General features: G+C 53.1%; 5 protein-coding genes across 17 annotated transcripts in view; 1 reads left to right on the top strand and 4 right to left on the bottom strand.

Moving 5' to 3' along the window:
• The window catches only part of STX1B (syntaxin 1B), a 15531-nt gene extending 63 nt beyond the window's left edge, over positions 1-15468 (top strand). The window contains exons 1-10 of one of the 2 annotated variants that reach the window (XM_058710628.1): positions 1-234; positions 8223-8297; positions 8499-8598; positions 8713-8787; positions 11302-11375; positions 11741-11849; positions 12031-12104; positions 14265-14402; positions 14503-14613; positions 14870-15468. The exon at positions 1-234 is cut by the window's left edge and continues 63 nt beyond it. In XM_058710628.1, coding sequence (XP_058566611.1) covers positions 205-234; positions 8223-8297; positions 8499-8598; positions 8713-8787; positions 11302-11375; positions 11741-11849; positions 12031-12104; positions 14265-14402; positions 14503-14613; positions 14870-14950 — 867 coding nt within the window. In that variant the 5' untranslated portion in view covers positions 1-204 and the 3' untranslated portion in view covers positions 14951-15468. Of the gene's footprint in view, positions 235-7743; positions 7801-8222; positions 8298-8498; positions 8599-8712; positions 8788-11301; positions 11376-11740; positions 11850-12030; positions 12105-14264; positions 14403-14502; positions 14614-14869 lie in introns of those variants that run through there. The other variant, XM_058710627.1, reaches the window with a different exon arrangement.
• Positions 15469-18456: 2988 nt separating this feature from the next.
• On the bottom strand, positions 18457-22090 carry HSD3B7 (hydroxy-delta-5-steroid dehydrogenase, 3 beta- and steroid delta-isomerase 7). Of its 7 annotated transcripts, none has more exons than XM_058710621.1 (8): positions 21969-22088; positions 21447-21614; positions 21081-21236; positions 20726-20834; positions 20317-20416; positions 19994-20156; positions 19202-19503; positions 18457-18727 (listed from the first exon to the last, which is right to left on the bottom strand). In XM_058710621.1, the coding sequence occupies exons 2-8, from the start codon at positions 21610-21612 to the stop codon at positions 18722-18724; spliced, it is 1002 nt and encodes a 333-aa protein (XP_058566604.1). In that variant the 5' UTR covers positions 21613-21614; positions 21969-22088; the 3' UTR covers positions 18457-18721. The 7 variants fall into 7 exon arrangements, with proteins under 7 accessions (XP_058566604.1, XP_058566603.1, XP_058566602.1 ...); XM_058710620.1 differs by having other exon boundaries at positions 19118-19503; XM_058710619.1 differs by having other exon boundaries at positions 19043-19503; positions 21969-22087.
• Positions 22091-22578: 488 nt separating this feature from the next.
• On the bottom strand, positions 22579-45623 carry SETD1A (SET domain containing 1A, histone lysine methyltransferase). Of its 5 annotated transcripts, none has more exons than XM_058710613.1 (19): positions 45510-45623; positions 44557-44721; positions 44247-44342; positions 42220-42490; positions 40962-41083; positions 40508-40737; positions 39367-40225; positions 38424-39209; positions 37528-37704; positions 37311-37398; positions 36413-36570; positions 36174-36261; positions 33796-34137; positions 26263-27324; positions 25672-25844; positions 25472-25582; positions 25168-25287; positions 23494-23631; positions 22579-23412 (listed from the first exon to the last, which is right to left on the bottom strand). In XM_058710613.1, the coding sequence occupies exons 2-19, from the start codon at positions 44704-44706 to the stop codon at positions 23239-23241; spliced, it is 5145 nt and encodes a 1714-aa protein (XP_058566596.1). In that variant the 5' UTR covers positions 44707-44721; positions 45510-45623; the 3' UTR covers positions 22579-23238. The 5 variants fall into 5 exon arrangements, with proteins under 5 accessions (XP_058566596.1, XP_058566594.1, XP_058566598.1 ...); XM_058710611.1 differs by having other exon boundaries at positions 45471-45584; XM_058710615.1 differs by lacking the exon at positions 45510-45623 and adding an exon at positions 45302-45430 and having other exon boundaries at positions 33796-34083.
• Positions 45624-47851: 2228 nt separating this feature from the next.
• ORAI3 (ORAI calcium release-activated calcium modulator 3) lies at positions 47852-53182 on the bottom strand. The gene is made up of 2 exons (XM_058710626.1): positions 52721-53182; positions 47852-49347 (listed from the first exon to the last, which is right to left on the bottom strand). Exons 1-2 carry the CDS (start codon positions 52946-52948, stop codon positions 48688-48690), a joined length of 888 nt encoding a protein of 295 aa, XP_058566609.1. The 5' UTR covers positions 52949-53182; the 3' UTR covers positions 47852-48687.
• Positions 53183-54807: 1625 nt separating this feature from the next.
• The window catches only part of FBXL19 (F-box and leucine rich repeat protein 19), a 19457-nt gene continuing 6511 nt past the window's right edge, over positions 54808-67753 (bottom strand). For both annotated transcript variants that reach the window (XM_058710616.1, XM_058710617.1), the window contains exons 8-11: positions 61275-61438; positions 61022-61183; positions 55448-55666; positions 54808-55348 (exon numbers count right to left, since the gene is read on the bottom strand). In XM_058710616.1, the coding sequence (XP_058566599.1) occupies positions 55170-55348; positions 55448-55666; positions 61022-61183; positions 61275-61438 (724 nt within the window). In that variant the 3' untranslated portion in view covers positions 54808-55169. The remainder of the gene's footprint in view (positions 55349-55447; positions 55667-61021; positions 61184-61274; positions 61439-67753) is intronic.

Below are 67753 nucleotides of genomic sequence, written 5' to 3' on the forward strand. Positions count from 1 at the left end.
AGAGCCGAGCCCGGCCCAGGCCCCTGCCCCTGCCCGGCCCTCGGCTCGCCACCCCCGGCCCCGCCCCCGTCCGCGGCCCCCCCCCCAGCGGCTCCGGTGCCCCCCGGCGCCCCCAGACTCCGGCCTCCAGCACCGAGGCAGGAGGCAGGGAGCAGCAGCAGAGGCAGGAGGACGAGGAGGAGGAGGAGGAGGAGCCGTCGCAGGATGAAGGATCGGACTCAGGAGCTGCGGAGTGTGAGCTTGGGGGTGGGGAAATGGGGGGGCGGGACCCCAATATTGGGGGAGCGCGTGGGGGTGGAGTGGGGGAGGTGCTGGGACATGGGGGCAAATGATGGGACTGGAGGTTGGTAGTAGGGGCACCCCAGTATCTGGAGGCACCTGATGTCTCCAATGAACCTGCATTTTGGGGACAGCGGCTGGAAGAGGTTGGAGGCCATTAAGACTCAAGGGGGCAGGAGAGATTTCAGGGGCCTTGGATACCCACATTCCCAGGAGAGCCCTGGGGTCAAATCTGGGGATGGGAGAGAGTGAACATCAGGAGAGAATTGGAGGGTACTGTCTGTCATCCCCTGGGCAGATTTGCGGAATGAGAAAGATGGGGGCGGTTACTGGGCCAGGCTGAGTCTAGCGGGACCCAGATTTGGGGGGTGCTCTGGGGAAGGACACAGGTTGGGCCAGAGATGCCAACACCTGGCAGTGAATGAAGTGGATGTTTGTGTGTGCACGCGTGTGTTGCTCCCTGTGGGGAGGGGGCACCTCTCAGAGGCAGGGAGGGAAGTGGTGGCCTCAGGAGACAGCCAGAGGGCCAAGGCCTGAGATTGGGTGACCCCAGAGGTGGGAGTTCTGCAGAGGAGAGGGGGAGGAGGTTCCATGCACAGGGCCACGGAACTGGGTTTTGTGACATGGACTGCTTTGCTGGGGGGAATTGGGGCATTCTGAACAGTCAGGGGCAGGTTGATGTGGACCCCTGGTCTGCAGGCCTGAAGAGGCCTAGCTCCAGGAGTCTGGCCAGGCAGTATGTGTTTGGGTGACAGGGGGAGGAGGGCGGCACTGATGTCCTCAGTGAAGGCTGCTATTTGGAGGGGCTGGGGAGTGGGGGCTTGATGAGAATGGTTTCTAGGGTAGGGAGAATGCTGGGGGATTTGTAGAAATGACCTGGGGGCCCAGGAGGCAAAGCTGACAGCTTGCTCTGTGCTCCAGGCCTGTGGTGTGATGTTACTAAAGTACTAGCCCCGGCCATGATGTATCCTGATGCACTGGGTCTTTCTCAGGAGGAGCCTGTTGGTGGTTCCCTGCTCCCAGGGTTGTTACCCCATTTGACAGATGAGGAGACTAAGGTTTGGAGGTAGCAGGAACTTGTCCAAGGTCACCAAGCAAGTGGGTGGGAGGATCAGACTGGAATCTGGGTTTCCAGTCTGGCAAGTTGACATGTGTCTCTGCTTTTTTGGTCTTTGAAACAGAAGTCTGAACACTGGGGGTAAAAAGCTCTGTCTTTGGAGAGCCCCTGGATATGGGGGTGGGAAACCAGATTACAGAAAACAAGAGGAAGGGGCTTGAAGATAAGTGACTGTCATCTCTGGGGAAAGGCGGGTTGGCAAATGAGAAGGAAGAAGAAACTGGTGGTTGAATAGGGAATTTTGAAGTTTTCTTTATTAAACTTCCACTGAATGTAAGGGTCAGGCATCTAGAGAATGGCAATAATAAAAACAACTAACCCCCTAGTGCCAGATATTGTTTTGAGTGTTTTATTCATATTTACTCATTTTGATCCTCACCTCAACCCTGGTACTAGTCTGATTCCATTTTACAGATAAGGAAATTGAGGCCCAGAGACATGAAGTATCAGGGATCAGCGTTCTGGATCAGAGTCACATAGCTAGTAAGAGGCAGGCAAGCAGCTGGCTCCATCACTGGTGCTCTAAACTCCCTTTCTCTCGCCATGCACTTTTCAAAGCAGGTTGCTGTTTGTAATCTCATTGGACCCTCACTGACCTCCTGGTAAGGTATGTGGACTAAGAGACTACCTCATTTTAAAGCTGAGGAAACTGATGCCCAGAGTGGTGAAATAACTTGCCCAAGGTCACACAGCCATCAAGTGAGGAATGTGAATTTGAACCCAGATCCCCTGCTGCCAGCACAATTCTATCACTCTAAAACCCAGAGAAATGGAAAGCCATTGAGGTGAGGTAGTGGTGAAATCGTGGTATTATTGGGGGGGGGGGGGGGGCGGGGAAGCTCCAAGACAAGGATGGAAGGGGAGGCAGGGCATGGAGTCCTCTTCCACATGGGTGAGGGAGGCAAGGAGGCCTGTCTGCTGGGGCTGCAGGGGATAGGCAGTGTTGGGGGGGGGGGTGGCATGGAGGGGTAAAAGGAGTTGGGTAAGTGCTGGTGGCTCTGGTGTTAGTCACAGCTCAGAGAGACTGGAGATTTGGGAGGGGGTGGGTGGGGTGGGGAGAAGCTGCCAGATGTAAGGAGTGCAAGGGTCTCCCCATCAGAGTTGAGAGCGAGGAGACTGGGAAGCAGGAGAGACCGGGCAGGGTGTGGGAGGCCTGGTTAAGAGGTCTCTGAGATGCTGAGAGTAGTCGGGGGCAGTAGTGGGAGGGGATGTCAGCTCAGGGGACCTGATCATCTTCCCAACATTACTTTCGAGTTCCCCTGGGAACTCAGATCTGTTTATCAAATACCCTGTGAGGGCACAGATTTGGCAGTCAGACTGTCTGGGTTCAAATCCTAGCTTTGCTACTTCCTGTGTCACCTTGGGTTAAGTTTCTTAACCTCTCTGGTCCTCAGTTTCTTCATGTTTGAATTGGGAGTAATAATAGTACCCGTTTGCAGGATTGTCCCAAGGATTGAAATTAGGTAATATCAAAAAGTACCAAGAAGGGGCCTGGGCACAGCAGGGCCCTGTGAGTGTTTATTATTCCACATTTGACTTGCTTGTTTCCCTTGAACCTCATATCAGCCCCCTGGGATGGGCAGGATGTGACCCCTAATTTATTTTGGAGTAGATTGAGGGCCAGAGAGGCAACCGGACCAAGGTCAAACAGCTATTAATGGCAGAGCTAGTGTTGAACCAGGGTTTTCTGTTTTCCAGTTCACCAAGCACCTTTGGGCATGAGTTGGGAGGTGCTGGACTGGAGTGGAGGCTATGATGGGGAGTTAATCCGCTGGATTGTTGTCCCAGGGTTCAAGGAGCAGGGCCAGGGCCAGGGCCAGGGCTCAAGAGGAGAGAACGGGAGCAAGTGAGTTGGAGAGGAAGATTAGGGAGGGAGAGAAGCCTGTGGGGTTGCACGGTGGACTGTGGAGTGGGAAGGCAGGAGGCCTGGGGGGTGGGGAAGATGAGGCCTGTAGGGAAGGAGGCTCGAATTTGAGGCCGGGTGGGAATGGGGGCCGTTAAAGGACAAGTCACACACTCTAAGGACAGGAACTGAGTCATCTATGTAGTACTTAGGTATGGGATAGGCACAGTGAGGACTTTCAGTGGTAGACCTGAAATAGTGAAAGAGCAGCCCCGTGTGAGAGGGCAGGGATCAGGAGAACCCTGGTGATGGACCACTGTCCCCCAGCTGCACAGGGCGCATTTCTGCTGTGCAAGCACAGCAAGTTCACCCCTGCCTCAGGGCTTTTGCACTTGCTGTTCCTTCTGTTGGTCCCCCAGTTTTGAACAGTCTTCCCTCTGCCTGGACCACTATTCCCTCTGACTTGAATTCTGTGTCATCAAATGTCACCCACCCCCAGAAAGGCTCTCCCTGACCATCCTGGGCCACCCCTGATAGCCGTTTCTCCCTCTCACTGGGTTCATCTCCCTCCTTGCCAGTTAGCATAGTCTGAAATCGTCTTGTTCATTCTTCGTCTCCCTCCGATAGAACGTCAGCTCCTTGGAGGTAGGACCTTCTTCCTGTCTTGTCCACCTCTGTGTTCTCAGCAGCAGCTAGAGAACTTGGCTCAGCTCATACATAGCTGCCAGGTGAATGAATGATTCAGTGGGGCACAGGGAGGATGAGGAAGGGAGTAGGTGGGTAAGGAGGGAGGGCAGAGCAGCAAGGTTGGGGGAGGGAGGGCGATGCTGGGTGCTGGGAGGGCAGAGAGGCCCAGTCAGGGAGACAGATGGACAGGAGTGGGGGTGCGGTGGAGAGAGGCTGCTGCCTCTAGATCAAATGATGTTTGCACCCCTGAGGAGCACCTGTGAGCATGTGTGTGCGGTGCGCGTTGGCACACGTGTGTTTACATACACACACGCGCACTCTGACTTTTCTGTCACCCAACACCAGGCTCTCTCTGCCTCTGTGTTAGTCACCTTCTTACCATCTGTCTCTGATCTCTGATCTCTGACCTGCTAGCTCACTCTGTCCCCCTCCTTCCATCCACGCATCTGTCTATGTGGTCTCCCCACACCAACGTACACGAGGGCCCTTGTATCTCTGATGGGGAAAGACTGAAGCTAGAGACTTGGATCTGATGCCCCCTATTCCCAAGGCGGTTCCAGAAGGTGCCCAGGACCTCTGCACTCTGTCACTTCATCCTTTCAAGCACTTGAGGAATTGGTGAGTAGGAAGAGCAGCGACTGTGAGTTTAAACCCAGGTGCCGCCCTGTCAGCACCCCATACAGCACCCACTGGATAATCTTGAGCAAGTCACTTAATCTCTCCGTGCCTCAGTTTCCTCATCTGTCAAATGGGTATAAGAATCGTATCTACTTCATGGAGTGGTTATAAGAGACACTCAAGGCACTTTGGACAGGACCCAACTCACTGCAATCTGTAAACATGTGTTAGATTTCTTATCTTCTTCATTTTGCATATGAGGAAACTGAAGCTTGAATTGTCTGTAAAGCAGATCGAGCGCATACAATCATCTTTTTCTGGGTAATCTCATCTGCGCATAGCCTGCATTCTTTTAGGCTGGCCAACTTCTTCCAGAAATGGAGGCCATGCTCATTAGCGAACATGCACACCGCAGAGCAGGGAGGGCCCTTGGTGCACCAGGCTGCCCTTTTTGCAAATGAACTGGGGCTCAGAGAAGGACTGAGATTTGCCTAGGATCACAGAATAGGGCAAGGGAAGGTAGAACTCCTGGCTTCCTGTCTGGGCTCTTCCTGCAGCCTGGCCCCTTACTGGTTATCTCCCCTGGCCACAGGAGTTCAGCAGTACTGGAGACACAGCAGAGCAGGACCTCGGGGACAGATCCTGGGATTAGCACCAGGCAAGTCAAGTCTCACCTCTGGCCTTATTTGCTGTGAAGCCTTAGGCAGGTCAGGCAACCTCTCTGAGCCTGTTTCTTCATCTATAACATGGGAGGGGCGGCAGGTAATAGCCAACCCTCACTAAACACTGCTTCTCTCTGGCAGCATTAGGCATTTTTCCTGCCTGGTTTCATTGCCTCCACCTGCCCAGCATTTGGAGTAGACGTTATCGCCATTCAGTGAATGCAGAGGCTGAAGCTCAGAAGGCAGAAATCTTATGGCTTTGCAGCTGCTAACCTGGGCAAGTTCTTCAGCCTCTCTGTGCCTCAGTTTCCCCATCTATAAAAGGGGACTATAATAATATCTACCTCAGGAGGCTATTGTAAGAATTAAAGGGACAAATGTACACACAGGGCATAGAATGGTGCCCAGCTCGTTCTAACACGCTTTGTAAATGTTTGCCATAATTATAATTACGCTAGCCAGTGATCTTTATAGACTTTACATAAAGATTAAATGAGATAACAAGAATATAAGACCTATGTGGAAGGTGTTATTATAAAATATTTTCCTAGGATTTCGGGGCACAGAGCCTCACCCAGATTGGGCCTTAGCAGGAGCTGACCTGAGCGAGAAAACATGTGGTGGCAGAGTTGGTGAAAGGAGGTGGCCTGGTCTCAAGCCTTAGAAGGGGCCGTGGGGGAGGTCTGTCTTAGATGCCTATGATTTCCAGCCCATTCAGCCCAGGTGCCCTTGGACAAGTCACTTCCCTTCTCCCCCTCTGACCTCCTGTTCCCTCATCTGTGAAATGGGGACGCTGATATTTGCTCAGCCTTTCTCTCAGGGCTGTGTGGTGAGGATCCAAAGGGATTATAGATGGAAAAGTGTTTGTACCCTGTAGAGGATTATTAGCTCTCGGGCCTCTACCTTTCTTCTTCTCTCAAGGACAAGTCAACAGGCAGCCAGGGATGTCCCAGGGCAGAACCTAAGGGAACTGGCTCTGGGAACAACAGTAGAGAGGGAAATTAGACTTTAGAAAATCAAAAGTCAGTGTGGGAAAGGGACAGAACAGGAAAGTTCCCAGGCACCTGAGCCAGAGACACGCCATGACCAGTGGGCAGCTGGGCAGAGGGCCGAAGTCAGAGAAGTGGCGGAGGAATGGCTTTGGCTGTAGGGGAGGGAGACCTTGTGGGGCAACTGGCTTGAGGACACAGTATCAGGGGAAGCCAGTGGATCCTCAGAGATGAGATGAGCATCCCAGAGCCTCTCTGGGCCAAAGTTTATCGGGATAGCCCTGGGTCTGGTGGAGACTTGAGAAGCCTGACGTCCTATCAGAGTCCCCGAGCCCGGCCTGGTATTACCTCTCCTTCCAAGGGCAGCTGTGGGCAGACGGAGGAGCCTCCCTTTCCCAGGGGATGTTTGGGATGGTCTGGAAATTAAATGTAAGTGCTGAACACATTTTCTGACATGGGGTGGGGCCCAGCGTCTGTGGGGAGAATCCCTTGAGTTCCATTTGGGCAGGAAGCTGGGGTGGCATTGAGAGTGTGCAGCTGGAGGGCTCCTCCCGGTGCTGCTGGGGCTCTGCTGATTCCGAGTTCACTTGGCTGCCTAGATTGCATCTAGGTCCCATCTGGCTCTGTCTAGGTTCGATCTGAGCTTGTCTGGGATCTGTCTGCCCCGAGTCTAGTTCGGTCGAAGCCTATCTGGTTTCTGTCAGATCCTGTCTGTGATCTGCTCGGACCCTGTTGAGGTTCCGTGTGAGTGCTTGTCTTTAGATCCCAACAGGCTCTACCCCAAGTGGACACTTTTGGATCCTGTCTTGATTTCATTCAGGCTTTTGTAGTCAGATTATTTTGGCTAGGTTCTTTCTGGAGGTCCGGGTGAACTCTGTTTCAATTTCTACTGGGGCCGATTAGAGCTCCTCATGTAATTAAGCTTGACAGGCTCAGCTTTTGTCCTCAGACTTCTGTCCCAAGCAGAGAAGAGTCTCAAGCCCAGAGTGTGTAGCACTGGGGAGCCCACCCTGTCCCCTCTCTTCTTTCCCAGCTCTGAATGAGTGTGCCGACCTGAGGGTCAGAGAGGCACAGAGGGCCCTCCCGAATGTCCCTGGGGGTGCCACACGTGTCAGAGGGCAGCTTTGCCGTGTGTGGGTGAACGTCAGCATGTCAGCGTCTCTCCGTGTGGGTGTCAGTGGGCCTATTTCTGTGTGTCTTGTGTGTCAGCCCTTCTGTCCGTGTCACTGGTCTGTCTGACGGTGGCGGTGGCGGTGGCGGTGTGGGTGGGTAAATCCCTTTGTGTCTCTGAGCCCTGGGGGTGGAGGGCTGAGCAGCTGCAGGTTGCAACTGGGAAATCCAAGCAAGTGAGAGTAGGTGGGTGTGAAGTTGGGAGAGGCTGGATGAAAGAAGTGAATACGAGGGGCAGAGCAGCTGAGGGGGTGAGCGCAGGCAGCGGGAGGAAGACGCAGGGGGCCGGGGAGGTGGGGGTGCTGCCTGTGGCTCTCCTCCAGCCCTCCCTGGACTTGACTGCTTGCTCAACTTGGCGCCCGCAGCTGGCAGTGAAGTGACCTTGCACAGGGGATGTGGCTGTGGCTGGCAGGGTGGAAGCTGGAGGGGAGCAAAGTAAGGCCTGGGCAGGAGCGGCCGGAAGGGATGGTGGACAGGGTCAGGATCCTGGGCCTCCATTCCAGACCCCAGATGTTGCAAGGCTGACGTTTAGCCAGTTCATATGATACCGGTTCACAGCAGCTGTCCTGAGTGTCACCCACCTCCAGGGTGACTGGGCCAATTCCACCCTTGAGAGGGTGCCTTTTTCTGATTCCCTCCACCCTGTCCTTTGGGCTGTTGGCCACCTGGCTTCCGGGACCCCGTTCCACAAGAGAGCCAGTGTTCATTCTGACTGCTTGGTGCCCTTGCGTATGACCTGCATATGACCTGCCCCCCCGCATATGACCTCTCCCAAGACCTCTGCTCTGAGCCTAAAGCTGGGAGCATCAGACTCGGGGTAGGGACTGTTCATGGATTCTGCCTTTCTTGCCTCCCAGGCGAAAGACAGTGATGATGAAGAGGAGGTGGTCCATGTGGATCGGGATCACTTCATGGATGAGTTCTTTGAACAGGTAACTGAGCTTCCGATGCTCTCAGACCCAGAAGCTGGCCCCCAGCCAACAACTTCCTTTGCCCTGTTCCTGCCCCTGCTCTCCACTTCTACACCCCCTTGGCCCTTAGATCTTGCCCATTTACCTGAACCCTGACTGAGCCCCCGGGGTCCCCTGCCTGGCTCAGCGACTTGCCTGGGTATAGCTGATTTGCTGCTCCAGGTGGAAGAGATCCGGGGCTGCATTGAGAAGCTGTCAGAGGATGTGGAGCAAGTGAAAAAACAGCACAGTGCCATCCTGGCCGCCCCCAACCCAGATGAGAGTGAGTGCTGCTTCTGGGTGGCTGTAAGGGGGATGGGGTTAGACAAGTAAGGGAGTGGGGTAGGGGGTCTGGGCTCCCGTCCATACGTGTCATCCTCTCTGGCTCTGTCCCCAGAGACCAAACAGGAGCTGGAGGACCTCACCGCAGACATCAAGAAGACTGCCAACAAGGTTCGGTCCAAGTTGAAAGGTGAGGAATGCAATCCCCAGACTAAGGAGGAAAACAACTGTGCCCTCGTTGGACCAAACATGCCTTTCTATAAGGAACGTCTACAAATTTCCAGGACCCAGATTCCTAAACAGTGAGAAAGCACAAAACCCCCAGATTCCCCTCCTTGCTCCAGATTCTTTGGAGAAAGATACACAACAAGGAAGTGAGGGAGGGTGGGTTTTGTCCAAGTTGCGTCTGCACTCTGCTGGATCCATCAGCATGAAGGTCCACCAGAAAATACAGTCTACCAAGTGGCTTTAGTTTCATTAAATCCTTATTTCTCCAGAACAGGTGCCGGGCCTAGCGCTAAGCACCCAGTAGGTGGGCTCAGCAAATGCTTCTGAATTGGTATCGTCGGCTCAGGACAGATTGGACTGTGTGGCTGACATCAGGAGCTGGCAAGCTTTCAGGAGGGACCTGCCAAATGCTTATGTATTTGCTCTAATTTAAGGACTTGGGTGCTGGTAATAACCACCTTCCCTCAAAGCATTGTGGGTTGGGAACCTCCTTGTCTGCTGGTGCCAGGGGAATAGCAGTGTTACCGTGAGGTGGTAATTCAGTATCAGAAAACATTTGCCAGGCACCTACTTTGTCTGAGGCACATTGCTGGGCTTTGGGGAAGAGGTGTCATGTCAGATGCCTGGCCTTGAGCATACTAACCTTTGTCCAGAGAGAGGAGAACAGGGACTCCATGCCTTCCCCGAGTCAGTGGGAGGTCATGTGTGAGCCTCCAGTGCTGATCTGTAAAAATAAGCCCTTTACACTTGTGTGCTGGAAAGGAAAATGGCCCAAACTGGGAGCGCATTAAGTACAAATCCAGACAGACGGAGTTCAACTTCCATCATCAACTCAGTTCTGGACAGCTTCCATCATCAACACATTCCTCACCTCAACTTTCTCATTGGTACAGTAAGAAAAACAGAAGCAATTTCAAAGCAGGTTTTTGGTTTTGTGTGTGTGGTTTTTTTTGTAGCAATTTTTTTTTCCCCTAAATGAAATCTTACAGAGAACTCCAGTATATACAGCACGTAAAAGTCATGCTGTTCTGGCTGTACTGGGGTTGGGAGACCCAGGGCCCTCCCGCCTCGCCTCCCCTTTACTCCTGGCAACAGTCCTTGAAGTTCTTTCTCAGAAGCAGGGTTCCATGGAACACCATTTAAAAATTCCTGGGCTCAAAGATTTCTTTGGGCCCATTGAGCTCTGACCTTAACACTCGCTACAAGACCAAGAGGTGGCTCCATGGATCATGAGTCCAGGAACAGACCAAGAAAGAACCCAGAGACAGTAGGAGTGATGTAGAGAAGCTGACCTTCCAGGCCTCCAGAAAAAGAGAGGAAATTTTCTTCTTCTCCATCTTTCTCCAGCCATTTTGGTGGCATGAGCTTGGGCTTTGTGTGTGACCTTGGGTCAGTTGTTTTACCCATTTGAACCTCAGCTTCTAGTGTAAAACATGGACTGAATTCCTAGGATTGTTGTAAGAAGTCAGTGAGGTCCTGTAAAGGCCCCCTCACTCCATGGCTTGGCTCCAGTCCCAAGTCTGACAATAGGGTCCCAGTACGGGCCGGAGGCTCTGACTTCCCTGGGTGTGTGTTCCTGTGCTTTTCCAGCAGCAGGTGGGCCAGAGGTGTCACTCAGTTACTGTGCCCACCATTGCAGGTAGGGGAGCATCGGGGGTGCTATTCAGTCCCATATCTCCCCTGCTGCCAGAACAGAGAAGTGATGTTCTCAAGAATGGCCTGGAGGCCCTTCCAGGTCTGGAGGGCCTGGTTGATTCATCCCTGCTGCATTTTCAGAGCACTGTAGATCTTATCACACACAAGCTCTTTTTTAGAAAATCTGAATGATAGATGTTAGGAGTGCATGATCCAGAAGCAGGAATCCCAGTTCATCTGTGCAGCTTTTCCAGAACATCTTGTAGAAGTGAGAATTCCCAAATTAGGGGTCACCTTGCAGGGCTGGGGGAGAGCTATTTTCTATTGGAACATCCCTCCCTCACCCTAGGATTTTGGAAGAAAAGGGCGGCCACTAGAACCTGACCCACCTGGAAGTGCCTGCCTTCTGCCAGAAAAACCTCAGGATGGGTTCCTGCCCTCTTTCCAGAGGCTGTAGGAAATGGAGAGTTCTCCACATACTGGAGACCCTCCAGTGGACTGGGCCCACACCCCCTCAGTGGGGTTAAGCACGAGTTACAGCTGTGGGACTTTCCAAGACCCAGCACTTCCTCCTGAACAAGTAGCCCCTTTCTGTCTGGTGACCCGCGAACCCTCAACCTCCCCTCCTACCTGCCTTCCAGACGCCCTGAAACGTCTGTCCCTCTATTCACCCGCCTCCTGCCCCTGCCCCTTGGATCCTCTACTGTCTGCCCTCGCCATGGGTGTGACATCTCTTCACAGGCCTGGGGCCTGCCTCGGGGTGTCGACCTTTCCTACGTCCCGGACCCCTGCCCCACATGCCCCGGGTCTCCCGCCGGTCACTGCACCCTCTCTCCCGTAGCGATCGAGCAAAGCATTGAACAAGAGGAGGGGCTGAACCGTTCCTCCGCGGACCTGCGCATCCGCAAGACCCAGGTAGGAGGTGGCAGCCTGGCGGGGTTGGGGGGGAGCCGGATCCGATGGGGGAGGACTCCTGGCGGGAGCCAGGCGAAAAGACAGTGGGCGGGCCAGAGCGGAGCAAAGCGCTGGGCGTGGCCAGTGAGGAGCCTGGGCGGGGTTATGGCGGGAGGGCGGGGCTGGGCCCTGTCTCCCAGCTGTGGTTGGGACCCCGCTGGTTAGCGAGTTGAATGGGGGACCTGGCGCGGGGGCGTCCAGGGACTGAGTAATTGTCTAGGGTTGGGATCGCAGCGCGAGTTAAAGAAGGGCCATAGGCCATCTCGGCTCTTCCCCCCTCCACTGCCTCCTTGACCCCTCCTGATGTGTCTGTACCCCTACCCTAGCACTCCACACTCTCCCGGAAGTTCGTGGAAGTAATGACCGAATATAATGCGACCCAGTCCAAGTACCGGGACCGCTGCAAGGACCGGATCCAGCGGCAGCTGGAGATCAGTGCGTGTGCCCCCTTTCAAAATCCCCAGGCTTGCCCCAGCCCTCTTCCAGGCCCTTCCTCTCCCTGGAGACTTTAAGGCCAGGTGGGGGGAGGGTGGGCTCCTGGGCCTTTGCCCCATCCCACTACTTCAGGCCCCCAGACTGGCCCAGTCCCTGAGCAGGGAGGGCTTTCTCTCCACAGCTGGAAGGACCACGACGAACGAAGAACTGGAAGACATGCTGGAGAGCGGGAAGTTGGCCATCTTCACCGATGATGTGAGCCCCGGGTGGGGGTGGGTCTGGTTTTGGAAAACATTTACTCTCTTCCCTCCCCAAGCCGAGGCCGAGCTAAGGTCCTAAATCCACCGTGGAATAACAAAGAGTGGGAAGCCAGGACCTGGAACCGGGGAATTCCATGGGAGCAGAGCAGGAAGGCACCCCCATAAAAAAGGCCAACCTTTTGAGTAACCAGATAATGTTCTAAGCCCTTTACATATTGACAGTTACCTGCTACCTCATTCAGCCCTCACCACCACCCTCTGAGGCAGCCAGATTTCAGCGATGGGGTTAAATAACTCGTCCAAGGCCCCAGAGCCAGGATCCGGACCTGCGGTCTCCTGTCAGGGCTGGGGCTCTTCAGTGCTAAGATACACTACTCCCTCTTGAAGCGGGTCATTTCACCAAATGACTAATTTGCCTACATGGTGAAAAAAATTTTTTAAGTACCAGTTTTACTTTTGCTGACATTTTGCACCCTGCCCTTGTCATCTTCAGTGTGACTGGATGGGCTTCCCCACTGTAGTTCTTTCTCTTTGTAGATTTTGCCTTGGCCTGCCCAGTTCTGTCTCCCTGCTTCTGCTGGCAGAATGGCTCTGGTTTAGATTTCTAGACCAGAATTCAAGTATGTTCAGTGACTATCTAGCAGTTTTTAATAAATTGTTATTTAGAGAACTGATCTTTGTTAAATTAGCTTTGAGCAATTGATTAGGGCCCGTTAACCTGGAGCCCTCCCAAACAGCTCTGCCCAGTCTCTCTGTCTGAGAACGGAGAGGAGCTTGGTGGGTTCCAAGAGGACAGAACTGATCCCCGCCAGCAAAGCCACCATAACTGCAATGCAAACGCATCATTACAATGCAGGGTGGTTGGGATCTTGCCTGAGGGATGCCCTGCCTGCAGACAGGCCCTAAGGTAGTGGTTAACTACTGGAGTCAGGGAAAGATTCCTGGGGGGAGTAGCATTGAGCTGTGCTTTAAGAAACAAGGAACATTTGGACATGGTGAGATGGGCAAAGGGCCCACTAGACAAAGGGTACAGATTGAACAAAGACAGGGAGAGGGAACCACTTGCCAAACAGCCATTGAATGATTTGGGCTCATAGAGGATATGTAGGAGATGAGGGCAGAAAGGGAGACTGAGCCCTGGCTAGAGTAAAGGTGTGTAACCTGTGGTGGTGGGGAGTGGGGAGGAATAGAGGAGAGCCCTGGAGGGTTTTAGAGCAGAGGAGTGGCTCCTCATGGAGCCTGAACAGTGAGGAGTTTGGGAAGAGAATGGCCTGGCTCAGGCCAGGTTGTCTGCGGGGAGGAGGTATATCTGATTGTGGGTTGGGATCTCTCTCTTCCCCTGACTCTTGAGGGCTACAGTGCATTTCTTTTTTTTCTTTTTTAATGTTTATTTATTCTTGAGAGAGAGAGAGAGAGATACAGAGAATGAGCAGGGGAGGGGCAGAGAGGGAGACCCAGAATCCGAAGTAGGCTCCAGGCTCTAAGCCCTGGGCTGTCAGCACAGAGCCTGATGTGAGGCTCGAACTCATGGACCACGAGATCATGACCTGAGCCAAAGTCGGACGCTCAACCGACTGAGCCACCCAGGTGCTCCAGTGCATTTCTTTATTAGTTCTCCCCCATCTAATGTCACAGGGGCTCCAGAGTGGGCACTCTGCCTTCTCCTCTAGTCCTCCTCTCCTACTTGCTTTCACTCTTGTGTCCTCTTTCTTTACCCTGTCTGCCTTTGACCAGATGGGTGCCCCCGAAGCTAGTGGTGGCTCTGCACCCCTATCTCTCTCCTCCCTGGGCTTCCCAGATGTGTGTGTGTGTTAGAGGAAGCCCTGGGTGAGGTGGTGGGCTCAGGTTGGTTTTTATTTCTTGTATCTTAACAGGCCTCTTTTAGTGCCTTACTGTGTGCCAGGGACTGTTGTAATCAGCGTATACATATCAACTCACTTAATGTGCACAACTGTGGGAGGTGGGCACTGCTATTATCCACCTTTTCTAGGTGTGGAAACCGAGGCCTAGAAAGGTTAAACGGTTTGCCCACAGTTAGAGCTGGTAAATGACAGTTGGATTTGAACCCAGATGCTCTGGCTGCAGAATCCAAACTCATGGGAGTTAAGGGTGGTCTGCAGCTCCTCCCCCCTGTCCCCCACCCCCATTGCCCTAGATCAAAATGGACTCACAGATGACAAAGCAGGCACTGAATGAGATCGAGACGAGGCACAACGAGATCATCAAACTGGAAACCAGCATTCGAGAGCTGCATGACATGTTTGTGGACATGGCCATGCTCGTGGAAAGCCAGGTACTGCCTTTCCCGCACATTCTAGGAGTCTGCCCTACGTCCCTGGGGTTCTTTCCTTTAGCCCAACCCCTACCCTGTCCTGTGCACATCTCCTCTGCAGGGTGAGATGATTGACCGCATTGAGTACAACGTGGAACATTCCGTGGACTATGTGGAGCGAGCTGTGTCTGACACCAAGAAAGCTGTGAAATATCAGAGCAAGGCCCGGAGGGTGAGCTGGGGCGGGTGGGCCTGTGGGACAGGTGGGCTGGGCTGAGCGGTCGGGGCAGGGCTCAGGCCAGGGCTGAGGTGAGTGATGAAATCCAGAGGGAGGCCTTATCTCTGGCTCTGACCTCTTCCTTTTTCTGTTTTCTCTCCCCTCCTCTTTTTCCTTACACCTGCTTCCCCATCTTTCCCTGCACCTGTCTGTCTCCCTTTATCTCTCTGTCTCTCTCCTCCTTCTTCCCTGTCACCCTTTCTGCCTGCAGAAGAAAATCATGATCATCATTTGCTGTGTGGTGCTGGGGGTGGTCTTGGCGTCATCCATTGGGGGGACGCTGGGCTTGTAGGCCCCCCCATCTCTCCCAGACCCTTCCCCCACCACATTGGGAGCAATACCCCCACCATCCCCTTCCATCCCCTGCTCCAGGCTCACCCCCAAGACAGACCCAGGCAGCCCCCCCTTCCCACCCCCCGTCAGACCCTGGAGTCCCTGGACCTCACCCCGCCATGGACCACCCCTGCCCCCGCACGTAGATAGCAGCAGGCGTGATTACACATGCACACCAACATGCATGCCGCCAGCACATGCTCGAGACGTGTGGACACCCCAGCGTGTGTGTGTACGTGTGTAGATGTGTGTAGAAACACCAAATCACCCTTCTGCCCCCCCCCTCCCCCCCCCCCCCCGCCTCAGGTCTGTGTGTCTTCTGAGCTTCCCCCTTTCACTTGGGTTGTTGTGTGTAGACTGTGGCCGGGTATAACACAGCAGCCCACCAAGCCCCGCTCTGTCTTCTGTGAATAGATGCGTGTGTGTGTGTGTGTGTGTGGCCACAGATCCACAGACACACAATTCGCATACATGGAATTTTGCGTTTGAGTGTTTGAATCCAACACAACAGCACTTCTTCCACGGATCCCCACCTCCCCCATGTCTGCTATAGGTAGGGCCGGTCGTGAGTGTACAGACGCTCACACTCACATTCCCAGAGGATCCAGGTGGGCCCAGACACACATAGGCCATGGCAGACACCCCAGTGTGATGTGAAGCAAACCCTCCTGGCTTAGGCACCCCAGGGGCTGGCATGTGTCCCAGGGAGCCCCAGGGGCTGGCACGTGTCCCAGGGAGCGTGTGTGTGCATGTGTGTGCATTGTGAGCCTGTGGAGTTTAGCCAAGGTGAGTGGAAGTGTGTAAATAAGCTAGCTCGGCCTGTGTATACGTGTGCATTTCCCCCAGCAGGTAATGTGAGGAATACGTGTGTGTGTGTGCGTGCGCGTGTGCGTGCGCGTGTGTCTCAAGGACGTGCCTGAAATTTGATGGGTCTTCTCCTCGGACAGAGCTCTCCATATTGTGCGCTGGACACCCATTTTGGGTAGGCCCAAAAATACACATTTCTGTGCTATGTGGAATACATCTGTGTGAGAGTGTGTGCGCGTGTGCCCACGTGTGTGTCTAGAGGCTTTCTACATGGTGTGTTTCTGCCCGCCTGTGTGTTATATGCACACACGTTTGTCTTTAAAGACGCGTGCCCCGTCCAGGTTTGTTTATCTGGACGTATCTGCCCTCTCCCTCTCTCCCCAGAGCTGCTGACCAACATCTGGTGTGGTCACACACCGTCCCATCAACATTGTGCAACTGCAGCTTCCTGCCCTGCCAGGTTTCAGAGCCCCTGTGCACACGTGCCCACACGCCTGTGTTTCTCTGTGTCTCTGCCAGAGGGTAGACCTTTGTTGAGAGCGGGTGCACCTCGGTGTGCTCACGCATGTCCGGGCTGAGGGGGCCTCATGCGGGGGGCCCACTGAGGCACATACATACACACAGGAACATGCATGCTCCCACGGGCGTGGTGCCCTTTCAGGCTGCACCCACTTGCATGTAGATGCCACCCAAAAGGGCTATTTGTGGGAAATGTTACTGACGAGGCGAATGTCAAGGGCCACCCCAGACAGATCGAAAATTAGGGCATTCCTGCCTTCCACACATTTACCTCTGAACTGGCCAGGGCTTGTCCTCACCACCACATCTGACACTCTGGACTCTGACTCAGGGACTGGAACTGTTATTTCAGGAATACTGGAATAGCCGGTTGGCAGCAGCCACTCAGGGTGAGCCGAGTCCCAGGACCCATCCCCTGCCGAAATGTTGGCAATAGCTATCCCCCACCCCCCTGCCCGTCCCCTGGGTTGAGATTGAAGGTGAGGGCACAGGCCCGAGCTTCTGAGGGTGAAGAAAGGGCCCACTCCTCCCTCACTGTGTAGACAGCACATGCACTATGCGTGGAGGGTTGGGGGGTAAGGTTGGTGGCGGGGCCGCAGGAGATGCATGAGCAAAGGACCCACATATACAGGATTGAACACACAAGAAGTACGCCCTGCCCCAGGGTTCGGTGTGTGTGTGTAGATTGTCTCCCGGGGTCCCACTTCATGTGATGTGGTGTGTGTGTGTGCGCGCGTGTGAGAGAGAGAGAGGGAGACAAAGACACAGGGAGACAATGCGGATGTGACCTTCTGGAACACAACACCCCTCCCACCCTCACCCAGCTCAAGTAGCTTGACCCTACTTGAGCTGTGTGAGCCCTGCCTGTGTGACGCCAATATATGTAACCCCCAAGGTGGGCTCTGTTGAGGAGGGGAGCCTGTCTGTCCCTTCCAAGAATGTCCTTCTTCAGGACAGGCAGTTTGCCCCAGTGTCTGATTACAGCCCTCCTGCTCCCCTCTCAGGCTTCTTTGGGGACATCAGAGCAGGCCCCAGCATCCCCACCCTTTTTCCTTCCTGCTGCCTAGCCAGGACACCCTTGTGGCCCCGGTGTTTCCAGAATTCCTACAGTCTTGGGGCCACAAGAACGAGGGTGGAGCCACGGCTGGAATGATGCTGTTGCCTCCTTGAGTGGTATTAGGCCCATAGCTGTCCATTCCTGGGTCTCCATTGGACCAGAGGATCCCCGAGGGTCTGCTGTGCCCCACCTTCTGCAAGTCCCACAGGTCATATGATGTGTTTGCTTGTTGGCTGCCGTGTCTGTACGTGTCCTGGAATGTTGTCTGGGGGCTGGTGGCTTTTGCATGTTCTTGGACGAGTGTGCTGCTCACCCTCCGTGCACCTACAGCCTCCAAGCCCATGTGTGCCCTGTGGGTGGTCCTGGGCCTGGCCAGGGCTCGCTGCTTCCCCGTCCCCTTTCTCCCTAGCCCCGCCTCTCATGAAGCACACTGCGTGTCCATCCCATGTGCCTGTGGGTCGATGCACGCTCTTGCCACGCCTTGAGCGTGTGTACATGATGTGTTCTATGCATTCACCCTGTCCCCCCAGCCTGCCCCGCAGAGGACAAGATGGGTGGCGCCCGGCTCCCTTCTTCCCCCCACCGCCCCCTTCCCGCTGTGCAGCCGTGTGCGTTGGCGTGTGTTTCCGTGTCGCTGGCGTGTCACGTGATGTAGCCGTGTTTGCTGACATGAGCCCTTGCCCCTCCTGTTTCTCCGTTGGTTTCTAGAGCTCTTTCCCTTTCCTCCCCAGAGGGGACAGGACTCCTGGGGCCTGGCTGGGGGCCCAGAGCCAGGCCACCCTCTCCTGTTAGCCCTCAGAGTCCCATTTCTCTCTATTGGTGACCAAGTTGCAAATGGATAAAACACAGGAAAATTCTGCCCCGCCCCCTGCCCTGCATGTCCTGTCCCCAGAGCCCCCCCACCCCCACCCCCACCCCGGGCCGGGTCGGGCCCCGTGGGACGGGAGAAATAGCAACCAATCCAACAGCGGGCGTGCTGTGTGCTCACTTCCTTCTGTCCCCACACGGGACGGGCGCCGTGGGGAAGGGGGAGACATGGTGGGAGGCGGGAGGGAGACCTGGACAGGCAGATGGGCACAGGCTTGGATAAGGAACTTTAATCTAGGGCTTGGCCAGGTACAGCATTACCAGGGCATCCTCAGGCAGAGATCGAACATTACTGCAGGAACTAATTTGGGTGGAGGGGTGGGAAGAAGGGAAAATACACAGATTTGCGTAGGCTTCATTGAAAAGAGCTGTCCAAAGGTGATCGATGTTTGAAAATAATGGGACTGTGATCCCTGAGGGAGGGCCAAAGGTGGTGACAGGAGCCAGAAAGTATCTTCACTCTGAATCCAGGCCTGAGGGTCACACCTGGACACAAGAAAGCCAGCATGAAGCCCATGGAACTCCTACTCACTTCCTGCTCGAAAAGCCAGAAATGGGATGGGCAGTTGAGAACATCAGGGGAATCAGACATCCGCCAACCAGCCATCAGGCCTGGGTTGAGAGTGAAGACATGCCTGCCCCAAAACCCTGCCCTAGAACTTAGACGCATCAGGACATGGACTGAAGGCTCATGGGATTAAAACTGTGGAGAGCTGTAGGATAACCAGTGTGGCACCAGACCCCTCTTCCAGCTCTAGAATGCAGCCGTCCCTCCCCACCCAGGGTTTGAGGGCTCTGGACCTGGATGGATGTGCCATGCTGGGCTCCAGGGCCCCAGCTCCACTGCTAAGGGGCTGAACCCTCCACGGCCTGTACCCAGCGGATGGTGCGGGTCCGGCTGTCCTCCCACGAGAATAGGGGCTTGTAGCCGAAATGGCGCTGGGCTTTGTCGGTGCTCACGGTGAAGGTGGTGTTGGCCACGGCCAGCGTGTAGGGGTTGAGCAGGGGGGCGTAGAGCAGCAGTGGCCGCAGCAGCCACTGCAGCAGGGCATTGAGAGTAGCCAGGAGCATCAGCAGCCAGTAGGGCACCAGCAGGCGGGTGTCCACCAGCCGCAGCCCACAGGGGCCCAGGAACTCCATGTTGAAGTCCTCGTAGCTCTTATAGGGTGATTCGTCATAGCAGAAGTACACCTGGCCGCCCATCAGCGCAGCTCGCTGCTCCAGCTCTTGGGCTACCAGCACGTGCATCCAGGCCACATTGCCTGCCAGTGGAGGAGGGGAGGCGAATGTGCCCCTGAGTGCCCTGGGGACGACGCAGACGCTGCTCTCCCCTGGGCAGGCCCGTGTCCAAGCCACACCCCCTCCGTGGGCTCACGTAGGCACGCCCACATAACCACAGCGCTGGTGAAGGGTGCTTTCTCCTCTGCCCTGTAGCCACTTGCCCTCCCGGGCCGGCCTGCATGGATGCTACTTCTTCTGTTGGCCCTGTGTAGATGCTGCCCCTGTCCTCTCCTGGGGAGAGGCCGCTCCCGTAATTGCAGTCCTGTCCTCAGCCTGTGGCATGTTTTCTACGTTAGCCTTCCCAACTCACACAACTGCAGTTTCCTCTGCGGCCTGCACAAAGCCTGCATCTCCGTCTACTCTGGTCCACATATGGCTCACCCTTTTCTAGCCAGGGCACACACCGCCCACCCGGGACCACATGGGTCCTGCCCTGTTCTTAGCCTGCCTGCTGTGTAGGCTGGGCCTTACCCACATAGACCCGGCTGTGCTCCACAGAGGCTGGGATGGCCCGGAAGAGCCGACCCCCCAGACGAAGGCCCTGGTGGTAGAAGTCCCTCATGATCTGGTGGCCTTCGCCGTAGATGCCAGTGGGACGCAGGGCACATGTCACCAAGGACAGTCCCCCATGGACCTGGGGGCAAAAGGCAGGCACGGCTAAGACCTAGGACCCAGAGGCCTGAACTGGCCTCCTCAACCTGGAGATTGGATACAAAAAAGTCCTGCTGGCCCTGGCTCTGCCTCTGACCAGGAGCCCTCCACACCCCCACTTTGTGTCTCTTCTCCTGTCTCACCTTCCTTCCATTGGCTTCCAGGACCAGCCGTTCAGCTTGGGCCTTGCTGCAAGGGTAAGGGTGTCTGTGTATTGCTTCATATGGGGTGTCTTCATTGCCCCTAGTTGGGGGAGAGGGAAAATTCTTTTTTTTTTTTTTTTTTTTAATGTTTTACTTATTTTGAGAGAGAGAGAGAGAGAGAGAGATCAGGGAGGGGCAGAGAGAAAGAGAATCCCAAGCAGGCTCCATGCTGCCAGCGCGGAGCCCGATGTGGGGCTTGACCTCAGGGTTCGTGAAATCACGACCTAAGCCCAGATCAAGAGTGGGACCCTCAGCCGACTGAGCCACCCAGGTGCCCTGGGGAGAGGGAAAGGTCTTAATGCTGAGGGGAGATGGGGCTCTTACAGTATCGAGGGGAACCTCAGCTTACCTGTAGAAGGGGTGGCCTTTGATATTGGGCCCCACAACTTCCATGCTGCTCGTGTAGACCAGGAACCGTGTTCCAGTCTGCACACAAGCCTCAATCACGTTTTTTGTGCCTGGGAGAGGTGGTGGGGAGAGGGTGTACCCGAGCTAAAACTTCCTCCCTCTCTGCATCTTTCCTACCCACCCCCATCCCCAATTTGGGTGAGGGCCCGTGGCTTCCTTCCCCAGGTCCCACAGCAGGTCAGTGAGGGCTGCTGACCTGCTATTACAGGGGCAGGAGTACCCAGAGGACAGGTTTCCACAGGAGGATCACAGAAGTCAAGGTCAAAGAGGGGGTGGGGAACAAACAGCCACCTCACCCTGGACGTTGACCTCATAGATGGTCTCAGGACTGGCCCTCCCAAACACATCCACCAGCCCAGCTGTGTGGATGACCACGTGGGCTCCAGCTACAGCCGCTGCCACCTCATGGGCCTGGGTCACATCCCCCTGGATGGCGGTCACCTGCACGGGCCCTGGTAGGGATAGGAGCAGGCAGAGGCAGTGTCAGAGCTGGGGCCACCGGCCAGCTGCTGGGTTCAGCCTACACCCTCGGGAGCCACATGTTCCCAGCGTGACTCATTCATCCCATCCATGTGCACCGGAAGACATAAACAGGCATCATCTTTTCCACCACGGCAAAGGGAGTCCACCCACCACCCCCATTCCCTCTGCTCCACGATCACCTGTCTTCAGCTCCTCCAGCCAGGGACCCAGGTGCAGGTCAAAGACCCGCAGCTCATAGAGCCGGGGTTCCCGCTGCAGTAGCATCCGCACCACATGCTCCCCTAGGAAGCCGCAGCCACCTGTGACCAGGTACACCAGCTTCCGGGTCTCTGCAGAGTCTGCCATGCCTGGCTGGGGAGGAGAACTGGAGTTGCCTGCCATCACCTACCCCAGTGCCAGCAGCTCACCTGTTACTCCTAGACGGGGCCTCTGGCCCAGTGGACTGGATCAGCGATCCAGGGGCCGGAGCTGCTCTTGGAGGCTGCAGCAGCCAGGCTAACCCACCCTCTGACTGCAGTTAGTGAGATAAGAAGGGGGAGGGCCTGGCATTTGGGAAGGGCTCAGGGTTTGAGCTGGAGGGGGAGGTTCTGGGACAAAAATGGAGGGTAGGAGTTAAGGGGCTGGGAAGGAAGGGAGAAGGAGATGGGGAAGACTGTAACTAGGGAAAGGGACCCGTGGGCCCTGGCATCACCTCTGCCTACCTGCAGCCACAGTCCCAGGGTGCCCAAACTGGCCACCGGAGGAGGGACCCTCTTCTCTCGGCGCCTGGGCCAGCCGACCAACACACCGTCCCCTTCCGCTTGCTCCTCCCTCCTGGCCCATTCCAGGAACAGACACCAGCCCAGCCTCCACCCCTGTCCCCCACACTCTTGCCATAGGGCGCCCCCTAGTGGCCACTCTGTATTCCACTGCCATCTGGTTCCAGCAAAGAACTTGGGGGAAGGGGCTAGGGAAGCCAGAACCAGCTGGGTGGCTACTGAGGATGGAGCAGGTGGGGTGACCTCATTCCCACTGCATGATGTCAGTCCTTCCCTTTTGCTGGATTTCCCAGGATGCCAGAAGCCCAGCAGTAACTGTGGTTCTGGGAAGGGAAGAGAGGCCTGACCTTGGCCCAGCTCTGGCTGACCTTGGTGGGGGATTTCTGGATGACTATTCCAGCCTATTAGGTGACCCAGAACAATGGTAGTTGAGTCTGTAGGTCTACCCACCCCACACTTCAGGTCATCCACTTCCCCCTCTCTTCACTTGCCCCATCCTTTGTCCTCAACCCCCAGCCCCCCACCCTGCTCTTCCCCAAAGATATTCACCAAGCACTTTTGTACAATAAAGTTTAATCACAATTATAAAAATGTGGCGTTGGGTTTGCGCTATTAACATATGTACAATCCAGCCCAACAGGAAGGGCCCGCCCCCCCCACCATCCTGGCCTGGCAGAGCAGGAGCTTCCAGACACCAGGGTGGGAGGGTGACCCACAGGGTCTGGCAGGAACAGAAGATGAGGCAGGGTTCCAGGCACGGAGTCCCTAGGACTGGGGGCACAGAGCCCCCCCCCAGGGGGAGAACATGGCCACTGCCCCTAGAGACCCCCTAAACTGGGGAGGGGTGCACGCAGGGCACAAAGGGGAAGTCCCCATTAACACAAAGCAAGGGGGCTATGCAGCCCCCCAAGAACAGGATCTGTACAGGCCGGCACCCCAGGTTTCCACAGGAAACAGCTGCTGGCAGCTACAAAACATTTACAGCTTCTTCTCCGCAAAGAAAAAAAAGTTAGGGGGTGGGTGGGCAGGGGCGACAGGGGAGGCAGAAGTTGCCTCAAGGGACTGAGGCTCCCTTGCTGGGCTCAGGGCCTCCCAACCCCGTATCTGGAGATGGGGGCATGTGGGCCCTGCTGAGCCCACTAAGGCTGGGGGGCTGGGAGCTCAGGGCACCAAGGGGAATAAATAGGGGCGTGGGCACCAGTCCTGCCCCACCTCAGTTGAGGGAGCCACGGCAGCTCTCGGTGCCACACAGACACGGGATCTTGTTGTCCTCCAACGGGAACTTGTAGTCATAGGTGATCTCCTCATCCACACCGATGGGCTGCTTGGAGTAAATCACAATCTTCTTCTGGGACTCGATGGTGATCACCTTGGCATAGCAGTTGGGCTACAGAAGGGGAGGGCAGTGTGAGCCGTGGCCGCCCTCCACCCCCATGCCCATCCCACCCTGGCCTGGCCCCCCGCGCACCGTGCAGCAGTGGTTGATGAACCTCGCCAGGTTGCCGCACTTGGTAGCATCGATGATGGTGTCGTGGTCCACCCGGAACAGGTAGCTGCTGCCGATGCCTTCCTGCACGTAGCGCTTCTCCCGCATGTCGGCCACCATCTGGTAGGATGGGGTGCCGCCACAGTCAGGGTGCTGTCCCTCAGCTCCCTGCCAGACCAGGCCTGACCCCACCAGCCCCCATGAAGGGGATTGGGACAGTCACCCACCTACCACCCTGGGGGCCACATCAACCTGTCCTGGACCTACGTAGCTCTTCTCTGGCTGTCAACCTAAGGCGATGATACTCTCACTGCTTCCAGGAGCCCTCTCTCATAGGGCCTCTCCAACCCTGACACCTTTGGCTGCCACTGTGGTGGTCACTGGGCAGGAGCAGTGGCCACTGGCTCCTCCTAGAGCCTCTGCCTGGCCCCTAGTGGAGCCCCCAGTATATGGTGGGGCTGGGCCACTTCCCAAGATGACAGTGGCCATTTCATGGACTGACTCCTGTTCATCTCTTCTCCCAGGACCCTCTCTCTCCAAAACAAGCACCCATTGGCTGCCACCTGTCACCATTAGTGCCCACATTCTGTGCAAGGAGGAGTAACTACTTCCCAGGAAATGCACAATAAGGCCCCCTGTATTCTCTTCTTGGGTGATCTCACTCTCTTCCAGGGCTTCAACTGCCAGAAAAGTGGTGGGGACTCCTCCCAAACTTCCATCTCTAGCCAAAATCCACCTCCGTGGAGCTGCTGGGCGTCATCCTCTAGATGTCCCCGGGGCCCTGCAACTCCACATGTGCCAATTGGAACTCATCTCAACCACAGAGCCGCTCCTCCTCACTCCCCACCTCACTGGCAGGCGACCTACCCTAGCTGCTCAGAGCAGCACTGAGAGGTGGCCTCACCTCGCCCTTGCCCTGACTCTCCAGAGCTAACTTGTCGCCGGTCCCGCCAGCTACCTTGGACCCACAGGCTCCTCTGTTACCCCAGTTGCCACTACTTCAGGCCACCAGGGCCTACTGGGATCTCCGCAACAGCGCCCCACTGGTCTTCGTCTCTAGCTGTCCCCTTTGTCCCACCGCAGCCAGTGCCTGGTGCTTCACGGCAGCTTCCCTCCCCTTACCCCTGGCCCCAGCTCACCAACATGGCTCCCAAGCTCCGCGGAGACTGGCTCCGCCTGCCTCTCTAGGGTTATGTCACGGTGACCTCCTTGCCCTCCTTAGACTACCCTGCCTTTTCATGTGCTGCTGGGCAACTGGGAGCATCCTTCCCCTCATCTGAGTCTGGTATCTTCTCATCATCCTTCAGCTCCTGCCTTAAACATCACCGTGCGCCCATCGCTGCTGCCTCCCTGAGCCCCTTTCTGATCAACCGAAGGCCATCCTTTCCTGCAGTTGTTTGTGCAATGCCTGTCTTCCTCCACTAAACTGTGCGAGGTGCTTAAAGGGAGAGAGAATACTGGTCTTGTTTCTTGCTGGATCATCACCATCTAGTTTACTAGTATCCGTTACTAACTGTTGAAGGAAGGAAAAACAGAAAGAGGCAGGCTTCACCGACTATGTCCTGGAGCTGGGAGGTTATGTGGGGCTTTATGCAGAGAATGGATGGCATTCATGCCAGCATCCCCTCTGACTGGGGGCTGGGTTTGGGGCCTCACCTGGCGGATGTTCTGACCCACGTATTCGATGACCATCTCGTCAGCTGCGATGGGTTCCATGGCAAACAGTCCCCACTCATGGATCCGGCTCCGGCCGAATCGGAGCTTCTTCTTCCGGAACTAGAGGGCAGAAGGCAGACCGTGCTGCTGGGTGCCTCCCTCAACCTAACTCCTTGCCTTTCCTGCAGACCTCTAGGGCAGGAGGGTTCTTTGGCCACTCACCTCCCTCCATGCCCACCCCTAGGGGACTTCATGATGCTGCCCTCCCACCAAGCCTCTCTTCCCCCAAGTCCCTGCTCTTCACCTTGAGCTGGTTTAGCTTTAGCAGATCACTGTCCATGATGGCAGAGGTGCCAATGGCACTCAGCAGCCGCCGCTGCTCAGACCGGCGCTCCGAAAGCACACGGTTAGTCCCCTGGGAGAAATAGGACAGAGGTGAGGTAAGCGACAGGAGAAACCATGGGAAGAGATCCCAGTGGGCCAGATACAAGGGCAGAGCCTTACCTGAGTGTCCGCTCCTTCTAGCTGCCGGGCAGAAACAGGACACACATCCAGGTACCTGTCTTTTTCCTTCTTGCTGATGGGGTAATAGCCTTCACTTCGGGCTGAGCCTGTCTGGTGCTCACGGGGCCCATCCTGGGGCCGCCGCTTGCGTTTTGGAGTGCTCAGGTTGGTGAGTGCAGGGTGTTAAGGAAGAAAATGGGTTCCTGACTGGCCAGACCCCTGGGGCCCCTCCCCTCTGTCTCCCCAGTCCCAGCCCAAGGAAAGGGTGACTGAACTTAGCTGGAGGTCCTGAGCATACTTAGTGAGGATAGAAAAAGAGAGAGAAGGAAGTCTCAGATCCCACATTTTCTGCCAGAAAAACTTGGGGAGCCAGAGAAGGGGCAGGAGACAGAGAGAAAAGGGTGGCCCGGAAGCTAGAGGAGAAATACCCAAGCTGAATGCGGCAGACAGAACAGGATAGGGAGGGAGATAAAGGTGCTAGCTGCAATCTGAGGGGGACGTTACCCAGCCGTGCAACCCCAGGGAAGCCTGCCCCCACCCCCGGGGCCTGCCTTCCTGTCCAGAGCAGGCCGGCCTTAGGGCCCAGGATATTGGTGTGATGGACCCAGTGGGTGTCGTTAAGCCAGTCAGCCCCGCTTGTCTGCTGCAGTAGCCGCTCGTATGTGAGCCGCAGGTAGCCCATGTCCTCCAAGTCCAGGCCTGAGTTCCAAATGTCATACAGGATGGTCATCTGCTCAAACTCACTGCGGGGCTCGAAGGAGGGGGGTGGAGGGGGTGGGGGGGGCGGGGGAGGCCGCCTGCGCCGAGCATGAGAGCGGAGGCTGCGACGCCGAACGGCACCCTCCCCGTCACTGCTGCTGCTGCTGCTGCTCTCGGATGACTCTGACTCCTCTTCCTCCTCCTCCTCCTCCTCGCCTTCCTCTTGCTGCTGCTGCTGCTGCTGCTGCTGCTGCTGCTGCTGCTTTGGCTCCTCTGCCTCAGCCACCACCACCTCAGGGGCCTCTAGGACCTCATCTGCTGGGGAGCTGAAGAGGGCTGCAGGGGCAGGAACTGGCTCCACGGGCCGAGGGGCCGGTGTGGAGGGTGGCGGCTTGACGGCCAAGGCGTAGTTGTGCTCCAGGAGGATGTGGCTGAGGAGGGGGCCCGGGCGGTCCGCCTCATCTGATGTCTCTGTGGCCTCCGAGTCATCGCCAGGAGGCAGGGCGGCTGGCCCACGACGGGCTGGGGTCAGGGCCAGGTCGGCTAGCACTGCCAGGTCCACTTCTGTCCCTGGCTCAGCTTCTTCCTCCTCAGTAGAGCGGCCTCGGCCTCCAGCCCTGCTCCGACCTCCTCGGGACACCTCCTCGGGCCAACTCTTGACCAGGGATGCGTGGTCCAGGGGCAGGTTTCGAATGGTCCGCTCCACGGCCCGGGGAACTTTGCGGGAGACAGGTCCAGGAGACTTGATCTGTGGTGGGGCAGCTGGGGGAGGCTCTGGCGCCGGCACCTCCTCCACAGCAGAGAAGGAGACGGTTTTCCGGCGTTTCTTGGGTGGGGGCAGGAGAGGGATAGGAGAGGAGGGGCGCTCGTCAGGGCGGTGGGCGGGGGCTGGGGGACCCGCTGGCGGCTCAGGGGGAGGCTGGGGCACACTGGGAGGTGGTTCCTCGGTGGAACCTGGGGAAGGAAGAACACAGGGAAAAGGAGAGGGTCAGCAACTTGGGCCAACGTCATCAGACAAGAGGTTCCTCGTGGGCAGGGCACCGGCGGCCTCGCTGAGGAGGCCATGTCCAGGCTGCCTTTTGACAGGCTGCACGCTCGCCCCCACTACCAGCAGACACTTGGGCTCACTCCGCAAACACACTGCTGCCTCCCGGCTGCAATGTCCTCAGCACTGTGGGCTCCCGCGGCGGGAGGAGATTCGACAAACAGCCACTGAGCACCAACTCTGGCAGGCGTGGGAAAAACACGTCAAGCAGACACTTTCAAAACCCTCACAGAGCTTATAATCCAATGGGGACAATGACGGGAAACAAAGGCACAGCCCAAACTGTGAAGAGTCGGGATAGGAGCTCCAGGGAAACAAATACTTAGACTGTAGCCTGTTTACCAAGACTGGTGGTGACTGACTGAACTACGTCCAAGGACTAGGCACACGGGCCAAGACGAGTTCTGCCAGGCAGTGTATAATGAGGATGCAATTAACCAGGCTCTGAATTAAAGTATCTGTTATTTCAACTACAAACAATGTTCTTTCTCTGTTTAGTGAGGTGAGAAAGATACATGTAAAAAGCCAAATCTTTGTATTAAAACACTGCATAAAATTTGTTTCCTCCCCACCACATGCCAAACAGTACTAGAGATTTGCCAAAGTGCACAGGGGTCAAGACTCCCCTAAAGAAGGTGAGAGTGAAGCTGAGATCCTAAGGATGGGGGGAGGGGGGTGTGTGGCCTGGGGAGGGGACACATTGTCTTGGGCAGGCGGTGCTCTCTCCCCAGTCCCCCAGAGACACAGCTTCCCTCTGTTGGGCGTCCCAACAGAGGGTCTGAATACAGCTCAAGCCAGACACATTTCCCTGAGGCAGACCCTGTCTTGCAGACTGACCCTCTCTCTTCCTAGGTTTCAGCCACCAGAACAGGCATGGCCTTTCAGACCCCTGGCCCTTGATTTACGTGGCTCCCTTTGTTTGGAATGCCTCTCTTCTCTTGCACGTTGGGAAAGCTCACATGCAACTTTCAGCCCCAGCTCAACGCCATCTTTGTGAAAGCTTCCCCAGCTTCTTCAGACACTGGTAGTGACTTCCTCTCAGAACCAGAAGGCCAGTGCTTCCTAAGTGCCAGTCTTTTTAGTCTGGCAGCAGATTATTAGCTAATATTTTGTGCCAAGTACCAATATAAGTCAACATGTGTTGACTACTCATTTCATTCCTGACAATTAGCCCGTGAAATGGGTACTATTAATAAAACCCAGTTTACAGATAAGGAAACTGAGGCAGCGAGAGGTTAATAACTGGCCCAAGGCCACACAGCTCACCCCAGACAGCCTGGGTTGAATTCTGTGCTCTTATCCACCTCCCCATGCTGCTCTGGACATCCTGTAGTGAGGCTCTGTGGTTTCACGTCTTGCTCTAACACTCCCAGAACTAAAGGGCAGTCAGCTCCAGGCCTGACCCAAGCAGGCAGTGATCAACATGTGTCCACTGCCTTAACAGACGTTCCCCAACCAGGCACCCTCAGCAACGTCCTCAGCCTGCTATCTCTTGAGACTCTGGACAGCATCTGGTGTCTCAGCCAGCAGTGAGCCACAGGGTGGTCCTGGGTGTTCGTCCCAGGTCCTCCAGTCTTCTTGCCTCTTCTCCTCTCTGTTTTGGGGCAGCCCTGCCTCTGACCCATCATTCCAACCTAGCTCACTGTGCCCTCTGGAAGTCTGGCTCTTGAGGGAAAAAATTCCCCTCCTGGCTCAGCTTCTTCACATAGATTTTTCTTTTGCTTCCTATCCTGAAAGAAACCTGGCCATACCTTTCATTTAGGGAGACAACTTTTGGGGTACCTTTCTGGTCTACAACTCCCAGAAGCCAATGTTTCTGCTACATGACCTGCCCTACTCCCTGCGCCCATCCATCATTAACTGATGACTACCTGACCCAAAGCAGCCCAACCAGAAACTTCCCTGAGAATAAGGATCTCAGATAGGAATGGGTTTCTCTGCAGCATGGACATCAGCTGGAATAAAGAAGCAGGGGAAGCCCATTTGCAGGAGAAAGGAATGAACCACACCAGAAGATAGAATAAAGGCAAATCAGGGTGCCTCAGTGTCTCAGTTAAGTATCTGACTTCAGCTCGGGTGATGATTTCACGGTTCATGGGTTCGAGCCCCGCGTCGGGCTCTGTGCTGACAGCTCAGAGCCTGGAGCCTGGTTCAGATTCTGTGTCTCCTTCTCTCTTTCTCTCTGTTCCTCCCACACTTGTCCTCTCTCTCTCTCAAAAATAAACAAACATTTTTTTAAAAAAGAAGAAAAAGAGGAGGCGGAGGCGGCAGAGGGGGAGGGGGAGAGGCAAATCCTAAAGGGTGTCCAGGTCCCATCTTTGGGTTCCACTAAACAAGCCCTCTCTTGCCATCAGGCCACATATCCTCTATCAAGGTGCATCCTGGGAACTCAAATATCCCTATCATTCGGTAAAAGCCAAGAGACCTGCCTTAACCTTCCTCTCCTCTCCCATTTCTGCCATCTACCTAAGGGGCTTTTTTTTTTCTTTTTTTGAGAGCGTGAGAGCAGGGGAGGTGCAGGGAGAGTGAGAGAATCCTAAGCAGGCTCCACACTGCCAGCACAGAGCCTGACACAGGGCTCGAGCCCACAAACTGTGAGATCATGACCTGAACCAAAATCAAGACTCAGATGCCTAACTGACTCAGCCTCCCAGGCACCCCACCTAAGAAACTCTGATATCTCACCCATTCACCCCATTCTCCCCTCTCCAGTGCCTGCCTTCATTCATCCTCAGCCAGCCTCCACCAGTCCTGTACGTGACCTTGTTATCCCTGGAATGGTGCCACCTCAGACCCCTACACTCTGACGCCCTGCCCTCTGATCACACTTCCTCAGGTCTCTTCAGTTCACCACATGGCACCACACCTATTCAATTCCCCACCTTCTAGCTCCCTCTAGCCTGTCCTCCTAAATGAGCTGCCTTCCTTCTTGTGCCTGCCTGCAGGGCCCTCACTCTGTCTTCTCCTTTCACGGCACTTTCCACATCCTTCAGCTGCCACAGCCACCCTGTATGGAGACCTCCAACCCTGACTCTGCCCAACCACTTGTGCTCCCTCCTCTTTCACCCCTGAGCCCCAGTCTCAGCGGGGCATCTGAACCAAGCCCGGGTCCCTTTTCAACCTTATTCCCTTCTCTACTTCCTTCCCCAAGGCTCCTCCTCCAGCCATTCCGTGGAGCTCAGAAAATGCCCTCTAGGTCTGATGCACAGAAGGCCCTCAAGCATGAAATCCCACATCTCCCTGCCTCCCCAATTATGGATGTGCATCAGACCTAGAGTCCACCCCTCTACCCCCCAGATACTGCTCTCTCTCTCCTGGCCTATCTATCTGCCTCCTCCTCTCTGCCCTATATCTACATGCTTCAGTCTCACTTATTTTGGAAAACTAAGCCTCCATCAACCCTGTATTCTCTTGCTGTCTCTCCAATCCCAGCTGGGTGACTTTGAGCATCTCACTAAGCTTCAGATTCCTCATCTGTAAAGTGGGAGTAACAAGGATGGAATGAGGACTAAATAAGAAGACAAATCTGCAATGTCCTAGGCCTATAGCCTGGCACACAGGAAGCACTCAAGAAATGTTAGTATTACTCATTACAGTCTATCAACTCTCTCTCTTTTCACAAGAGTAGTCTACCCTTCCAAAAGGCTGGTTATCTCTGTCACCTGCCTTACTCCTGAACACCCCATAACTTGGCTCCAGTCTGATCTGCTCTATTGAAATTGATAAGGTCACTAGTGACCCCCTAACTGCCAAATCCAGCAGAAGCTTTTCCTATCTTACAACCTTTCTTTCAGCCTGTTGGTACACACCACTCCTTCCCTTTGAAAACTGAGCGTCCTGGTTTCCTTCCTATCTTGCTGATAGCTCCTATTTGGCCTCCTCTGGCTCCCCTTTGCCCACCTGTCTCTTACACAATGGTAAGGCACGAGCCCTTCTCTTGTTCTAGGGTTTATCACATCATTCTAGGGTATACAACGAGCATGTTCACACCCACACTTGCCCTGTTCCCAAGTATTTACATTTCCAGCCCACTGGTTCTTTACACAGCTTCAGATCTACTTTTTTTTTTTTTAATTCTTTATGTTTTTTTTTCTGATTTTTTAGTTTTGAGAGAGAGAGAAAGAGCATGAGCAGGGAAGGGGCAGAGAGAGAGGGAGACACAGAATCCGAAGCAGGCTCCAGGCTCTGAGCTGTCGGCACAGAGCCCAGCATGGGGCTCAAATCCACAAACCATGAGATCATGACCTGAGCTGAAGTCGGACGCTCAACTGACTGAGCCACCCAGGTGCCCCAGATCTACTGATCCAACTGCCTGTTGGATGTTTCTTACCTGGAGGTCCCAGAGGCATGTCAAAGTCAACCCTAAAGTATCACATCAGCTTTCTTCCTAATTCTGGTTCTCCTCCTTGACTTCCCCTGCCCAAAAAGTAGTTCGACCAAGTGGTTCTATCTCCTAAATTTCTCAAATCCTCATCCCCACTTCTACTCCCTACACCTCACTCATAACCACCTTTGCTTTGGTTCACGCCCTTCACTTACCCGCATCCCTTCAAACTCTTACACGGGTCACCCTACCTCCTTCCTCACCTCTCCGAATCCCTCCCTTTCCTGCCAGAATGATCTTTCTGGCAAAATGCAAAACTGACCACATCCCACCCTACTGAGATTGATGCCCTCTGACCACCGACAGACTCTTCTGCTACCGACAGACTCAGGAGAGGCTGGGAGAGGTGTTTTAGGATTAATGAGAGCTTTGACTCGTGAGGTCTGCACCAGAACAGAGTGCACCAGTGCTGGGAGGTCTTCATGTGGTCACTGTCCATCTCAGACCAGATTCTCAGTAATATCTGAGAGATGTCTGGAAGGCCACATGCATTTACGAAGCCTATCTTGAAAACTGACTTATAAATTCCATGCTAAGAACACCCTACTCCAAGTTACCACCATTGGTTCCCTTACTTACTAACTGCAATAGCCTCTTATTCTTCCTCCACAAACTCTGGCCCCTCTCCAAATTTTCTAGGCACTGCTTCTTTTCAGAACACAAACATGATCATGTCACTGCTCTGATGGGATTCCACTGCCCTCAAGATAAAGACCAAATTCCTAGTATGATCTACCCATTTTGTACGACCCAGCCCTTGCTCACCTCTCCAGAAGTCACCCCAGCTTCTCCTCACTCTCCACCATCCCGAAGGTTTCTTTTATGTCTTCCAACATGCTGTTTGCTTCCAACATGCTGTTTGCTCAAAGGCATTGTTGTGCAAATGCCTTTGCACATGCTAGTCATTAATGCCGGCTGCCTGCTTTACCTTGATTTCAGCTCAATGATGTTTCAGCACAGAAGACAGCAAAGATGTCTCCACAGATGTAGTCAGGTTCTCAGAGTCCTCTACTGTGGTGTTTATCAGTTTGTAACCACAGATTTTCTTAGGTATTTATTACTCAACTAAACTGTCTCTCCCTATAGACCATAAGCTTCAGGATAGTGAGAACAGGACTTATTGTGCCTACCACTGTATCCCTTGCACCTACTGTGAAGTACAGATGACTCTTCAACAACATGGGTTTGAACTGTACGGGGCCACTTACATACACACTTCTTTTGATAAATACAGTAAGGTATCATAAATGTATTTTCTCTTCCTTAAGATTTCAATGACTTTTTTTTCTCTACCTTGCTTATTTCTTGTAAAAATACAGCACATAGTACATATAATATGCAAAATATGTGATAACCTACTACTTACACTACCAGTAAGACTTCCAGTTAATTGTATGCTACTAACAGCTAAGTTTGAGGGGAGTTAAAAGTTATAGGTAAATTTTCGACTGTGCAGGGGGGTTGGTGCCCTTAACCCCTGCATTGTTCAAGGGTCAACTGTACTCAGTAAATAAATACCTACTGCCTGAATGAACAGTTCACTCAGAAGGACAAATTATGTGTATGTGCTATAAAATAACTGAATGTACAAATCCACAAAAGAAAAGATAAAATTAAGTTCCAAGCCAATGCTGTTACTAGTTGCTTTCCACCTATTTGTCCATTTCATCACCTGCAAGTGTCCACTACACATTTAAGGCACAGACTCAAGAAAAATAGGAGGAATTTGTTAAATTGGGATTTTCCTTAATTAACTTGGACACCATTCTGTTTTCCTTGTTAGCCAAACACCCTGCCCTGGCTCTGTAAACCGCTCATGACAGCAGTTTGAATGTGGCCATAAATGGCTCCAAGGAAGGACTGACAGGAGATGGTGACTTTCGTTTTCAAAGTCACATACTTGTACATAATTAAAAACTGCTAACCCTGTCACTGTTCTCACAAAGACAGATAGACACATAAACAGAGACCAAATGAACAGCTCAGCATCACCTACCTACAGGTCTTGCCGGAGACTTCTCCTGTTCAGGGAGAGGCGTGACTGGGGAGCCTGCAACCCGCTCTGGCTCGGGCTCTTCCACAGGCGCTGGCAGGGGCGCAGGGACATCTCTGGGGGGAGGGGACGTTGAGGGTATGGTTGCTGGCTGCTCCTCTTCCTCTTCTTCTTCAGAGGAGGACTCAGATGATGAGGAGGATGAGGAGGAGGATGAGGAGGAAGATGAGGACGATGACGAGCTGGATGAGCTGCTGCTCTCGGAGTCTGACGTGCTATCATTTTCACCATCTGAGTCGGCATACAGAGAACATTTGGAGGACGAATCGCTTTCCCCGTCCTCGCCTGGAAATCCAGAAGGGGCAATCAGGCGAGGTGGGAACACCCCTCCCTTGGTCAAGCCATGGGTTCATTCATTGACTCCCTACCATGGACAGGTTAGGCACTGTGCTAGGTGCTGGGAAGTCCAACCCTCAAGGAGTTGAATAAACACACTATTTGTTCACGGTGAGATAAACCTCAACATGAAAGGCTAGGGGACCATGGCAAAGGGAAGTCCTGGATTCTACCTGGAAGATCCGGTCAGGGAAGGGATCCCTGGGAGGGAGATGCTGAAGTCAAGGACAAGTAGAAATACACTAAGCAGGGGCGCCCGGGTGGCTCAGTCGGTTAAGTGTCCGACTTCGGCTCAGGTCATGATCTTACAGTTCATGAGTTTGAGCCCTGCGTTGGGTCTCTGTGCCGACAACTCAGAGCCTGGAGCCTGCTTTAGAGTCTGTGTCTCCCTCTCTCTCTCTGCCCCTCCCCCACTCGCATTCAGTCTCTCTTTGAAAAATGAATAAACATTAAAAAAAAAAAAAAAAAGTACACTAAGCAGACACGAGGGCTGAACAGGGATGTCAAAGGTGAGGGAAGGTGAGACACCTGGAGACCAGTAAGCGGTCTGCTTTAAGCTTTTCCCAAAGTGGGTCTTATAAATGCTGCCTAGACGACAGACTCATAAAAAGGACTGTAGGATAACAGAAGCTTTAAAAATATATGTTTTATGCCTCTGGGAAAGGGCAATACACTAGAAGAATTCTGTAAGAAGTTAAGAAATTTGAAGTGTCTGAGGAACACAACTGGATAAATTAGAATAGACAGTGCTGGTGGCCAAGGATGGGTCTGGAGAATGGCAAGATAGAGCTGAACAGATAAATGGGAGCTAGGTTCTAAATGGCCTAACGTATCAAGAGGAGGAGTCATCTTATAGAAAATAGGGCGCTAGGAATCGACTTTATGGAGGAAGTCACAGGGTCAGGTGTTCGCTGAAGAAAAGAAAATGCCATTGGTAGACTGGAAAATGGATTGGAATGGAGGAAGAAGGATGGAAACAAAGACGAGGTAATCAATCAAAACTGCTGCAGAAGACTCTAACTGAGAAAAGACAGAACAGCAGGAACAATGAAGGCAACAAATCCAAGAAACACTGAGGTGGTGAAACTGACAGAAAGCAGTGACAAAATGGATGTACAACAGTCTGCCCCCTTAGAGAAGGTGACCCTGCCCTCTTCTTTCCTGAAAAGATAGGCTCTCAGATCATCATTCTCCCATCTGGCCTCTGCTGAAATGGCACCTCTCAGAGGCACTCCTTCTCCAAGAGATCTAGAACAGCCCATCTTTCCCCAGCTCCCCCACCCGTTACTCTCTACCCCAGTAACCTAGTTTCCCTTCTGCAACGTATGTATCTCTGAGGTGCTATTATCTGTTCACTCGTCAAGTCTCCTCCTCCCCTCCAACTGATCACAAGTTGCATGAAAGATGTGTCCCCAATACCCAGAACAGCGCCTGGTACACAGTAGAGGCTCAACAGCGATTTCTGAACAAATGAATGAGAAGAAAGACTAAACCGTATATCCAAGACTCAATGGATGTGGAGGGAGGAGGTGTTCAACTGAAGAGCAGAGCAGTGTCTGCTGATGGCAGCTAAGGGGAGAGGGGAGGAAGGGGAAGCATGGCTCGGTGGCTGGACCTTAAAGGAAGAGCAGTGCTCAAAGGCAGAAAGGCATGGTCTGGTAGTTATCAAGGACTGGCAGGAGAACATGGACCACTTATCTTGAGGGGTTGGGCAAATTAAGTACATTCTGCTAGGCTGTCTTCAGAAAGGAGCAAAGTTTCAGTATAGGAGGTAAGCAGAAGGGAGTGTTCTGGGTATTGGACTTACTGTTTACAATGGGCCAAGCGTTCCAAAGGATAGGGCTAAAGAACAGCTGCTTTTGGGAAAGGCAAAGGTGGCCAATAAATCTAGCATGAAATTTCTGTGGACTCAGGGAAGCGATAGACAGGCAGCTGAATTCCTTCCTCCCTGAGCCAGAATTCTACTGTATTCTGTCTGTACCTACCATCTGATGCCTCTGTCTCCTTCTTTGTAGTATCCATGGCTTCCTCACGTTCTTCATCGTCTTCATCTTCCTCATCATCCTCCTCATCCTTAAAGAAAAGGACAAACAGGGACTAACAGGAGAAGAACAACTGTCCTCCCGGAGGCACAGCTACCTGGGCTCCAGCCCAGAGAGAGAAGGTGGCTGTGGTGACAGGAACTCAGCAAGTAGGCTTTTGGCAAGAACCGGGCGCCCCTCACCTTCTCTGAGGAGGACTCCTGGGATGCTTCCTCCCCCTCACTGTCCAGAGCAAAGGATTTGCGGTGCTTGCCCTGGGTCTTGCTTCGCTCTTCATCTCGTTTTGGGGGCTTGGTTCCCGGACGTCCCGGCTCTCCAGCCTCCTTCTCTCGCTCAGGGTCTAGGTGCACATGAGTGGCTGTTAGAGCAATTTACCATCAGCAGTTAACAGTCCCCGTTCCCCTGGCCCAAAGGAGCTTTTGCACACACCACTGCTGATCTTCCTGACAGTCCGACAAGACAGACCTCATTTTACAGACAAGAAGCTGAAGCTCAACAGAGAAAAACCCAAAACCCCAGAGCTACCTGTAACATTTTATAGAGTTTAAACATACTGCACCCGTTTTACCTTTCATCCTTTTCTGGGTTGGGTGGAAGAGGGAGAGGACTTGTTATGCCTGACCAAGAAAACAGTACTAAGGTAAACGGGTCTCCAGGGAAGCAAATCGGACTCAATAAGGAAGTTTCCTAGCCACGTAAGCTGTCAACCGATAGCTCAGACTTAGGGAAACTGGGAGGGAGGTTGCAGAAGAGCTTTAGATGGGGAACTTGGGCAGATGACCTGTTAAACCCTGAAATCCTACGACTCTAAATGTTGAAAGTATTTCCAGTTTACAGGGGAAAACTGAAATACAGAAAACTTCAATCAGCACGCCAGAGTAAGAACCACAACCAGAACCCAGGAATGACCCCATCTTAAGCTTCTCACACATCTCAGAACTGCTTTCATTTAACCTTGCACCAAAACCTCTACTTGGCTACCTGCCCTCCGACATCTTCACCCTTTACCTCTGCTTATTACTTTCCTGTCAGAAGCTAGCACCCTTTCCCTGTTCTCCTTCCATCTGACTTCCCACTCACCATCTTCATCCTCCTCAGCTGGAGTGGAGGGCCGGGGCCTCTTTTCCTCACTGGCCTCTGAAATTTCCGAAGGCTCTTTTCGCTTTACCTGGGGTGCCGGAAGAGACAGAGCCTGTTTAGAACTCAAACTCTTATGGTTCCCAACCACCCCTACCCCGAGGAAGGGAACTCCCACCCTGCGGTCTCCTCCCTACTAGGCAAGACCAGTTCTGGGTACCTTGAAAGAAGGCAGCCGCAGGGCCCCTCGCAGCCCTGACCCAAAAGCGAAGGCCTCGATGCCCGTGGTACCCCCACTCTTGGCCCAGTCTACGAGGGACAGCAGGCCTGGCTCTTTGAGTTTTGTCTTCTCTTTATCCTCCTCCTTGGCTTGCTGTTTGGCTGCGTTCTGGAATGGCTGCGGGCAGTAGGGGGACTGAGCCCCAGAACCCAGGCGTTCCCTCCTGCCTCCTGCCTGAGAACTACTCCCAGGTCCCAGGAATACAGAAATGCATCTACTCACTCCTCTATTTGACACAGATCTATGCCACACCCCCCTTGCACCAGCCCCCGTGCAGACATTTCTTCAAAGTCTGCTCATTGAGTCCATCCCCCTTTATTATTCCTAGTCTACAGATGGACACGTTGAAGACTGAAGCCCAGAGAGACTTAAGGGCCTCGTCTGCCAGAAGCATGCAAACAGTAGAGCTAGAACAAAGCTCCTCTGACTCTAAAGCTTATGTTTGTTTTGTTTTGTTTTTCGGCAAGCGAGCGAGCGAGCGAGCGAGCGAGAGAGAGAAAGAGAGTATCTTAAGCAGGCTCCACGCCCAGTGTAGAGCCCAATGCAGGGCTCCATCTCACAACCCTGAGCTCATGACCTGAGCCAAAATCAAGAGGTGAACACTTAACTGACTGAACCACCCAGAGGCCCCTCAAACTTATGCTTTCCTACTGTTTCATTTGTCCCAGTTCTCCTGCTCAACCACTGTGCCCCATCAAGTGGTTACACAGTCTCTCTCTCCACTTGCCTTGATCGTCTCTATTTTTTACTTTGAGCTGTGTAGCCTGGAAAAGCCAGAAGTCTACTTCCTTCAATGGAGCCCCAGGTTTTCCCTAGTCCCAAGCACTGGCCCTCACCTTGGCCTTCTCTTCCTTGCTCTCCCACCACTGGTCAAAGGCTCCAAAGGCTACATTCTCCACCATCTTGCGGTTGAGGTCTCGCTGCATGATGCTCTTCATCTCTTGGACTAGGGTGGCCAGCACACGCCCCACGGTGCCTGCTGACGGTAGGGCCTTGCCCTCTGCCAGCTCTGCTTCCTCCCTGGGAGGTAGCCGGGCCTCTTCTCCAGAGACCGAGGAGGAGGGCAGGGGCTCAGCTGCCATGGGCAAAGGCAGGTGGTATGCCTCCCGGGAATATGCCCCTCGGCCTTCTTGCCCTTGTGTGTACAGAGCGTAGGGTAAGCCGTAGGCTGCCTCTTGGGGGGGTGGGAATGGGAGGAAGGCCTCCCCAAAGGCCCCACCAGGGGGGCCAGCTGAGGCAGCAGTCAATCCCTTGCCCTGCCGCAGCTGATGGAGCCGAGTTAACATCTGGGTCTGCATCTGGAAGGACATGGGCATCCCTCCCCACTGAGCCCCAAGTCGATCCATGAGCTCTAGGGAATTCACAAAGTCATAAATGTGGGGGGGTGGCGGAGGAGGTGGGGGGTACTCAGGGGGTGGTGGCCCATCAGGGCGTGGTGGGAGGAGGTAGGCAGGCTGGTGGGGAGGATAACCAAGGGGTAGGGAAGCCAGGTAGGGAGGAGGAGGAGGGGGTGGTGGAGGAGGGGGTGGAGGCTGCTGGGGGGGTGTTGGGGCCGGAGGGGGTGAACCGCCCCTGTCATCATCAGAGATCTCCATATCCTCTCCCGAAGAGCACGGAGAAGCCTGTAGGAGTGCAGAGGAGGGTCACATGAAACTTCTGCCTTTTCCATGGGCTTTTCCTCAAATCCCTGTTCTCTTATCGAATGCCCTCCCCCACCCCACCAGACCCAACCCTGCCTCCCAGATCCCAGTCATCTCTGCCGGCTAACCCCAAACTCACCTGGTTCTGTCCGTTGGCCTTGGGAGACTCCCGGGTAACCCCTGGTTCCCCACTCCCTGTAGGTGCCACATCCTCAAAATTAGCTGGGGCTGGAGGGGGCGTGCAGGGCCCATGACCTGACCCAGAAGGCACCTCACTCCCTATGTCTCTAGACCCAGGGCCTGTGGTGCTGTTCTCTTCCTCTTCCTCTGTGTCAGAGGCCAGGAACGAAAACTTGGAGCGCTGCTCCTTCAGCAACATCTCAATGCGGGAATCCAAGCTGCTATGCTGAGCGAAGGGCACACTCTCATTGGTGGTCTCTGGGGCTGGGGAGCCGGAGCGGGCAGGTGAGGCTGGGCGGGGGGAGGTCCGAGCTTCTTCTCTCTCAGGGCTGGGCCCTCCCCCACCCCCGCCTCCACCAGGTTCTGGAGGCTCCGGGGGTGGAGCTTCTGAGGCAGGAGGCCGGTAGTCCTGGTCAGCAGGCCGGCTGGGCTCAGGGGGCAAGTAGGAGGTGTAGGAAGGTGGGAAGCGCTCAGCTGCATTTTCAGCAAAAGATGCCCCAGGGGGCTCCTCCCGAGTTGCACGGCGGGGAGGGTAGGAAGCATGGCGTTGGTAGCGATTCCAGCTTTCATAGTACGCTGGGTAGTTTGAGTCAGTACCACGAAAATGAGAGGATGAGGACGAAGAGGAGGATGAAGAGGACGAGGACAACGAAGAGGAGGAGGAAGATGAGGAGGAGGACGAGGCAGTGGCTGCAGTAGTGGCGGAGGCAGCTGTAGAGGTGGTCGTGGGGGCTGAAGATGCAGAGAAATGGCGGCGGGAAAAAGAATCTTGGTAGCTGTTCTCTGACCGCCGAGGCTTGAAGGAGGTTGAAGTGGTGCTGGAGAAAGAGTGCAGGAGTTAGCTAGGTTCAGTTCTGTAGGACCAAACCCTAGTGTCCTGGTTCGCAGTACCCAGGCGCCCTTGACACTGCCCCCCAAGGAAGATCTGTTGGGTTTCTAGCTAGACAGGGGGTTCCCTGTGGACAGGGATTCCATTGGCTGAATCCATAAGAAAAACCAGTACAGATTACTCCCAACTCCCTTTTAGGGAGACTCCAGGTTTCTTCTTTCTAGTGTCAACTCCCAGAATCTGGGGGTCCCAGAGGGTGTTTACTCTGCACCTGCTGGAGTAGGCAGAGTCCTGAGAGTAGGGGGTGCTGCCCCGAGATGTGTAAGGGGTTCCTTGGGAGGACTGAGGGGTGAATTGGCCAAAGGAAGATGGGGTGTCTTGTCGGCTGCTGGAGAAGCTTGTGTCCTGGGAGCAGGGGGTGCCATTGCCAGGAGTGCCCACCCCAGCAGAGCCCGCCGGGTAAGCAGCCGTGTCAGAGGAGGAGCGGCGGCGGGATTCAGTCTAGAGGGCAAAAGTAGAGCACGGAGAAAAGAAGACATCAAGTACCATACAACAACTTGCCCTTCCCCAAACCAAGAACCTCAGTTCCCTGTCTTTTGAAAGCATCTCTGCATCTTTTCTTGGCTCTTGCCATCCTTAATGGAAGTCCAGAACCTCCCAAATACTGTTCCTGGCACCCAAGCACTGTGCCCACGTGGCTAGGGCTGTGGCAACAAGCTTCTTACCGTCTCAGTGGCTGCACCAGAGCCCTGGAACTTCTCGCTCAGCGCCTTGCCCCCAGTGGGCACCGTCTGAGGGGTGTAGGAGCCATTGACTATCAGTTCATAGTATTTCATTCGTTGTTGTCCTGGAGGGAGGAAAATGGGAGCCATCAAGAGTCAGATGGAAGAAGCAACTCCTTCCTTCTTTGGCTTTCCCCTTTCTTTCTCAGGCCTCAAGTTTCCTATAATTTCTTGGAGTCCTGGGTTCAGGGATTTCAGGTCTTCTACCTTGTCTCTACCTTTGGGACCTCCTACCTCATCTCTACCTAATGATACAACAACATACTGAACGGCACTTTACAATCTATAATCAAACATCTTCACTCATAAATTAGTAATCTAAGTTGGATAATCACCAGGAGAGAAAGGCATCAGTACCCCTATTTTATAGGCTCAAAGAAAATTGACCTGCACAAAGTCACAAAGTTGGTCAGTGGCAGACTGGAATTCAAACCCAGGTCGTCTGATGCTAGATCCCACCATGCTCTTCATCCTACAAACTAAAGGTTGCAAAATGGCAGCCTGAGGGCTAAATCCAGTCCACAGTTGTGTTTTATTTGCCCTACACAATCACTTAAAAATTTGGCAGGGGGGGTGGGGGGGAGGGATTTTCAGCACTTAAAAACAATGAGATTTCACACAAAAACCTAGATTCCTGGCTTAATATAAAAACGTTATTTGGCAACAGTTTTCATTCCCAAGTGCAAACTGGCTAATACCAACTAATAGCCGTCTCCTTCAGATGACAGTGTACTCTACAGTCCCCGACTCCTCCCTACTGTTTCTCAACACAGAAACCCAGACTGCTTCACTTATCTGTACAGGTCCCTATTCTCGATCCAAAATTTCAAAACCCCCCAAAACTTAAAACCAAACATTTTTTTGAATTTGGTCTCAAAACTTGATCTGAACTGAGGCTATTTACTAGGTTTTATTGATGCTACCTAGTATAACCCTTCATTTGTTTTCTTACAAACATGTTACATGCTAGACTGTAAGATGCTACCCAACCTTGCCAAGGACCCCCCCACACACACACACACACACGAAACACATAAAAACCACAATCTCTCTGTAAAATTCTGATTTCACAAACACTTCTGGCTCCAAGAATTGCAGATGAGGAATCATGAACCTGATCATTCACCTGGCCCCAATAGGCATTTGCATATAAAGTCTCTGCTGGAACCCAACCTTAGGCAGTAGGCAAGAGAGCCCTCACCTTTGATGTCGAGCTGGGCGTGGATGATGTTGCCCATGACGGAGGTAAGGTGGAGGTTTTTGACTGTTTCCTTGGCTCCCCGAGTGCTAGTGAAGAGCACGCGGGCCAGGCCCAGGTGCTTGCGAGTACGGGGGTGAAGAAGGATCTCCACCTCTTCCACCTCACCATACTTTCGGCACATATCCTTTAAGAAGGTCTCCCGCACATTGTCATTCAGCCTCGCGAAAGTCACTTCCTTCAGAGGGATCTGTCCGATATAGAACTCATCCAGCTGTGGAGAAGACAGGAGTCTTGAATCTGGGGTCTCAATACTGACTACTGTTCCTTTGCCTTTTGGGAACTTGGTTCAGAGACGACTGGGAAACACGGGCAAAGGAATGGGGAAGAGGGGCTCCAACAGGTGATAGATACGTCAGTCTGACCTCTCTCTGCTCTGAGTTCTTCTCATCACAGAATAATACAAGAAATCAGGAAAAGAAACGTACAACTGAGAAATAAGTATACGTCAAAGAAATTAATTGTAGAAAATAATTTAGTAGTTCAGCTTTTACCATGGACTGGGCAACAGAAATACAAAGATGAAAAAAAAAAGATTCCTGTTCAGGAAAGCAGACAAGACATATATACGTAGTCACTGTTGTGACACAAATGTCCGCAAAAGTGTAGACAGGGTGTTTAGGAACCCAGAGAAGAAAAGTGTTGTTCCGAGTGGAGGCAAGGAAGAATTCACAAAGATGGTGTCACTCCTATTTGACTTTTTGGGTAACAAGAGTTCAAGAGGTGACAAGGACTTAAGACATGAAACTATAAAATAACTTGGCATTTTCTAGAAACTGCAAAACGTATACTAGAGTAGAACACAGATATACAGCATCAAGGCAGGAGATGAGGCTTAGTCAAATCTATAATCATATGTGCCAATGCACAAAAACATGGACTTGACAACAAAAATAATATAAAAGCCAAATAAAAAATACAAATGGCAGGAGCCATCTGTGGTGGAGCATGAAATGGGAAAAGAGAATGGAGGCAAGAAACCCCATAAAATGAATACAGAAATTGTGTTAGAAAATCAGCAATGGAAACAAAAGAATTAAAATAAAAAGGAAATGTGTTTAGAAAAGAATCAGCAAGACTTGGTGATAGATTATGTAATAAAAAAGAGGACAATCATAGGATGACTCCCAGGTTCCTAGTTTGTGCAGCTAAGTACATGGTATTACCATTCATCAGTAAAAGGGAAATGGAAAGGAAAGCAGGATCAAGGAGTAAAGAGAACTTCTTTTCAACCTCTTGAGTTTGAGATGTCTGTGGGGCCTCCAGGTGGAGCTGTCCCTCTACCAGGCATAAAAGTCTGGAGTTCAAGAGACTGATCTTGGCTGGAACCAGAAATTTATCACCATGTCTCAGTAACAATCCAAATCGTGTATGTGAAAGAGACTGTCCAGGGAGAATACACAAAGTGAAAAAAATGGAGTGGCAACCTTACAAATATTTACTTAATAAAGAAGAATAAAGAATTAGTGAAGAAAACCAAGACCCATCAGTTTTCGAGAGCCAGTCCAAGGCCTGATGAGTATCCTGCCTACACAGGGAAAGAGGAATACTTTGAGGAAACAAGATGGATCAAGGCACCAAACAAGGAGTGAAGAGCAGAGAACTCCAAGGATGGTGCTCCTGGCCTTGTCGATACCCTTAATCGTTGAGAAACTGGCATATCACACCAGGGCACTGTCATGCTGTGACATGGACTACACAGTGATAGGTACAGCAAAGAAATGTGCCTTTACTTCATCCTTCAAGAAGTCAGCACTCCTGCTTGAGACACCTAATCTATACCTTTCTAGAAGATAAACACAACTCCTCTCCAGAACAACTCAGTCTCACAGCCTCCGAGCTTTTAAGACTTGGTTGTGATCCTTTCATAGGAAAACCACTTTTATCAGGTTATGTTGAGACAAAAACTGCCAGGATGAATCCTCCACACCTCCCAAGGGCCACCACAACAGGGTCTAGCAGATACATACCTTAAACTTAGGGACTGGGAGGGAAAAGTCTCTGTTTTTGGACCTGACGTGGCATCGGGGGTCTTGGAGGTCTTCGACTGGTATGTATTTTGAGTCCTAGGAATGAAAGCAGGAACAGAAAGACAGCTCAAGGTGAAACTGTTGAGTTCTAGGAAGCCCATTTGGAGACTCACATGCAAAAGAGCTGAGTTCTGGTTGCACACTTTTAAGAAAAGCAGTCTATGGGTATGGGAGTTCAGGATGCTGAACAGAGGTAACAGAGGAGAATGGGGCCTGGAGTTCCCTAGATGACAAGGCCTGGGGCACTCACGTTGACACTGAAGTGGACTCCATCATAGCGGTACACCTTTTGAGAAGGCCTGCGCAAGGCAGGGTCCAAGGCAGGATCCACGATGAGCTTGTAGTTCCGCCACTGGAAGCTCGGGGCTTTCTGCCCATCTCCCCCACCTTCCTGATCCATCTTTGCTCATTTACACTGTCAGGAAAGAGGAATAGGCAAGGGGGTTCAGGGCTTAGGCCTGACCCCCTTGCTGCCCCTCACCGACCAGCCCAGACTTCAGGTCCGCTCATCACCCCAGTTTCCACACCTCACCATGACCCGTGGCTCCCCCAGATTTTCCCCCAAGTACCCTCTCTCACAACACCCCATTCTCTCTCCACCTCCCAACTCTCCCCTCAGGCCCCCAGGCCCATCTCGCGCCCCCTTACCTTCCCGCTCTGCTTAGCGCGCGCCCCACTTGGCCTCAGAGCAAGACCCCTCCCCCGCCCCCTGGCAGGCCCCGCCCCCTCCCGCCTCCTCACCGGCCAGCGGCCCGGGCCAAGCCCGGCTCTCGCTCCCACACACCCGCTTGCGTCCCCGCGCCCCGATCCTCTGGCCAAGAGGTGGCACCTCTTCGGGGCGTTGGAAACACCGCGAGACCGAGCTCGAGACCCGGCTTCGGCCCCGAATCCGGGCGGGGGGGTGGGGGGGGGGAACGCGCGCCGCTGCCCTCTCCTCCCGCCCCGGCGCGTTCTGCCCCCCCATCTCCGCGCACGCGCGGCGAGGCCTCACTCACCCGCTCGTGGCGAGCGGCTCCCCCTCCCCCCACCCCGCGCGGCACCTCAGCGGCGCGAGGCGGCGGCGGCGGCGGCGGCGGCAGCGCGAGACCCGGCCCCGCAGCGGTGGCGGCGGCGGCGCCCCCCCACCACCACCTCCCCGGCGCGCGCACCAAACACCACCGCCACCTGCGCGAGGCCCAGCGGGCACAGCGTCTACATTCGCACTTTCGCCACGGGTGCCGCCGGGAGACCCACGGGGCCGAGGAAAGCGGCTTCGCCTCGGCCGGCGCCCTTTAAGGCTCCAGAGTTGCGGCCCAGGGAGCCTGGAGATTGGCCGCATTCCCCGGAGAGTGGGCTTCACCACGACTACCCAGCTGCTCTGGCCTGGGGTCCTTGACGAATCGGCGGCGACGAAAGCAGCGACTAATCCCTGAGGAAAAGGGGGCGGGGCGGAGGGGAGGAGGCCAGCCAGAGCTGGGGAGATTTGAGTGGCGCGTTGAACAGGCGCAGATTCGTCAGGCGGGCGGGGCGAATCGGTGGATGGGATGCGCGCTCCTTTGCTCTTCTTTCCTGCCCCTTCCTTGTGCGGCCAAAGGCCTGAAAGGCTGCAGATTCGCCACAGGTCCTGTGGTCCTGGCCTCAGCTGTCGCCTCCCTTCACCCGCCTTGGTGGAGTCAAGAAAATAATGCCTGGTTAGCCAAGCCCCGTTGGCAGAGTTGGCCACTTTTCCCGGATCTTTCTTACTAGCAGAGCTTGGGGAATGCCCAATTTCAACCCCGGAGAAATGGCTACAGCCCAAAGCTGCTCTCGGAGGCCGATGAGAATTTCCAGCCTGGTATAGAGAGGCCCGAGTAATTCTGAAGAGCTGGCCTAACGAATCTGCGGATCCTCCAGTGGGCGGAGCCAACGCTCGGCGCGCAGAGGGCGTGGCCAGGGCGTGTAAAGCCCGGCGTCGCGGGGGCGCTTCCTGTAGGACCCACCGAAACCGTGCGGGCTGGGAGGGGCGCCCAGGAGATGGAAAAATACAAGTAACAGCGGTGACTCAGGCCGTTTGCCTGGCGTCGCACACAATGCCGGGAACGTTTTCCTTTCGCTGTCCCCTTGGGCCCCAGCTGTTTCAGATGCCCATTTGACAGATTGGGAGACTGAGGCCTGCAGAAGGTGCCGCATTTTACCTATAATCGAGCCGCCATTCGTAATTAAATTCGAGGCTGCCTCAAAGTTCTGTGAAAAGTCTTGGGGGGCATAAAGGTCTTAGAACAGGTCTCGTGAAAAATAAACTAGTACCTACTGGAGCTAGGCTGGGCTGGTCGATTCTCCAAGCACCATGCTCCCAGTGCCCTCAGCTTGGAGCCGGGGCGGGGGGCTATGCTTACGTGGTCCCACCGCTGGAGGGCAGCACCAGCCCAGGCGCTAACGTCGCCGAGGCTGGGTACCCTTTTATTTCGCTTGGACGCAGGGCATCCTGGTTTCTGGGTAACCGCACTCTCAGAAGGCCCCCCTGCTTGAGCTGAGGATGCTCTAGGTTTCAGACATCTCTACCTACATTCGTTCCTCCCTGTGTGACCTTGGGCAAGCCATTGACCTCTCAAAATTTAAGATTCTTCCTCTGAAAAATTGATGTTCATTCCTGTCTCACAGGAATGTTACAGCAGTCAGAACAGTAAAGGAGGGGTGCCTGGGTGGCTCAGTCAAGCTTCTGACTTCCGCTCGGGTCATGATCTTGCGTTACACGAGTTCGAGTCTTGCATAGGGCTCTCTGTTGTCAGCGTGGAGCCCCCTTTTGGTCCTCTGTCCCTCTCCCTCTTTGCCACTTCCCTGCTCAAGCTATCTCTCAAAAATAAATAAACATTCAAAAAAAAAAAAAAAGTGCGGGAAAGGACCCTGAGGCCTGGTTCATACAAATTCACAATTTTAAGTTACAGGAAAAGAGAAAAGAGGGACTGGACCAAGGTCTCATGCTAAGAATAGAGGAGCGAGGATTAGAGCCCCTTAAATTTTTGAGGAAAATTAGACTTACATGGAAGCCTAATTTTTATATGAAAGCACTAGTGATAAGAGCAGATTCCTTTCTCTTGCCCCAGTTGAAAGGTATTGATCGGCTTCTTATATCAGACAGAAGGAGATTTCCCATGTTATGGTAAAGGTAGTCCAAGTTTTCATTGCTTTGGGCAAGATCCTCCACTTTGTCGGGCCTGTTTCCTTATCTCTGAAATGGAAATGGTGAAGACTTGTCTCTTGAGGTCGTTGTGAGGGTTAAATAAGATATCCTTGCTCCTAGTATGTAGTAGTCACTCAAGAAAGAAACTTACACTTTAGAAAGAAACTAAATCATCAGTGGAAGAGATGGAGACTCAAGAACAAGAGTGCAAAAATTTTAGCCTTGGAATAACTCAGTCTCCAAATCCGAAGATACTGGTCCCTGCCAGCACCAGAAGGGGATCATATCTGGAACCATTTTCCCGCCCCCCCCCCCCCAGGTACACCTGCTTCCACCTGGCTCTTAGGAGTAAGTCACCTGATCCCAAGGAGGCCCCCTCTTCACCCCATTCACAGCCACAGGGACATCTGTGAAACACATTTTATTATACAAAACAAGGTGCATCAAAAATTCAGTGTGAGAATAGCTCTGTATTCCAAGGGCTAGTGACTGGATCCTCTCCCTTAAAACCTCCGCACCCCAAACCCTTACTAGAGAGTCAGGTTGGGCACACAGGCCCTCAGTCTCCAAAGATCTCCGATCTCCAGCCCTGGCCCAGGAGAGTGAGAACCAGACGCAGAAGCTTAAGTGTGGGTCTAGGGCAGTGGGGCAGGCACTTGAACCTCCAAAAATAGCGAGGCTCCTCCTAGGAAAGAGTGGACCTATGTCTGGGTTAGAAACACCCAAATCCTTCTCTTCAGCAACTAAAGCAAAAATGTGGAAACCACCAAAATCTGGAGATGGGGAAAAGCTTTCTCAAAATGCCAACCATAAAGTAGATTCTACAAAAATAAAGCAAGAGTTAGCTACCTTCTGATGCAGCTGGGTGGGTGTGTAACCTCTGACTTCCACATCCTGTACAGGGTTAAGGTGTTAAGGGTCAGCACCAAAGGTCTGACCACGGTCTCCCTGCCTCCCCTCTAGCTACATGAGACTTGGACTGAAGACCTTCTACTTCCTCCTCTGCTCCTCCCAGCCCAGATATAGACAGACTGGGATAGACTGACAACGAGGAGAATCCCTGGGAATGTAAAAGCTGCCCCCGAGGCCCACCCCAAAGGACTCGGAAACCAGGAGTCTGGTCTCTACCTGGGAGTGGCCACAGGGGTGGCTCCTGGCAGGGGCAAGGAATGGGGTCTGTGGACCTGGGTCCTCTTGCAGACCGGAGGGAGGCAGTGTTTACAGTAGTGGTTGACATCAGCCTCACACAGCCTGCAGCTCCCCCTGCAGGCGACTCAGCTCCTCTAACTCTTGCTTGTGGCGGTCTGTCTTATGTGCCACCAAGGAGCGATAGAAATGCAGGGCAAAGGCCACGAATACAAGCCCCACAGGTACCATGATTGCTGTGGAGGCCATAGCTGCTTGCCAGCCTGGTCCATGGGCTCCTCCACCAACACATGCTTGCCGGGGTGGGCAGGCCTCAGATGGCTCAGCCTGTGATGGGGCTACGGAAGTAAAGGATGGCTTGGAAGCTGGACTAAGGGAGGTGGTCACTGGTGACAGAGTCCCAGGCACCTGGGAGGCAGGTACCAAAGGGGCTGGTGTGCCCGAGGGTGCCCCAATGGGCACAAACTTGACCCAGCCAACCAGAACAACTTCAGCGAGGAAAAGGAAGGTGCCCAAGGCAGTGGAGAAGCCCCAGGCCAGCTCCACATAGCGGTGGAGTCGCTGGTGTGGAGACTGGTGGACAGAGTTGAGGTTGTGGATGTTGCTAACGGCTTCTATGTGGGGCAGCAGACAGGTGGAGACCATGAGTGCAAAGAGGTGCACAGCCACTAGCACGGTGGTGCAGGCACTAAAGGCCACCAGCAGGCCTGGCGGGTATTCGTGGTTGCTCTCCAGCTGTACCTCCACCATGGCCACCTGTGGGGACAGAGATGGATTGAGTGCCTATAACCTCTTTGGCAGTAGAGGGTTGTTTTACCTGTTGGTATACATTACCAAGGTATCCCTAGGTGCCTGGCAGGAAGAAGGTGCTTAGTCTCTGTTGAGTGAATGAATTGGTAGCCTCGGTAAGGCTCTGTCCTGTACTGGCTTTGGTTTCTGCACCTGGCTATTGAGAGAGCTGGATGACACATTTCTGGAAATCTTACCTTGTTATCACCTAGGGGTTAAAAAACAGATTCTGGAGCTGGGCCAACTGGGTTCACTCTCACCTCTACAAGCTGACAAGTGACATATAGCTCTATGCCTTAATTTCCTCATCTGGAAAGTGGGGATTGATAATAATATCTACCTGCCTTACAGGGTTGTTGTGAAAATTAAATGAGATAATGTACACCAAGTAATAAGAATGGTATAAGGCACAGAGTATGTGCTAGTTAATTGTGTTGTTATTATTAATTATTAACTGTTATTAACACCAGTGTTCTTAACACTGTCAATAGTGTTATTAACACTGAAGTCTGGGGTGCCTGGGTGGCTCAGTTGATTAACTGGGCCACCTTCGGCTCAGGTCATGATCTCATGGCTCATGGATTCGAGCTTCGCATCGGGTTCTGTGCTGACAGCTCAGAGCCTGGAGCCTGCTTCAGATTCTGTGTCTCCCTCTCTCTCTGCATCTCCCCCACTTGCACTCTCTCTCTCCCTCTCAAAAAATAAACATTAAAAAAATTAAAAACAAAACAAAAAAACACCGAAGTCTAAGGCTAGTGCCTGCAAATTGGTATACCATGAATCCAAGCCAGCTTTGCACATGTTTTGCTTGGCTCATACACTGTGTTTTTTAAGGAATTAGGTTGAACTTTTAAAACTCTAGAGATTTCAGGGCACCTGGATGGCTCAGTCAGTTAGGCGTCCAGCTTTGGCTCAGGTCATGACCTCTCGGCTTGTGAGTTTGAGCCCTGCATTGTGCTCTGTGCTGACAGCTCAGAACCTGGAGCCTGCTTCAGATTCTGTGTCTCCCTCTCTCTCTGCCCCTCCCCTGATCATGCTGTCTCTCAAAAATAAATAAACATTAAAAAAAAAATTGTTTTTAACTCTAGAGATTTCATATAAATATCTCTATTTCTGGATCCTCTTGAAAATTTGGAAGATCTGGTTACACTAGGCCCACATTCCTGCATGGCAACTACCAGCTAGAATTGAGTCATGACTGCTCCCCTGCTCCCTTTGGACAGGTCATGGGGTCTCCTGATAGCCACAGTCCCCACCCAGCCAACTTGGAGTCCATATTAAACTGCCTGTCCTTTGCAAACATTTGCGCTGGTGATCCTGTTCTAGGCTTGTGTAAATTTGGATTCTAGAGTCAGACTACCTAAGTTCAAATTCTGCCACTTACTTGCTGTGGGATCCTGGGCAGGTGTCTTAACAACTCTGATCCTGTTTTCGCATCTGTAAAATGGCCATAGTAGTGGTACCTACTTCATAGAATAATAAACGTGATGCACGTAAAAGCTCTAAGCACATTGTCTGGTACTGCATGACAGTGTAATACAATTTGTATGTTATTCTAACCCAGGCTACCCAGATACCAGAATCTGGATCTTTCCCCATGCCTAGTTCTTACAGGATCCATTATATTGCTCTGGGGCTGAGAGAAAGAAGGTACAGAACCTGGAAGGTGGTGGTAGGAAGACAAGGCTAAGTATTTTGGGAAATTGGGCCATGGTGAGTGTTAGCAGGTGTTTTCCACTGACAGTGATCTGGGCCAGGCCTAGTCCTGGTTTCTCCCAGAGCCTGACCCAGTCTTGCTCTCCCCTGGCCAGAGTGGGGCCAGTCTGCCCCCAGAACCTACTCATCTGGTCTTTTGATCCTGCAGAGAAGGTCCTGGTGCTTAAGCTGTCACCTCAGCAACATGCAAGTCCAGCAGCAGGCCAGATTGTCCCCTTGGGAACAGGCTGGACCATGGATGGATGGGGGTGAGGGACCTCTCTCAGCTAGGTCCAGGAAGTTGCTTCCTTTCCTCTACAGTCTGTACAGGAGAAAAAGAGCCACTTCACTGTCTCTAGCTGACCCCACATCAGGAAAACTGGACTGGCCTATGGATACTGGGTCCCTATACAGAAAATGATAGAACTCGGATGACCCTTAAGGGTAGACTTTTCCTCTCATCATTCAAATACATAGGCTATGGTAAAGAGAAAGAGGCAGAGACTAACTCAAATCACCTAGTGTTGTGACTCCTCTATCCCCATGTCCGTACGTTCCTATGAAGACTCCCCACCAGCTTGCTTGCTTTTTCCTGTTGTGTTGGTGAGGAAACTCTGAACTAACAGAGTCCAGTGATCCTGGGCCCTAGTTCATTCTGTATCCTTCATCTGCTGAGTGCTCTTGGCAGAGGCACTGCCCCATTCTGGGCCTTGGCTTCCATGCCTCTCCAATTAACAGACAGGCTGAGCCATCTCTGATGTGTGTCTTGTTCTGACATGCTGGGATCTAGAGTTTGATGACAAGAATCAGCTCATCCTGGGGCGGGTACTTGCAAGCTACAGAGAGCGCACCCTCCATGATCTCAGTTTCCCACTGGACTGCGAGGGGGAGGATGCCTGTTCAGGGTCACACAGCTGGCCACAGGCTGGGAGGAGCCAGGGTTTGTGTCTGCTGACTCCTCCTGACCCTGAGATTCCCTCAATCCCATTTCCTCCGCTGGGCCTGTTGGCTGATATCATCCTCCCACACCTGCAGTTTATCAGTTCCGAAATCACATATCAGCTTCCTAATCAGCTTCTTTCCCCAGCAGCTTCCTCACAGGCATCCTCTCTGCTCAGAGCTGTCCTGCGTTACACCAAGCACTCTTTGTGATTGCTAGGAACTGGCCACCCTCCTTGGGATGGGGCCCCCTTCAGCTGGGTGACTACGTTTATTCATTTTTTTGTCTTTGACTCTCCCAGCCCTGTTTTTATAGCTCCCACCAAACTCTGATTTGCCTTTGAATCTCTCATGGTAACCTAGTAAGGACTTCTGCCTGGGACCGTGCTCCTTTGGGACCTCTTTGCCCCACCCTTGCATATATATCCCCGTTGGTGATTTGTCTCCCCTCAGGACACCTTTCGGGCTTGTTTATCCTCCTTCTGGCCCGGTTTATGCTAGGGGTCTTCTTACACACTTACTTACACACACACACACTCTCAGAAAAAGGGACTGGAGTAGTCCCTTGGGACCTTGTTTGTACTCCTTTACCTCTTAAAAACCCCTTCCTCTGTCCCGTCTCCCGTGGGTACCCGTTTACTTCGTCCACGACCCCATGCCCCCATGTGCCTCACCCCCACCCTGTGCGCCCCTTCCCTCCCCTCACCATGGCGAAGCCCGAGAGCAGGGCAGACGTGCGGCTGGAGGCTTTGAGCTTGGCCCGGCTGAGGTAGAGGCGGCGCCAGCTGAGCGCCCGCAGCGAGTGCTGACTGGCCCCCATGAGGTCCAAGTAGCCCCGGTGCACGAACTCTCGGTACGTGGCCGAGCCCGCGGGGCTCTCGGCCTCCGGGTTCAGCGGGGCCTGTTCGCCCGCGTCCCCCTCGCCGCCCTTCATCCTGGGGGCCGCAGCACTGGGCGGGCTGGGCGGTCACGGGGGCCCCGAGTCGCCCTGGGGGCCCCAGGAGGGCAGGCCCCGGCCGGCAGAAGGCCCCATCCCACGGCGGGGCTAGCGGGGATGCGGGCGGCGGGCTCCCACGAAGAGGCGCCCAGGCGAAGCCGAAAGAGCAGGCGTCTGCAGGGAGACCTAGGGGCCAAAGCGGGACAGCAGAGGCCGAAACCGGAACTAGGACGGAGGCGGAGTCGGAGCGGCCACATGATGGGGTGGAGCCGGGGGACTGTGGGCCGAGATCCCGAGGGACCCCGCGACCCAAGGCCACTTCACTATCGCCCAGGTGCCGGAACCCCGAGGAGGCAAACGCCTAGCCCCAGCGTGTGACTTGGGGGTCCCCGAGCCCTGGACCATTGAGGCACATCTGGACACCCCCTAATGTCCAGACCTCCAATCCCCTCCCCCCTAAATGATGAGCTGGCGAAAGGTAAACCTATCCACCTTTAGGGATCACAGGACGTCCGGCGTCCTCAGTTCCGGGAAGCTTAGGGGACGCGAAGAACTCCCAGATCCATCCAAGCAGCCCCCTTCGGGAGGCCCAAAGCATGAGCATTCCAGTCAGGCCAGCTCTACCCCCACCCCAACGCCGAAGAGACACACACGAACGCGGCAGCACTGGCTGGAAGATTTTGAGTTTTATAGCAAACCGTATTGTACAGACCCGGGGCCCAGGGGCCCAGCCCGGCTGGGACCCCCATTTGCCCCCGCCGGGCTGCCTCCTCCCCCTCCCCAAGCGGTCCCATTATCAAGCCTTTCGCCATACCCAGAACCCCCTCCCCTCCGGCCTTTGGTCCGCCCAGTCCCTCCCCCCACCCTCGCACCTCCCTGTTACCTGAGGTATGTGGATAGATTCCCCCTCCCCTACATGGTACAACCCGGCTGCCCCGGGAGGCCGGGGCTGAGGGGCGGGACCTGGCCCCAACTCCTCCCCCTGCCTCCTCAAACCCCGCCCCCATCCTGGAGGGGGGCAGGGGAGGGCCAAGAGTCTGTTACTAAGTTCCCATGGCAACTAAGAGGGGCCATTTCCAGCCTTAGCACTGGCTTTGGGAGGTGTCCATTGGCTGCTATTTCCATGGCAACCAGGAGTGGCAGTTCCCTGGGCAAATGGGATACAAGTTTCCATGACGATGAAAGAGAGGGAAGAGCCAGGCTGGAGGAGTCCCATCTTTCCCATCATTGGGCTGGCACCCCACCCCCTCCCCCACCCCCGGTCAGGAGGGTGGAGCTGCTCAATACAGTAAAGCATGAGAGAGCCTGGGGGTGGCGCAGTCCAAGCAGGGTGCCCACTGGTCCAGTCTCAGTCTCAGTCCAAGCGGATCAGTCCCCTCACTCTGGCTCCCCCAGGTCCGAGGTTCCCCCGGTTCAAGTAACACTTCAGTACAGATGAATGTTCAAGTATTGTGTGGGGAGGCAGGCAGGGGGCTGGGGTACCCCTCACCACTCCCCTGGGCCGCGCTGAACCCCGCGGGCCCCCACTCCTCGCAATAGCTGCCATTGTCAGTGACGTTCAAGGAGTCAGGGCTTATGGGGGGAAGGAACTGAAATCTGGGGAGGGAGTTAGGAGAGGGGTGTGACCCCCTGAGGGGGTACTACTGCCCCCACACCTGCTCTTTGCCCCCACCCCTCGCTCAGCCCTGGCTTTCCCCTGTTTCCCCGATTCCCCCCATCTCTGACATGTGGATCCCCAATTACTCCTCTGGTTTCCCTTTTTGGCCCCCCCCCACCCCCCAACTCCAAGTATCTGGTCTTTGTTCCCTGAACCCTTGGTGGTCTGCTTTCTGTCCCCCCTCCCCCAGCCCATCCTCCACCTCCCCCAGCCCCCTGGCTCCCAGTATCCTGTGTGCAGATACCCTTTCCCCGATTTCCCTCCCTCAAACTTGCACCTTACCCCCCTCCCACCATCCCTTTGGCTCAGCAACCCCCAGTACCTCTGACCCACTCCCCCCAGGGGATGGACAATGAAGCAGGTGGAAGGGAGAGGGGATGGGAAGGAGAGACCCCCAGAGATATCAGTGCAGGGGGCAGAAAGAGGGGGAGGCTGGCTCGAGTCCCTGGGCAGGAATCCCAAGTCATGAGGTGGGTAACCTGGCCTCCTGGCAGGGATAAAATGAAGGCCCGAGGTCCAGGCTCCTGATGAGTCCTGGGGGAGGGTGGGGGGGGCACCCAACTAGCTGTCCTTGAGAAGTAGCTTCTCCTCTGGGCAGCGGAAGGGGCCAGGGGGCCCAGCGGCTGCCAGCCGGGCACAAGCTTCAGGTGAGAGCTGGCGGCAGGAGCGCAGGTCTAGGCGGCGGAGGCGCGGGCAGCGGCGGAACAGCGGGAGGCAGTGGTCCGTGAGGCGGTGGCAACCTAGGGGTGGGGTAGAGGTAACTGAGACTAGGAAGGTGAGCAGAGGGTGGCCACCGGTCTTGGGGACAAACACACTAGCAGGATGGACAGATTGCTTACCAGCAAGATTGAGGTGCACCAGGGTCTCCCGGAGTGGGGAAGTGGGGGCTGTGAGTAGGTGGACACTGGGATCTCCGACGTGGGCGCAGTGGCTCAGGTCCAGGGCGCTCAGCTGGGGTGCGTGGCGCAGGAGGAGCCGCAGGGAGGCATCTGTCAGCTCCAGGCCCGCCAGGCGCAGCTCTGCTACCCCCTGCAGCCGCCCACGGCTCTCTGTTTGCCCTGGGCAGGCAGGTGAGAGATCAGCACTCCTGGCCGCTCCTGTGCCCAAACCTAGGCATCTAGCCTACCTGTGTCTCCACACCTATTCCTCACCGATCCATAAACTGCTTCCGAGATAAGAGAGCCTCCACCTGCACCACCTACTCTTCTCCCAAACACCCACACAACCACACAACCTGACCTCATCTAATCTGTTCACTGTTCACATCACCTCCCTAATGAGACCCTCCATGATTACTCCATTTGACTCGGTAACATTCCACATACTCCTCCCTTTTCCCTGCATTATTTTTTCCCCTTTTCTAACATGTGACATCTTTTTTTCTCTCCTCCCACTAGAATGTAAGTTCCACCAAGGCAAGAGTTTGTGTCTTGTTCTTGCTCTATCCCTAACAATTGGGACATAGGTGCTCAATATATATTCACTCATCCAACAAATGCCATCCCCAATGGAACTGCCATCCCAGGCTCCCCTCCTACTTCCCTCTCCTTCCATTAGTAACATCATCAGCTGAATCCCTTTTTCTCCATTCCCCAGACACCCCTCTGGGGTAACACCACTCCTGCCTGAACTCTTGCCACAGCCTCCTCACCCAGTCCAGTCTCTCCTCTCCTTCCTCGCATCCAAAGAGAGCTGTTCTCAAATACAGGCTCCTCTACCAAAAACCCTGAAGGCACCTCCTTGGTTACAACATTCCAGTTCCTATTAGGTCTCATCCCTGTCTCAGTTCCTAACTCCACGCCTGTGCTCCCAAACACCTGGGCCAAATTCCATAGGTGACCCTGCTCTGAGACTCTGCCTGTGGACACCGAAGTTCAATCCTATGCCTGGCTGGTGTCCCAGGCTTTTAGGTCTGAGCTTAGAGGCCTCTTCTTCATCTCCAGGGTAGAAGAACTCATGCCCCTCATCTCTACACCCAAAGCATGTGGCCTGCTTTTCTTTTATTGTATCTACCACATTCCTGGATTACTTTTTTTTTGCTTTTTAAACTAAGTGCCTAGGGTACACTAGCCATCATTAATTGAGCACTCAGTGTGGGCCAGGCACCAGCTAAGGTGGGCTAAGTGGCAGCCTGCCCCAAGGCCAGTGACTCTTCTGCGTCCCCTGGAGGGCTGCCTAGAATGGTTGCTGGCCCTGCCACCAGAATTTAGATAGTAGGGCCTCAGAGTTTCTATTTTATTATTATTATTAAATGTTTTTATTTTTGAGAGAGAGAGAGAGCATGAATGGAGGAGGGGCAGAGAGAGAAGGGGACAGAGGATCTGAAGTGGGCTCTGTGCTGACAGCAGAGAGCCCGATGCGGGGCTGAAACTCATGAACAGTGAGATCACCACCTAGCCTAAGTCAGACACTTAACCGACTGAGCCACCCAGGCACCCCTAGAGTTTATTTTTCTAACAAGTTTTCTAGTAGTGTTGATGCTGCTGGTCTGGACTGCACTGTAAGAACCACAGCTGTGGGAGACTGTGACTATCACTCCTGCTTACAGATGAGAACTTTGAGGTTAAAATCATTAAGCAATCTGTCGGAAGTCACATGACTCTGAAGTAACAGAGTAGGACAACAGACCACATACCACAACACTATCTGCCTCCCAGGCACTGGCCTAGCCCACAGATAAACTAAATCAGATGTCACAAATTTATGAAACTAGCCTTCACAAGTGTTTTATGGAGTCTGCACAGTGCTAAAAATTTTCTTCTTTCTTTTTCTTTTAAGTTTATTTATTTTGAGAGAGCAAGAGCAGGAGAGGGGCAAAGAGAGGGGGAGAGAGAATCCCAAGCAGGCTCTGCATGGTCAGCACAGAGCCCAATGCAGGGTTTGAACCCACAAACTGCGAGATCATGACCTAAGCTGAAATCAAGAGTAGGATGCTTAAACGACTGAGCCACCCAGGCGCCCCAGTGCTAAAAATTTTCTTAAATTAATGACTAATGCTACAAAAAGGACATTTCCATAAAGAAATTTAGATAGAGCTTTTCCTTCAAAAATTATAAGATCTGGCACCACTGGGCTATCTTTTTCACCTGAAAATGATTAGCTGGGAGCTGGGTTGCAAGATGCTATTCCCTAAAGTCATTCACCAAGCGCAACCCTTCTGTTATCTGCCAGGCCACCTTTGTGGACACTTGACTTGGCAAACTGGATTCTACCTCGTTTTTTCCTTTAAGGAGTAGAGAGCCTAGAAAGGGGATACACCTACAGATGCCTTTAGTCTCGGGCCACAGCTAAAAGCCATCAGGAGGAAGCAGAGGAAAGAGAGGTCACTCCTGGCTTGCGCAGGGGAAGTAGGCATCTACAAGGATTTCACTGAGGTGGCAGCATTTTAGCTGGGCTTTCAAGGATTTAAACATGCAGAGAAGTGAGAGAAGAACACGCCAGGCAGAGAACAGTGGGACGAAAGCAAGGAAATAGAAGAACTTGAAATTTTGCTTCAGGAATGCTGCACAGAGCCAGGGAGCCAAGATAAGAAAGGTGGGTGTAGAGGTGCCTGGGTGGCTTAGTCGGTTAAGCGTCCGACTTCAGCTCAGGTCATGATCTCGCAGTTTGTGAGTTCAAGCCCTGCGTCGGGCTCTGTGCTGACGGCTCAGAGCCTGGAGCCTGCTTTGGATTCTGTGTCTCCCCCTCTCTCTGCCCCTTCCCTGCTCATGATCTGTGTCTCTCTGTCTCTCAATAATAAATAAATGTTAAAAAGAAAAAATTTATTAAAAAAAAAAAAAGAAAGAAAGGTGGGTGTAACAGGTCTTAAGGACCTGGAAGGTTCATCCTTGGAAGCTCCTCAGGTAGTTCAGGCAGGAGGAGCTGGGGTCAGTGTGCCAGCCAAACAGCACTTTCTCACTTCATGGACTAAACAGTTCCCAATGCCCACCCTCACCCCCCCTTTCCTGATTCAGTCTAATGCTGGTAAGAGTGGGCAACAGGGAAGTTCTCTGGGCTAGCTCTGCCTGTGTGCCTTGCAGTAGTCACTCAGTCCCTCTGGGCCTCTGGTGGCTTGTCCAGATAGTAAGAGACTTCTAGATGTTTGTCTACCCCCTTCCAAGACTGCTGTGAAGGGGAATGGGGTGGGGAGAAAGGTGCTGAAAAGTGAGCTGTGAAAGCAAAGGGCTAGAGTGAGCACAGCCCCTGCCCTCCTGGAGCTTAAGAGAAGAAATGGGTTTTCATCAAATCACAACTATGTAGTGATAGCTGGGAGTGGATGCTCTCAAAGCTCTAAATTTTTTTTTTTTAATGTTTATTTATTTTTGAGAGAGAGAGAGAGAGAGAGAGCGGGGGAAGGGAGGGAGACACAAAATCCAAAGCAGACTCAGGCTCTGAGTTGTCAGCAAGAGCCTGATGCGGGGCTCAAACTCACAAGCCATGAAAACATGACCTGAGCCGAAGTCAGATGCCCAACCAACTGAGCCACCCAGGGCCTCCCTGCTCTCAAAGCTCTAAAGGAACTCTGATCTTAGTGCACAGTGCGGGGCGGGGTGGGGGGTGGCGCAGATCTTGGAGGGCTTCCAGGAGGAAGTGGCACTTATGCTGAAGCCTGAAGGATGACTAGGTGTTAATTAGACAAAGGAGGATACAGCATTCTAGACAAAGAAGACTGGGCAAAGGTCCTGGGGCTGGAGGGGCTGAAATGCAGGGATAGTATTGTGTCAGTGGGAGCCAGACCATGCCATGCCTTAGTGACAAAGTATTAGTCTTTATCCAGAGAGCCCCAAGGGGCTATGAGAAATAATTTAGAGCACAGGGCAGACATGGACAGATTTGCCCTTCTGGATGGTTCCCCTGGCATCAGTGTGGAGAACAGACTAGCGGGGGCCAGAGAAGCTGTTGTTAGCATCACATCTCCTGGCTAGACAAGGAAGCTCCGGGCCTCAGTGCTCCTAACCCACACCTCTGTTGTGACCAGCCTCTGTTCATCTGACCAGCCTCAGCTCCCAGCACCCCCCTCTGTCAGTATGGGCCTCATGCCCTAAGAAACTGTTTATTCCTGCTTCACACTCCCTGGGACAACCCTGTCCCTTTCAGGACCCAGTTCAAATAGCACCAACTCAGGGAGGAATTCTCTCACTGCTCCCCACCCCTGCCCTGACCATAGCCACTACCATTATCACACCCTAACTTTCCATTTCTGATTCTCTTTCTTCTGCATTACTAGGGTTCCACCAGTGTAGGGAATGGGACCAATTCAGTTTGAGATCTCCAGGGCCCTACACAGGGCCAGGGTCAGATTATGTGTTCAATAACAAAAGCTGACTTTACCTGGCAGTACCTGGCCTGACTCAGGAGATGATACCACCAGCCCTATGCAACCTTCCAAGTCATTTGGCTCCCTCTTTCTGCTCCATCCTCTCAGGAAAACCCTTATCCTTTTATTACAGGGCAAGGGGGCATAAGGGCCAAATCTACTGCTCAGCCATATATTTACTGGTCCACACATGAATTTTAAAAGAATGTTAGTGACATTCTTTTAGGTGGCTCAGTTGACTGAGCATCGGACTTCACCTCAGCTCATGATCTCAGAGTTTGTGAGTTTGAGCCCTGCATTGGGCCGACGGCTGTCAGCACACAACCCACTTCAGATCCTCTGTTCCCCTCTGCCCCTCCCCTGCTCACACACACACTCTCTCTCTCTCAAAAATAAACATTTAAAAATATATAAAATAAGCAAAAGAATGTTAAATTAACTGCCATCATTTAAAATCAAGGATATTTCAGGGCACCTGGATGGCTCAATCAGTTAAGTGCCCAACTCTTAATTTCAGTTCAGGTCATCATGATATCATCATGATATCAAGTCATGACATCATGGTTTGTGGGTTCAAGCCCCAAGTCAGGCTCCCTGCTAACAGCCTGCTTGGGATTCTCCCTCTCTCTCTGTCCTCCCCCCCAAATAAACAGACATTTAAAAAATAAAATAAAATCACGGATATCTCATAGAAAAATCCACTTCTGGCTCTTTGGGCTTGCATTCTTCCCTGGCAATTGCCGCTGCTCCCTTTGGAGGCTCTCCAATAGTGCCCACCACACCCAGTGACTTCACTCATATCTGCCATCAGCCATGCCCCTGGCTTCTTCCAGAATTCTTACATCATCCTCCTGTTTTATACCATGTTTCATCACATAACCATCTCCCCTCTAGGGGGCTACTTCCTCTTCATCCCTGTTCCCTTACAGCTCCTATCACACGGTGGAATGCACAGCAGATGAACAATGGCCAAGTAAGGCCTTCTAATCAAACTTGTGCTTGTCCTTTCTTCAAATCTTTTAACATCCAGCATGAGTTGGAAGAGACCTTGGAGGCCTCATACCCACTCCCTCCCCTTGCCCAACCCATTCTGCAAATGAGCCAACAGGGGCCACACCTGGTTTGGTGTCTGGTGGAGGCAGCAGCAGCTCACGCAGCTGGGAGTCTTTAACATCCTCAATCCAGCGAAGGTCCAGGAGCCGCAGGGCCGGCAGTGGGGCTGAGCCCAGGGCAGAGACGGAGAGCCAGGAGCAGCCGGAGAGCACCAGCTCCTGCAGGCCTGGGGGGTTGGAGGGAAGGTCAGGAAGCTGATGCTCCATCCCAGGACCGTCTCCCTCTTCACTCTGTCCTACCTTGCCATCCAACCCTACCTTGCAGTCGGTTCAGAAGCCACATGAGCTGCTTCTTGGAGACACCTGTCCAGCTGAGGTCCAGGGCTCTGGGCTGGCGACGAACCACACCACTGAGCATGGGCGGGGTCAGTGACTTTCGCCGGCTCAGGTCCATTCGAGGCCACAGACGCTTGTCATAGCACCTATCAGCCACAAGAGGGAGACAGAGCTCTCAGCTCTCAGGGAACCCACAAAACTCCCTACTTAAGGGTCCGCCACAGACAGCTCTGGCCTGGCTGGCCCACAAAGACAGCAGGGGGTGGCAGGAAGCTCCCCTCCTCAGGACAAGAGCACTGGGTTTGGGGTTCTATTTCATCACCTACTGGATGTGAGACCCCAAGCAAGTCCATTCCTCTCCCTGAGCCTCAGATGCTCCCTTTAAAAAATGAGGATAATGATCCAGACTCAGTCAGCCCCACAGGGCTTCTGTATGTTTTTAGGCATTACAGCTTATAAAGCATTTTAGCAAAGACACAAACACCCTACATGGTGTATTTAATGTAACACCATAGGGATCTGTCAGCAGCCCCTACCCACCCCACCCCCACCCCACCTTGGACTTCTGGAGTTCTCCCTGGCTAAGTTATGATGACTCATGGGAATTTCCCATATCCTTTATTAATCTCTGCCTTTGAGCCACATCTGCCCCATTCTGATGGCCAACTGCCTGAGGCTTGACCTACAACCCTGTTCTCTTTGATCATTGTGTCTCTACAACTAGAATGGAGGCTCTACAAGGGCAGGTCTGGCTTTTCTCCTTTGGTAGGGCCAGTACCCAGCACTGTGCCAGGTGCACCCAGGTGATCTGTTGCACATTTGTTGAATGAAGGAATGGTGCAAAGCCAGTGTGAATTCCCTGAAGCTTCCGCCGGGCCTTCCCCCACAACACATTTCATCTCAGCTTTTCATTTATTCACTTAATCAGTGTTTATGGAAGGCCTGGTAGGGCCCAGGATTCAGTTTCAAATCCTGATTTGAATTTGAATTCCTGATCCCAGCATTTCTGAGAGCCTTGACTAGTCCAACATGCAGCAAAACCAGAGAAGGGCTTCCCAAACTTATTTTACCAGGAACCCTTCCAGTGTTCTCCCCAGGTCACCTATAAACACTTTGTGGCACACTAAAGTTCCTTGAGACTTAGTTAGAAAACTCTCTTCCAGTTTTCAGAGGCATGTCAGGAAATTCTCACTGGGCTAGATGGACTGTGTCAGAAGCAGCAGGGGTGGGAAGGGCCCAGGAGGCTGTGTCTTCCCTGCTTCCCACCCCTCATACTGAAGGGCTTTCCCTGCAAGAAGCCCTGAGCTGGGAGAGTGGTTCCCAACTCCGGCTATTTGCTATCCCCTTCTGTGCAGAACATGGATTGATCTTTAAATTGATCCCCACTTCGCACTTAAAGGCAGTATTATTTCACATACATATGTTAACCTTAGAAACATGTACAATAAAAACAGACCAGGGCTATTAAGTTCTAGGCAGGTGTTGCTGTGGCTTTAGGCTACCACCTGAAGACTATTTTTGTTAAACAGGGAGATGAGTATTGAGAAGTGTTAAAGATACAATAGCACCCAATGGAGAGACTTCCTTTTCAAAACTAACAGAAGGATTAAGCCATGCTTTTGTGCCACTTGAAACCGCCAGCGCCCTGTATGACATTTTAGGGAATACTGGGGGCACAGACACTGAAGGCTTCAATCCAAACAACTCCACTCCCGCCTGCTGCTTCCTACCACGTCCCCCCCTCTTCTGGCATTCTAGCCTCTACTTCTCCTGGTTCCTTCCACTCAACCAATAAACATTTGCAAATCTCTCCGATTATAAAACAGAAAAGAAAAAAACCCAACCTATCCTCAACGCAGCTTCTGCCCCTAGGTCCTGCCCTTTTTCTTTTTCTACTCAGTGAAATCCTGCCCACTCCAACCCAGTCTTGAATCTCAGCTCAACTGCCACTATCATCTTGAAGTCCTCCTGGATCTTCCACAGCTAGAAGGGAACCCTTCTCCCTGGAGGCACACACGGGCCCCCCAGTTGTTTCTGTATCCCACTTCACGATAGCCAGGCCAAACGACCTGCCTGCTTATTGACATACAATGCTGCCTGGAGCCAACATAGATTGGTACATGTTGTGCTTCTGCCAGAAATGCCAACCAACCCAGAGCTTTCAACACACAGCTCCAGTGCCTCCTCTCCCAGGAAGTCTCCCAGGACTTTTCTGGGATTGAACTAATTGGTCCCTTTACTCTTGAATGACCAGGACACTGGGTTTAAACCTAAGAACGGCAGCCAACAATCACCGATTGCCCTACTGATCCTAAGCGCCCAGCCTCCACTGGGCTATCAGAAAATGGGGGAAACACGGCCAGTCCACGGTAACTGAAGCAGCAAAGGATATAATAAGGGTCAATGAGAGGACTGGACAAGGAGCCTCCCAGGGAGACAGCCTGATTTGAGACTTTAAGAAGACAGTAGTTATTCTAGTGAGGGGAGGAAAGTGGGTGTTATGTTCCAGATGGGGAAGAACCAGTGTCCAGGCCTAGGACACAGAGAGAAAACAGAGCACCCTGAGAAACTCAGGCAGCAGGAACAAAGGGCAATTCATCAGCTCACCATAATGAGGAAGGTGAGGATGATGTCTATGGTACTAACAACTAGTGTTTACTGAGAGTTTACTATGTGCCAGGTACTTGTCTATAGATAAGGCATTTAGCCTCACAACAACAGCCCTAGGAGGTAAATATTGTTATTATCATCTCCTTTTTAACAGTTAAGGCAAAGAGATTAAGAAACTTGTTCAAGATCCCAGAGTTACCAAGTGGCAGCAAAGCCAGGCTTTAAACCAAGCCGGTCTGGATTGAGAGCCTGAATTGTGACTGGTTTAAAGCCCGGGGGAAGACCTCAGAGGAGGCCCAGGGGAGACCCACCGTGTCAAGGCGGGCTGGAATGCCAGGCTGGACTGTCATGCCCACGAGAGCCTAGAGGTAAAGTGTGTGAGCTCGATAGGAATTTGAATCCCAGCTCTGCCAGCGCCATGCTTTGAGTCACCCTCTCTGGGCCTCCATTCTCCAAACCGTAAGAGAGTAAAGGCGGTACTTCAAAGGTTTGCTGCAAAGATGAAGGCAGACCGTACGGGGGAAGTGTGGGAAATACTTAGTGCCGTCGGTGAGGTACTGTACATGTACAAACGTCCAACAGAATTGTGGGAGTTTGTTGTGAGGGCAGCAGGGAGCCATGGCTACGTTCTTTCTAAGCTGGGGAAGGACGCCTAAGGTGAGAGGCAAGAACTCTTAAGAGGCACCGCATGCGCTCATCTAGGGGCGTCAGGGCTTGATGTGTGAGTTCCCTAACCCGTTCACTTCTTCCTAGACCCCAGCCACCCCAACTGAGTCAGCACCCCATTAAGCCCACCTCCCAAATCTGAAATTCTGGTTCTAAACCTCTGTCTTGCAGAGGCCCTTTGGGGATGCAGATTTACCAGCCCAAACTGGTTCTTCCCTCTCAGCAATCTGGACTCCCTGATGCCACCCCTGTCCTCCTACCCACCCATCTCCAGGCCTTTATTCCCAGCCCCCAACTGGTCCTGACCCTGTGTTCTAGTCCCTTCCTTGCCACCCTCTCTGCCCATGTCCTCCAAAGTTCCAACCCTCTTCCCTGTGACTCAACAACTCCACCATACTTCCTCTGGCTGCCCCCTCCCCTTGCTCTTGGTACATTGACTTCGCCTCCCAGTGCCAAAAGATAAAAGCCACCAGACAGGAAAGCCTACAACTTCCTGCTCTCCCACCTACAAATTCCTCTCTAGCTCCACCCTCACTACCTCTTTCCACACACCATCCTGATTTCCTCACTTCCATTCATTCATTCACCCATTCAACAAGTACTATCTTAGGGGCGCCTGGGTGGCTGAGTCGTTTAAGCATGCTACTCTTGATTTCAGCTCAGGTCATGATCTTGCGGTTCATGGGTTTGAGCCCCACATCTGGCTCTCAGCTCAGAGCCTGGAGCCTGCTTTGGATTCTGTGTCTCCCTCTTTCTCTGTCCCTCCCCCACTCACGCTCTGTCTCTCTCAAAAATAAACATTAAAAAACACCCAAAAAACAAAAAAAACAAGTACTGTCTTAGAACCTACTGTATGCCAGATACCATCTTAGAAACTAGGGACGCAGAAGAAAACAGATTAAGTCCTTCCCTTGGAGCTGACATCTTTGATTCCATGCAACCTGGCTTTGGTCCCCCCTAACTCTTTGTAGCACAGCCAAGGATACCAAGGCCTCTCATAGCAAATCCAATTGCCATTTCTGGTTCTTGGTCTCTTACCACCTCTCGCCAACATCCTATCATTTACTCCTTCCTCAATCTCTCTTCTTCAGGATACCACCACCATCTCCTCCATGTCTCTGGCTGCTCTTTGTCTAATTCACAAATACTAACATTCCGTCTTCTGTCCTTTCTGGAAGCTGCCACCTATAGGATGAAAACTTCCAAACTTGGATCTTTCTCTCAAACATCAGACCTGTACATCCATCTGCTGTCTTGCTAGCTCCTGACTGGACCACAGAAGTTTTGGGCCAAATATGTCAGAGCTGAGCACTTTGCTTTCCCTGGAACCTGCTCCTCCTCTGGTATTCCTGAGCTTAGGGAACGGCACTGTTGCCCACCCAGAAACTTGTGGGCCAGAAACTCAGCAAAGAGTCACCCTGCTGCTCTCATAGCCATTTAGTCACTGAGTGGAAGCCATTCTGCTTCTTAAAAAGTTCTCAGCCCAAGCGCCTCCTCTCTTGCCAGCATTGGTGGTATAATGGTGAGCATAGCCGTCTTCCAAGTCCCTCCTCTCTACCCCTCCTGCCCCTACTTCTGTGCCCGGGCCTGACCGAGCCTCCTGACTGGTCCCACTGTACCTCTGCTCCGCCCTACCTTCGACCTTATCAAAAGCCACCATTTTATATAGTGTTTAGTGCCTTTCAGGTAGTGTGCTAAGTGCTTTGCAAGGACCACTTCATTTAATCCCCACAAGGTAAGAGTATGAACCCTAGACTAAAGATGAGAAAACAGGCCATGAAAGGTATCGCTATCCACCCCTGGCCATACATCCAGGAAGTGCGGAAGTCCCAGTGGATGACACCCACGAAGGCCAGACTCCAGGACCCCAGCTAGAAATTACTGTGCAGTCCAGCCTCTCTGCTTCGTCCACTTCTGGTCGCAAGTCTCTCCTTGAGGCAGAAATCAAGTCCTCTTCAATTCTGGATCCCACGTGCCCAGCACAGAGTTGGCTTTGAGGAGGCCTCAGCAAACATTTCCTCAATCACTACACAAGCTGGGGTGATGATCCCCAGTAATTGCTCTATTTGCTTCTATGTTGCGGGTTGACTGGGAACTCTTCAAGGGCACAGACCTGTGTTCTGAGGATATAAAGTCTGTGCCTCCAGTCAATATTTGCAACTGAGTGAATAATAACGATTACAGTTAAGGCATGGAGTAGTTTCTATTTCCTAGGTAGCATCCTCAATTCTTTAAGTATATTAGCTTACAAAGACACTATGAAGTAAATGCTTTGGTTCTCCTGGCTTCACAGATGGAAGAAAAAACTGTGGCACAGAGAAGTTAAGAAACTTAACTTCTAAATTAAGCCCAGCAGCATCAGCTTATCAGAGAAAGAATACGATGCAACCATAGGCAATTTGCTTCCAGAGCCTGTACTCCCATCTTCTTAGCTCTACAGCCTCCACAGGGACCAGAGGCATGAACTAATGCCCCAGAGTCTAAAGGAAACGGACTGAAGTTTGAGTTCAGCCACGAACTTGCGCTGTGACTTCAGGTGTCCCTCATTCCTTCACAGGGCTGCTATTACGAGGAACAAGTCAGCCAACAATTTGCCAAATGCCCAAAACAATGCCTGGTCTACAGTAAGTGCCTGGGAAAGAGCCTGAATGTTCTCATTTAATGAATTATTTCTCAGGCACCTACACTGCCCTTGTCCCATGGTGGGGACATACAGATAAAACAGACAAAGTACCATGCCAACAAGGGACATGAACACGAAAATGAATCATTGAGTGAAAACTGATCAGCAGGCAAAAGACCTCTATGTGCTCTGTAGAGGGAACAGAGTACGGTGGGAGTTTGATGGGGTTGGGGGAGGATTTTGTCAGGGGCAGGATCAAAGAGGAAGACCAGGGGCTTGGGAGGATGACCGACATTTCTGAACAAACAAGGTTGAGAAAGCAGTGGGGAGATGAGGGGAGGATAGGCAAAGGGAGCTGGTGGTGGCTACGGGGCAGAAAGAAATTACCAAGGGAGCCAGGGGTCTCAAGAATGGCTGCCTCTGAGAAGGCAGGGGCCACCTCAGCAAAGACCTTTCTTCTTTGTAAATAGGACCTATAATGAGACTGTCCTCAGAAAAAAGACTGCGTGAAAAACAAGTCAGGTGACGCATGTCCAGCAGTCAGCACTATGCTGGGCACATA

This window comes from Neofelis nebulosa, chromosome 18, assembly GCF_028018385.1.
Source record: "Neofelis nebulosa isolate mNeoNeb1 chromosome 18, mNeoNeb1.pri, whole genome shotgun sequence".
Taxonomy (NCBI): Eukaryota; Metazoa; Chordata; class Mammalia; order Carnivora; family Felidae; genus Neofelis; species Neofelis nebulosa.

Coding starts and splice junctions, on each gene's coding strand:
- HSD3B7 (XM_058710619.1), bottom strand. CDS start 21,612: ATGGCAGACTCTGCAGAGACCCGGAAGCTGGTGTACCTGGTCACAGGT. Junction 21,237..21,446: donor GCTGGAGGAGCTGAAGACAG/GTGATCGTGGAG, acceptor TATCCCTACCAG/GGCCCGTGCAGGTGACCGCC. Junction 20,835..21,080: donor CTATGAGGTCAACGTCCAGG/GTGAGGTGGCTG, acceptor CACCTCTCCCAG/GCACAAAAAACGTGATTGAG.
- ORAI3 (XM_058710626.1), bottom strand. CDS start 52,948: ATGAAGGGCGGCGAGGGGGACGCGGGCGAACAGGCCCCGCTGAACCCG. Junction 49,348..52,720: donor TGCTCTCGGGCTTCGCCATG/GTGAGGGGAGGG, acceptor CTGTCCCCACAG/GTGGCCATGGTGGAGGTACA.
- SETD1A (XM_058710613.1), bottom strand. CDS start 44,706: ATGGATCAGGAAGGTGGGGGAGATGGGCAGAAAGCCCCGAGCTTCCAG. Junction 44,343..44,556: donor GAGTCCACTTCAGTGTCAAC/GTGAGTGCCCCA, acceptor TTTCATTCCTAG/GACTCAAAATACATACCAGT. Junction 23,413..23,493: donor TCATCAACCACTGCTGCACG/GTGCGCGGGGGG, acceptor CCCCTTCTGTAG/CCCAACTGCTATGCCAAGGT.